Here is a 72,089-nt window from a genome sequence, read left to right on the forward strand (position 1 = left end):
TTTTTAATTCGGTCGAATTCAGTTGTTTAATCAGAGTATTATCCAAAAACATTATGTATATTCGTTGTAAAATTTTGTATTTTTTCGTCAAATAATATTTTTTTTTAATTAATAAGTAATAAAAACACCTTATAAAAAAACGTAATCTCTAATTTGTGCAAGCGACTAATGGTCATCTTACCGATGCGTCTCTCCAGGAGTCCGTATAATTAAAAAATGAATTTTTTAGGTTTGTTAATAATAGTTAATGACTTATACAGTTTAAATAAATGATGGTAAAAAAAAAAAAAAAAAATTATAAGAGAAAAAAAAACCATCAATCTGGTAACTTGCCTTTACGGCAAGGGGAAGGGGAGTAAGGAAGGAAAAAGGAGTGGGATAGTAAGGTAATTAAGAATATTTATACACACAAATTTACATATTCATAGCGAGGGTAAGCAATATTGCTATCGATATGGATTAAAAATCCTAGGCTCTCCGGATCTATCGTTGAATTTGGCGTTGGTTCGTTCTTTGGTTTTTGGTTCTAGCTCTGCGACGAAGTTCATCGAGATGCTTGGCATCCCCTTGTAGCCACTAGTATTTTTCTGACAGTCTGTCCAGATTTGGGCGATCACTTTTTGAGAGATTCATAGAATATACCCATTTGATGTTGGGTATATTCTCGATATCAGTCCAGATTGCTTTCTTGGCGCAATATCTCTGGATATGGTAGATTGTTGGGATGTTATTCTCATCCTGTATATAACCTTTCCTATCCAAGTTGGTGAATAGCTCAGGAGGCGAGTAGTTGCTGTGGGCCATGCACTGCTTCATTACAGGGGATACCAACCGGTGATCATGGCCGAGCGGTCTAAGGCGTAAGACTTAGGCCTCTCGAACTTGATCACTGGTCAGGCATGGGTTCAAATTTAGTGGATGAAAGAATTTTTCACACATAAAGGGTGAGTTCTTTCGGACCTGAGATTCGTCCCGATGCCGACATTTGAATTTGATCGGTTTTAAGTGAATTAGATTTGGTGTAAAAAAAAAAAAGTGAATTGGACTAAAGTTGGCTGGATATGGGATTACCCGAGGCCTTATAATACATAAGTACTTTAAAAAAAAAAAAAAAAAAAAAAAGACGCCATCATCTCGTAACAAGCACGATTTTATGAAATTTTTTTTTAGTAACAAAATATTTTATATATTAGTTTCTATTGAAATTTCGGTCAAATATATTTTATGATTCGATTAAAAAAATGTCCCTATTTTAATAAATATTAATATCATTACAATGCTCAAAATTATTTAATCGGTTGTGTTTTATCTGGAAAATAAACGAAACAAATATTTCAAACAATATTATTTTTATTAACATTTATAATAACATTTTATTGTCATGATTAATAATTACTATGAGTTGTACAATAATTATTATTTTTTTTTCAATCATTTACATTTGATTAATTTTAATTATTACCTGCATTTATTGATTTATAATTTTTGTTTTTATAGTTCATATGTTTCATAATTTTTTTTTATTCGTTTTGTCTTTTCGTTATTAAGAAATATTCGACGAAGGCAGTAGTTTATATTTTTTTCTCTCCCAGTAATATTATTTATTTATAATTTAATTATTTATTAGATTAATAATTTTTTATATTATATATAAAAAAGATAATTGTTAACTTCAATATATATATATTTATATATGTAGTAATTATTTGGAAATAATGCCAATAACATTTTATTAGAAAAATATGAAAAAAAATTCGTCTTCAACTTTTCAAATGCAAAAAAATTATCAACAATTTCATTTTTTATAGCCGTTATAAATTTTTCATCAATAGGCCGTAGAGTATAACAATTTGAAAAACAAGCATAAAAAAATTTTATTCTTCGATTTTTTATGATTAAAAATACAGTGAAATCCATTTCCAAATAATTATCATATATTTGATGTATACACTATGTATGAAATCAGTGGTAATAGATTATAAAATTCTAATTTGTATATTAATATTATCATTTGACTGATTAATAAATCAATCGATTTTTTATATCCATAAATTTTAATGAAAACAATTAAAAGTATTTTTTGACATTTATATAATTTGAAATTATTTAATCAATGTGCATTTTATATTTATTCGTTGAAATTATTGATTTGAAATTTTATGGAATCCATAAAATCTTACATTCAATAAAACATTAAGTATAGAAAATTTTCCGTGTAGTTTAAAGTTGCCGATTTCCAGTTTTAACACAAATTTTATGTTAAATAAAATTGAACACATAAAATTTGTTTTTTTGACAGAAAATTTGTGTAAATTTAACAGAACATTTGTGTAAATTCAATACATTTTTCGTTTTAAAATCAACTAATAAACATAAACACATAACCTAACCAACTCAATTATACTGATCTACCCTTATTAGAACTTATGTCAATTTAGCAAACAATTGAACCGGTTCAGCAAGATATGAAAGTTATCTAAATTTAATTGTAAATAAATTATAATCCAAATTTCCCTGCAGACAATGCTGCTACAATGCTTTGCTTGGTTGTAGTAATGAAGACTTGCGCGGTAACGTTTAGTCAAGCAACACAAATTTTGTGTCAATTTTCGAATAACACTAGAAATGTATTACATTCTAGATGTTCTAATCATTTAACACAAAAAATCTGTTAAAGTAAAATAATACAAACGGTTTGTGTTGAATTAACAGATTTTTTGTGTTAAAAATCAACACAAAAAATTTAACCAAATAATTTGTTAACACAAATACACAAAATTTCTAACTGTGTACGCATCTGCTGCTTCATATGATTTATAAACTGTCAGCAATGTTAATACAAGATTTTCGTAACTCGCATATAACATACCCTTAGTAGCATTATTTTAAGCAAGTCACTTGATGAAAGTTTGCTTGCAAGTCTTTTACGGACAATCAAACATAACTTGAACAAGATGGATTTTATAAGCATATACTTTCTACGGAACTCATCATTCTTACTTAAGATTCTTTCTACAGACTTACTGAAATCTGCAAAAATAATCTGAAGCAACTCTTAATCAAGATATTTACTATAACCATTTTAGGTGATAGTTGCTGCAGAATTGCTTAAAATATCGAGTTTTTTTTGGGATTGCTCGTTGCTTAAATTCAATACCTTCAAAGTTAAAAAGGTAGTAGTGTGAACAAAAAAAATTTTCAAAAGAATCGAAAGTTACATTTACTTTCAAAAACACGATTTAAAATTTCAAACTCCAAAATCATAGTCAAATTCACTATGAATATTTATTTTGTATTTTTGTCAGTAAGAGCCATTTAAAATCAAGAATTAAAAAAAAGCTTTGATTTGGACCATTATTAAGAACGTTATAAACAAAAACCCCAAAAAGAGTGATTTTTTTGAAAACTTGATATTTTTTTAACAAGTAATCGAAAAATCTCAAAATTTTCTAGAAAGCCTCTTTTCAGGGGTCCTAAGAAATATCAATAAATTGTGGAAATCAAAAATCAAAATTTTTCAAACCGTCTGATTTGGCGTGGAACGCCCCATAGAGACATAGTTTTGCTTGACTTGCTCAAGATTTGCACGAGACTTAATCAAGATTGCTACTAGGGTTACGTAAGAAATCGTTTTAATAATGTATATATATATTAGGGTCTTTAAAAAAAAACAACAATTTTTTTTTTATGGTATCCAAAAATTAAAAGTATAACTTAAAAAAAAAATTTTGGTACCAATTCGGGCTCGTAATAGTGATATTGAGATTTGCCTCCATTTTTCTATTTTCCATTGAAATAAATAAATAAAAAAAAAATAGATTTCTAATTGATTTTAAGAACTTGACATTGAAATGCAAATAACTTGTGAACAATGCGGAATTTCGAAAAACTATATTGGTAATAACTTGTAAGGAATAAAATTATCTACAAAAATGTTTTTATGACATTTTTTAATAAGACTGATATTTTCGCCGGAAAAGTAAAACAATCTCAAAATTTATTATAAATTTGACTTGAAGCTCAAATAACTTTTGAACAGTGGGATTTATCATAAAATCTTACTGTTAAAATGATAAGAGACTTTTTATGTAGAGCGTTCAATTTACTACAAAAACATTTGGTGGGCATAAAAATCCGTTGATTGGTTTGTGAGCTAGAAAATTATAAAAAAAAAAAAAAATTTTTTTCCCGTGTTATTTAAATAGAAAATAGAAAAATGGAGGCAAACCTTAATATCACCATTAAGAGCCCGAATTGGTACAAAATAGTTATTTTCGATACGTATGCGGAACGGTAGGGATTCTGACGGCTTGAAGTGACGTCACGAGTTTGAGGCTATGGGCGCATTCTTAGCGAGACCGAATATAGTACGAGGTCTTGATGAGAATGTATCCATAGCCTCAAACGCGTGTCTGCACTTCAAGTTTGTTAGGGTTCCTACCTTTGAGCATAAAGTATCAAATAAAATTTTTTGTCATATCGACGGCGGAAGTTGAATTTGAGAGAGAAACAGTCAAAAATGTTTAATTACTGTTTAGTTAATTTGAAAGTTCTACCTAGCGGACGTTTGTCGAATTAAAAAATAATTCGACTCATCTATAGCGTATTGCAGTAGTCGTGTAGGAATGTAGAGACAGATAGAGAGAGAGAAGTTACTTTTCAATACTAGTTCGAGGAAAGTTAACTAAACTATAGATTGCCAGAAATCGTATAGTCTGCCCCCTCTGCATGTTACTCGAAAATTCAACCCGCGGTTAATAAGACAAAAATTTTTTTTTTAGTTATACTTTTAATTTTTCGATGCCATAAAAAAAAATTTTTGTTGTTTTTTTTTACACCCTAATATATATATATATATATATATATATATATATATATATATATATATATATATACATATGTATATATATATATTGTGCTTTTAGTGAATAAAACATGATTAGTAAGTTTTGAATAAAATTTGTAATTTAAATCTTGTACAAGTGCTGTGTAAAGAAGTGACCACATTCCAACTGACGTCAAAAGACTTGCGTTAGATTTTAAATAGATATTACATTATACACAAAAGTATATATATATACATATAAATCCTTGATTAAATAAATGATTCAAAAAAATTCAAAACGATTCAATGTTAGTAATATATAGATAATATATATTCATCATTAAGTTAATTGTTTTGTTTAATCGGAGAGTAATATGCCAATTTCTTTTATTTATATATTTAGAGCATAAAACCTTTGCATAAATATAAACAATTACAGGTTTTCAAGACTTGTTAAATTTCTTTACTTCAAAGTATCATTGAAATATCATAAATTTTGAATTCCGTCCATTTTATCATGAAACAAAAAAAGGAAAACGAATAAATATATTTAAGATAAAACAAAATTATAATAATAATTTAAAAGTAAAGATATGTATTATTATTAATATTCTTTTTTTTGTAAGCGATTCGTTGCATATATTCTTAGATTTAATCAATAAAATTAATCGAAACATATAAAACTATATTTGATAAATTTTTTTCATCAAGTTTATAAACTTATTTACATGATTATTATTAATTTATTTACATAATAATAGTGGTCCTATTCAATATGTCTTGTTGTCGTATATTTATTTATAGACAAAAAAAATTTTTGTTCTTCATTTCATTAATTTTTTTTAAGCATAAATATAAAGATATACATATTCATATAGATAATCATTTTTTTTTAACTAAATAATTATTGATCAATTTAATTGATGATAAATTAACTAATAATTTCATTTTATTTTTTTTTCTTACATCTTAAGACTTACAGATTGATAAAATTTTATCTTATTTCATTATATAATATATTAATATATCATTCAATTATATAGATATATATATATATATATATATATATATATATATATATATATATATATATATTTATATGTATATATAATTATTGTCTTTACTCCCTTCGAATCTTCTACAAGAAATTAATTTACTCATCGAATTATCAGTACATACAATTGGAAACATTAATTAATTTATTTTTTATTATTCATGCGATATAAGTGCTATCTTGGCGTACGCTCTTTTGTTCGCCAAATAGCTGTTTGCCCATTCAACTGTTTCCACGACATTTGTGTGCGTTATACGATTATCTACGTACGACAAGTAAATTTGAGCGCGACAAGTAAACTTATCGCACGCAAATTTACTTGTCGCATGCAGATAATCGTATAACCCACAAAAATCTCTCGGCAACAGTTGAATCAGCAAAAAGCTACTTGGAGAATAAAACAGCGAGCACTAAAATAGTACTCACATCGCATTAATAATAAAAAAAAGTATGTTCAATACATACCTCACTTCGTTTGTGCGCTCAACTTTGCTCTCGTGGGCAATCGACAACTTACCGCACTAGTTGTACAATATACTATTAATTAAAGCAAATTGAAATTTCCTCTAAGTATCATTTCTATTAATTATTTTACCTATCATTACGTTAATTGTATATTTTATGTAACTATATAACATAGTTATTATTTTATAATGCATTGTGATTATTTACAGCATTTTAAGTAATTTAAACGTCCAAATATTATTTATCATTTTTCTTTGCACACCTCGAACGTGAAGCTTTATTGTCACCTAATTTTAAAACTGAGTTTAGGTTAACATCGCAATCATCTCCACTAATTTTATATATATATTAGACTGTGTCAGAAAAATTTTGATTTTTTTTTTTCAACTAAATAAATTTCAAAAGTTACTTTAATAAACAAAAACAAATTCTCTCAAAATTTCAGCTCTGTATCTCAAAAATTGAGCTGGTTCACGGGGGGGGGGGTCTCCTTTCACATTTAGAATACATTAAAAAAATTCGTTTTTTTCTATTTTGTAAAAAATTTTTTTCAGATTTTTGAATTCAACGATCTTGTAGAAAATTAAATTTTCTACAAAAAGGTCTATTTTGTCATACGCTTAAAGTTGATAAAAAAAAAAGTTATGGGATTTGAAATTTTTAGGATGAAGCAATTTATGTTTTTTATTCGTTAACTAGTCGGATTTTTCTTTTTCATTATTTTGAAATTAAAGTTCTCATAGAGAATTGAATTATCTATAACAATGGTCCTTAGAGTCGTTTTAATAGAGCTCATATTAGAAAGAGAGTTACAGAGTTGAGCTCTAAAGTTGAGAAAAATTTAATTATTTAGAAAAAATTTTGTAGTCTAATATTATTTTAAAGAATTATGAACCTAAAGAACATAAATACAAGAAATCTTAATTTTCGATTTCAATTACAATAGAATTTTGTAGAATTAAAGAAAAAACGAAAAAAAATTTTCCTTTTTACATTCTAAAAATTCGACTTTTTTTCCCAAAGTTTCAACCTCCATAACTTCTTTTCTATCAAATTTAAGCGTATGACACAAAAGAGCGTTTTTGTGGAGAATTTAATTTCTTATAAGATTGCTGAATCCAAAAATAAAAAAAAATTTTTTTTGACATAGTTATTTACAAAATAGGAAAAACAAATTTTTTTAAATGTATTTTAATTGGGAATAAAGACACCTCCCCCCCTCCCGCCCCGTGCGCATAATATATTAGTCATTGCTGTACACTTATTTTTAAGCGAGTAATAAAATTTTTCTAATTGTACTAAAATGGGAAAGTATCATTACTTAGGCAGGGTTAATCGGCAGTAGAATAAACTTTTTTATTTTTCTCGCCTCCGGGCGGAAAGCGTCAACTTTCGTCCCGCTATGCAAAACGAAGTTGCCGTTTTCCGCCTCCGTCGACCCGAAAAATAGTATACACACCACGGGAAGTAAATAAGAAAGCCTCAGATCATATGTTTGTTGACCTCGGCTTTGCCTCGGCCAACAATTATATGTGATCTGAGACATTTCTTACTTTACTTCCCTAGATGTGTAATATATTATTTAACTTCCCGCTAAGAAAATTGAAAATTTTCAAAAATTCGGGAAGTTATTGTTTTCGGTCAGATTTTCGAAAACCGAATTTCCAACAGACCTTGACGTATCGACGTTCTAGGGAGTTATTATGACTAATTTCAAGATAATGTCCGAGTGTATGTGTGTATGTACGTACGTACGTATGTATGTAAATATTCTATAACTTTTGAACGAATTAACCGATTTTTATCTCCAAGGTAGCTTTCAACGCGACTTGTTAATTCCTAGAAGCTGTGAGAAATTAAGCTTGATCGGTAATGTGTGTTCGGAGATATTCCAAAAATAAAATTTTTTTTGAAATGATTTTTTTTTTGGATAACTGTTTATGTGCTCGATAAATTGATTCTCAAATCTAATCAACTCTGAAACTTTATAAGCCGTGTCGAATGCCACCTCAACCGTCGAAATCGGTTCATGCGTTCAAGAAACCGTTGTCGAAAGAATTGAAAAAAAAAAATTTTTTTTAGTTTTTTTGAAATTCCTCAAAAACGATTAGATAAATCAATTCCAAAATCTAATCAGCTCTAGAACTCAACAAAACGCATTGATTGCCACCTCAACCGTATCAATCGGTCAAGTCTTTCGAGATTTATCGCTGGAAAAAAAAATGGTAAAAAACGTTTTTTTTCGAAAACAAGGGTATAAAAGGGTATTTTCTAGCTCAAAGAGCTCTGAAACAGCGGGGTTTTGGGGCTGGTCCGTATGGTCAACTGATAGACCGATTTTTTTTATTATTTTTGGATCACTTTTGGATCGCTCAGCACTTAATAAAAAAAACACTTATAGCAAAAAGAAATTCCAATGAATAATTCTGACATAGTTATAAGTTTTGTTATTTAGACTGTTAAAAAAAAAAAAGTTAAATGAAAAAAATTTATTTGAACGTCAATTGGTCTGTGCGTATGTGAGCACATATCTCTTTAAAAAAATGATGAATCACTTTAATTTTTTTTTTATTAGCTTTAGATATTCATTCTTAGATACCCTTTCGAATATCATTATTGTCAATCATCACGTTCATTAATAATTAAATAATAACCCAAATTGATGGTTTCAACTAATAACGAATTCGCTTTTTTTTCTCCACAAATAGATATACAGAGTTTTTAGTACATCTCGATTCCACGCTTCGTAAGCGTTTTTTTCTACTTTTTTTTGTACTGTTGAGAATTGATTACTTTCGATGTGACACCTAATGGTGCAAACTGAAAGCGCGGCTATTTTTTTCGCGGAAAAAAATTTTTAAACTGAGACAAAAACTATAGATATCTATAGCAGAACATTTAAAGTAAATTAAAAATTAAACGTAATGAGGTTGGTTTTCTTTTTCTTTTTTATTTTTTCTATTATAGATATTTAACTTTTTTTCTCAGTAGATAAATAAGAATTGCCAGTATCGAACTGTCAAAAAATATTTTATGTTAATTAAACAGATAAAACTTTTTTTTAGCTTGAAAAGAAAGACGTGGTTCAGTAATTAATAAAAATAAATTCACTACTCAAAACATTGCATGAACGTTTGAGGTGTGCATTTTTGGATTTTCCAAACACGTTTTTCAATTTAGTTTTAAATAATTATAATCTATTTTTTTTAATTGCTGTATTAATAGTAATTATTATAATCATAAACCATTTATGCAATATAAAAATTCAATATATTGAATTTGGTGTTAAATTTTAATGAAAATTTCATGAGTTTTTTTTTCTCGGGCAATGATATAATAATTATTTTCGGAAGACCTTTTAACAATATATATATTAGGGATATGCGAATAGTGTTTGCATTACAATGAATGGAATAATTATAATTTTTCGCATTATTCGTTACTTTTCAAAGGACTTATAATTTCTGAATTTATTTAATTTAAATTCAAATATTCTGTTCAAATTATGAACCTTAAATCTTAACTCACATATAATAAATTCTAAGAAAAAATTTGCAATTATTTACGAATAATTCAAATGTTTTGGGAATTTCAATTACGCACACACTATTAGTAAATAAATATGTATTAGGCTGTAACAAAAAAATTGACCATTTTTATTTTTAAAAAGTACTCTGTAAATATTGTTCAGGATACCGAAAAAATGACTGTTAAAACGGCAGCTCTTAATTTTTAATATTAAGAGGTGCCTCATCGCGATTTTTTATTTCCCATTTGATTAACATGGGAAAATTTTTTTTTTTAATGTGTGGAATTTTATCACTCATTTGTGAATTAAAGTAATGGAAAAATTAATGGCCATTCTTGTTGGAAATTGAACGCTTTACAAAAAAGATTTCTTATCATTTTTTGATAAATCTAATTTTTCAAAAGTTATTCAATGTCAAAGTTTGATTCATAGTAAATTTTACTACTACTCAACCTTTTTTGTAGATCATTTTATTTCCTACAAATTATCTTAATCAAAGTTTCCGAAATTTGTGAGTTCTTTTAGTATTTGCTTTTAAATGTCTGTTCCATGAAATCGTATTTGTGCTGGTTTTAAATACTTACTTTCAAAAGCAAATAACTAAAGGACTTTTAAAAATTTCGGAAACTTTGATAAAGATAATTTGCAGGAAATAAAATGTTCTACAAAGAAGGTCTTATAATATTTTACGATAAATCTGATAGCTTCGCCAAAATAGTCGAATAGTAGTAAAATTTACTATGAATCAAACTTTGACCTTGAATAACTTTTGAAAATGAAATTTATCGAAAAATGATAGGAGACCTTTTTTGTGAAGCGTTCAATTTCCAACAAAAATATCCATTGATTTTTCCGATAATTTGATTCACTAATGAGTGATAACATTTCAGACAATAAAAAAAAATCTGTCTATCGGTTGACCCTGTGGGCCAGCCCCAAAACTTCCCGCTGTTTTCGAGTTCTGTGAGCTCGAAAATACTTTTAAATGCCGTTGTTTTCGAAATAAAACGTTTTTGACCATTTTTCCTTCAACGATATCTCTCGAACGAATTAACCGATTGAGACAGTTGAGGTGGCAATCGATGCGTTTTATCAAGTTTTAGAGCTGACTAAATTTTGGAATTGAGCGGATAAGTCACTTTAAAGCTCGGGTCAAAATTAAAACTTGATTTAGACTTGGTTTACCAAGTCGACATTTGGAGCCGTTTTCCACCAGACAAACTCGACTTTTTTTGCGGAGATATGAAATACATTGAATTTTCGTCTTGGTTTAGGCTTAACTCTCTTACTTAGTCACGATTTAAAACGAAAAAGTTTAAATTAAGTCGAAATTGACTTGGTTTAGACTTATTCGATTTAAATTTTAAGACGAAAAACTGAAGATCAAGCGAAATTGTCTTGGTTTCGACTTAAATTATAAGGCGAAAAAGTCTAAATCAAGTCGCAATTAAGAGAAAATAAGCTGAAGCGAGCCTGAATCAAGTTTTATTTTTGACCTGGGAGATAATCGGAAAAAACTGTTTTTCACCATTTCTTTCTCGATCGATATCTCTCGAACGAATAAACCGATTGAGATGGTTGAGGCAACAATCGACGCCTTTTCTTGAGTTCTAGAGCTGATTAGACTTTGGAATCGATCGATCGAGCTATTTCTGAAAAAGTTTCAAAAAACTAAAACAAAAATTTTTTCTTTTGTATTTCTTGTATATCTTGGAGTCCATTGGATCGATCGGTTTGAAATTTGTAGGAAAGTTGACGGCCAACAAACACTTTTGATTGCTGCCTCAACCATCTCAATCGGTCAATTTATTGAAAAGATATGAAGAGTTTACACCCCCCCCACCCACACACACGCGCACGCACGGAGATTATTCTGAAAATGGTAAGAATAGCTTCTTCAAAACGCCGACATTCGATGAAAACTCGATTCTTGAAATTCGAGCTGAAAACAATAACTTCCCGAATTTTAGGAAATTTACAATTTTCTTAGTGGGAAGTTAAAAATTTTCCCACGTTAATCAAATGAGAAATAGAAAATCGCGATGAGGCACCACTTAATATTAAAATTAACAGCTGTCGTTTTAACCGGGTCATTTTTTTCGATATTCTAAACAAAATGTTCAGAGTACTTTTTAAAAATAAATCAAGTCGATTTTTTGGATTCAGCCTAATATACATATATATATATTAGGGTGTTTCAAAAAAACAATTTTATTTTTTTATGTCGTGCAAAAATTGAAAGTATAACTAAAAATAAAAATTTTGGCACCAATCCGGGCTCTTGAAAATGATATTAAGGTTTGCCTCAATACATTTTTCTATTTTTTTATTTTTCTAAATATAATAATATTTTTTTTTTTTTAGAATTTTCTAGTTCCCAAACTAATCAACGGATTTTTATGCACAATAAATTTTTTTGTAGGAAATTGAACGCTCTACAAAAAAAGTCTCTTATCATTTTTTGATAAATGTTGGACATAGGACAACGTTGATACTTATCCGCACTTATATATTTACTCTTCTACACATACATTCGTACACACTTACACACGGAGAGAAAAATATCGCCAGAATGACTATCTAATGTATCCTCAAATGCCGTATCGTCAGAATAACGATTCGTATTGGCAGGGAGTCTAGTATATGGTGGGGACAACTGAATCGATTGCAGCGCTCGCTGTGGACACTATTTCGTAGAATCATGCTCTTGTTGAACACAAACACGTGAAAGTTAAAGATAAAAATAAATCATGATAGTTGTTGTGTTGTAAATTACAGAAATTGCAGAAAAAACAATATGTCGTAATTTATTGAGTCGAATCCGGTTTGGATAATGATGTTCATCATTGCCTAAAAATTATTAAAAAAAAAATAACACACGTTAGTACTGTCTCAGTTACGATTTACGAACAAATTATCATGAATAAAAATAAAATTATTCACTTCAATTTTGTTAAATACTCGAATTAATATTCTACTATTTTTTTAACGTTAATTATTATTCCGTGTACAAAAAAATTGTTAAAAACAGGTTAAAAAAGTGTTGACTATTGTAAACTTCAAAACGTGACACAACGACGAACTATTTTTGAACGTTTTTTAAACTTTTGAAAATTCAAGAGAAAAATCAATAAATATCCTTGTATTATCAAAATATGCTAAAACGAAAAACGTTTTGAAATAGTTCAAAATTAATTTTTTCTGAACGTATTTTGCACTGAAAAATGTTCATTTGTAGTATTAAGTCAATTGTTATTTTCTGTGTATTGTCAGAGGTTTGAAAATCGTTTGAAAAAAGTTCATCGTTGTGTCACGTTTTCATGTTTAGAATAGTCAACACTTTTTTATTCTTTTTTCAACAATTTTTTTACACGGGATAGCTGTCATGTATTATTTGTTTTGATTCTATTGGTTAACCTTATTCTATTCTGAAATAATAGTATTTGATATTTATTAAAATTTTGTATACTTATTTTCTTTATGGAAATATGTGTAATTTTAATTTTCTCTATCAAAAATACAATTGCACTTTTTTATTTATATCTTTATAAATTTTTATATTGTGTTTTAATAATGATTTTGGATTTTTTATACTTATTTTATATATCTCTGACAATTCTCGAGCATGATTTTTTGTAACCATCAGATGTCGCTTTCGTCGCGCTCCCTACCAATACTTAATTTAGGAATATTCTCATATTAATTTAATAATCTACAGTATCGTTAAAATAAAGGTACGTATTTAGGTGAGGATAAGTATTCGTTTATTTAATTTAACAATACGACGAATAGCCTTTGTAACGATATGTAGTTTCGTTAATATAGGTATCTGTATCGCCAGCGTAAGGATCCGTATAGCTGAATTGGCTATACGTATCATCGTTCTCGGTTGTCGGATGCCTAAATACAGAGTTTGCGCAATAGTCATGTCAACGATTCATGAAATGCCTACAATAAGTATACGGATCGCCACTGTAAGGATACTCTGTATAGCTGAATTGGCTATACGGCGTATCGTGTTAAGTAAGATGACTATACAGCGTATAGCCAGAATAGCGATACGTATACTTAATTTGGCGATATTTTTCTTTCCGTGCACTTACACCTATTATACACACAATGTAGTACACATCATACATTACATACAAATATTATATTCCTAGTGTAATTATTAATTCAGTTCTGTTCAATAAACTGTCTAGTGTAGACGTGTTCTCTTTTATTACTCACGTATCGACGCCTACCTCCTCATTTTACTAACAATAAATCCCACTGTTCGAAAGTTATTTAAGCCTTAAGTCAAATTTATAGTAAATTTTGAGATTTTTTTACTTTTCCGGCGAAACTATCAGTCTTATCAAAAAATGTCATAAAAACATTTTTGTAGATAATTTCATTCCTTACAAATTATTATGAATGAAGTCTTACGAAATTTCGCATTGTTCACAAGTTATTCTCATTTCAATGTTAAGCTCTTAAAATCAATCAAAAATCTATTTTTTTAAGAGCTTAACATTGAAATGAGAATAACTTGTAAACAATGCGAAATTTCGTAAAACTTTATTCGTAATAATTTGTAAGGAATGAAATTATCTACAAAAAGTTTTCATGACATTTTTTGATAAGACTGATAGTTTCGCCGGAAAAGTAAAAAAATCTCAAAATTTACTATAAATTTGACTTAAGGCTTAAATAACTTGTGAACAGTGGTATTTATCAAAAAATGATAAGATACTTTTTTTGTAGAGCGTTCTATTTCCTACAAAAAAATATATTGTGCATAAAAATCCGTTGATTAGTTTAGGAACTAGAAAATTCTAAAAAAAAAAAAATTTTTTTTTCCCGTATTATTTAAATTGAAAATAGAAAAATGGATTGAGGCAAACCTTAATATCATTATTAAGAGCCCGGATTGGTGCCAAAATTTTTATTTTTAGTTATACTTTCAATTTTTGTAGACCTTAAAAAAAAAATTGTTTGTTTTTTTGAAACACCCTAATATGTATATCAGAGTGGCTGTAAATAAATTTATGATTTTTTTACTTTCTCTTTCTCTTTCAAAAATAAGCGTATGATAAAAAACAAACGACTTTTTTATTTTTCTCAAACTTTCTTCTATTTCTGCAAATGATATTACTCCTAAAATAAATGATCTCCTGAAAATTTTTGCCTCAAAATATGAATTTATTGAGTTTGCCCAAGAATTTCTCTCGCTCAAAAAAATTTTAATGATTTATTTTTTTCTCATTTTTCTGTTTATTCATTTAATAAAATGATATTTTTAGATTATATATCGATACATAATTTGAAATCTGTAAGCATCGAATATTCAAACAAAATATAATAAACAAATAAATAATTTATCTCTGGTTTGACTAAAGTCTATAAATAATATCAATTTAACATACAGAGTCTGTGATGCTAAATTTATAAAGACTATTCAATATTAATATCATATTACCCGCATTCCCATATACATATACATATTTATATATATATATATATATATATATATATATATATATATATATATATATATATATATGCTTCAGTATTGCACTATGCAACCCTTTAATTATCATGAATATTATACCAATTACAAAGTTCCGCATCAATAATTGTTGTCCAATTAATTATTTAATTACCATTACTATTAATTATTATTTTCTATAATAATAATAATAGTATATATTATTTATTTACATAACAAACTATTTGTGATTATTAAAATTTAAGTATCAATACAAATAAATAAGTATTTGATTATCTATGTAATAGTTATTATCGTCGTTATTACAATTTATATTTATTGATAATAAATAATAAAATAAGCTGTTATTAGGAAAATATTTAATGAACTACGAAGACTAAAAAAAGGAATAATAAAGTAATAGATATACAAGAGGATAATTTTTGCGTATGACTAACAAGTATCACCCATGGAGGTGACAGTGATGGTGAAATTAATGGTCGTTCTGTACGATGTACTTGAGTATTACCTCCCATTATCTGCGTTGTACCATACTCGTCGTTATTATTATTATCATTATTATTATTATTATTATTGTTGTTGTTGTTATTATTATTATTACTGCTTAAATTATTATTGTCCCAGTCGTCGTGAATGTTATTGGGGCGACGATTTGATTTTTGTTTACTGTTGATTTTTTTACGTACTTTTGCGTCGGTATTGCGTGAAATAGGACCTGGTGTTGTTTCTGTTGCTAATTCTAATTCTGTAATAGGATAAGAAAAATTTTATAGTAAATATTTCAAATAAATATTCAACAATTATTGTTTTTTCTTTTTTTTTGTAAATGAGATAATTTAACTTAATTAAATAGAATATGAAGGGGAACTTTTTTAGAGTTATGAAACATTTTTTTTATTATGGGGAATTTTATGCGAGATATAGAACGGTTTCTTATTATAAGTAATTCAATAAAAATATATGGGTTTTATAAAATTTATTGCAAATTTAAAAAATAAAGATGATGAATTTTTTTTTTTTTTCAATGTAATAATTTCATTGACCAAGATGAAATGTTATGGTGAATTGCATTCGAGCTATCTAAAACTTTTTAAATTATAGGAATTTGAAAAAAAAATTCATGGGACATTTATATTAATGTAGAAAATAAAATCGATGATAGAAACATTAGAGCCAATTTTTAAAATTCTGACGAATTCTATGAAATTATGGGGAATTTGGTAAAAGTTACGGGAAACTTTCAAAGCAGTTACGGTAAATATTTAACTGATTTGAAAAATTAAATCGATAACAAAATATTAAAGGAAAATTTTTTAAATTATGGGTTATTGTAGTACACGCAGAGAAATTGTTAATAAAAATTACCCAAAAAGTTTGATACTGTGAGACATTTGTTAAATATGTAAATTTTCCCGATGCTCATTGTAAAATATACTAGGGTAAACTGCTCAATAAATGACCGATTCGTTGTAGTGGCAGATATTTCGACTACACGGAAAGAAAATTATGGGAATGGTTCCCATTATTTTGTGAAATTTCATCCTATACCAGTATAGGAATGATGACCATAAATTATGGGAGCAGTTCCTATAATTATAGGGATGTTACCCATAATTATAAGAATAGTTCCTATAATTATAGGAATGATACCCATACCATTATAGGAATGGTTCCTATAATTATAGGAATGGTTCCTATAATATTATGGGAATCATTCCCATAATATATAGGAACGATTTCTATAAATTATAGGAACAATTCCTATAAATTATGGGAATCATTCCCATAATATATAGGAACGATTTCTATAAATTATAGGAACGATTCCTATAAATTATACGAACCATTCCTATAAATTATATGAACCATTCGCCTAACGTTATAGGAACCATTCCTATAATGTTATGGGAATCATTTCCATAATATTATGGGAATAGTTCTTATACTATTATAGAAACCATCCCTATAATTTTTTGGGAATGGTTCCTATACTATTATGAAAATATTAATTTAAAGAAAAGTGTGGAAATCACTTCTACAATACACAGAAATATTATTAAACATAGAAACAAAAGAATTTTAAATTTTCCGCGCTCAGTTGCCATGATTTTCTATCATGCGCACGGTCGATATAATCTATTACTGCCCCAGGGTTATCCGGGGTAGAGTGTGACTGTCGTCCCGAGCGAAAATCGTAGGGGCTTGTCTGTCATTCCCACTTAGTAGTAAGTACGAATGTTTAAGTTTTCCGGAAGTTGCCGAATTCGGGCCAGTGGGTGCACAATTATAAGTGCAGGGTGAACCTAGGCCGAGACACACAACCAGACGAGCCGCCCGAAGATCGAGACGCTTAAGCAAAACAGGTAATTAATAATTTGTAGACTTGGCTTCTAATTGTGGAACCAAGCGATTATATATATGATTATTATTGATAACAGGCCAATTGCCGGTATCCTTGATAAAATTATTTTAATTATTTGGAAAAACTGGTGAAGGAGCCAGCAAAAAGGAAAACAACGAGAGGGTACGAGAACAGGAGGATACGACGATGAGACAAGAAACCGGACGCGACGAACGTGACGACAAACAAGGAATCTGAGGAGATGGTGAAAACAAAGAGGAGCCGCATCAAAAAAAAAGAATCAGGTATAAATTAAATTAATTATTCTAGGCCGAAGCCAGAATATTAATTTAATAAATACTTAGTCGTTCGTCGGGGCAATCCGCGTCTAGGCCCGTAATAATTAGTCATAAAATTTATTAAAGTAAAATTAAGCCAGACGGTTGTCTAACCGGATCCAGGCCCAATTGCCGGGTCCAGGGCGTCTTATAATTCCAGGCCATTGCCGGAATTATATGCGTCGTAGAAATTTCTAGGCCGATTGTGGATGACACAAGCTAGAAATTTTCATGTTCTAGTCCGCGTTGTAATAAATTAAGTATAAATTGGAATAATTAAATTAAACAAAATTAATAATTAATAAATCATCATTAATTACATCACTGAGAATAAAATAAAAATAAAGAAAAGTAAAAACCGTAAAGTAAGAAGTCGAGTGGCCGCGAGTAAAGATGGCGGAACTTGAGTGAAGCGAGTTTCGGGTACATTTTAAGAAATTTTACTGACCAAAATTCCAAACATTAAGTCTCGTGATTTCGGATCGTGGTTAAATTTAATAATAAATGTTTAGTTGTTGAAAAGGAGTCAAATTAAAATTAATTAATTAATAATAATAATAAATTTTCCAAAATTTTAATTAATTAATTTATTAAAGTGCGTGGCGGAAACAGCCATTTTAAAATTCAGAGTGTGTGTATAAATTCCGGGGACTCGAGTGAGTGTATGTGTGTGCTGATCAAGTAGATCAATTTTAATAAAAAATATTGTAATTAATAATTAATTCGGGAGGTAACCGATATTTTAATTTGTAAGTCCAAAGGTAGTTGGCAATAGTTTTGATCGAGTGAGTGTGTGTGTGCGCGCGATGCCAAGGTAGTGGCTATGTAGTCTAAGTAATTTTAATCGCCAAAGGTAATTGGTAATTGTTATAAGGTCTAAAAGTTATAAGGTCTAAGGTTATAAGGTATAAAGGTCAAAAGTTTATAAGGTTTATGAAAATTATAAGGTTTTATTTACAAGGTTTGTAAAATAAATAAAAGTGAATATTTTTATAATAAATTAATCTAAGTTATTTATAAAATTATCCTTTCTTTTCCTACTCTTACAATTAAATTTTACACTGACCCTGAGTATTAAGAACCGGTTCTGAAAGACCGTTTAATCCTTCCAGTGGCGCCCTTAAAAAAGAAAATTAAGGACGACCCAGGTAGCAGTACCCCTGTTTAAAAAAAAATTCGTTTTTGGCAAAAAACGTAGCAATTATTAACAGAAATTTTTGGTCAGCACAGAACATTTAAAAAAATTCAAATTTTGGAAATAAAAATTTAAATTTCCATAAAATCTCAAATTTGGACAAAATCTCGAACTTTCAAAAAAGCTTCATTTGAATCTTTCCATATCACGAGGGAAATTTCTACACTATTTTGCGAAAAAAAAATTTTATGATATAATAGGAATGGTTCCCATAAAATTATGGAAATAGTTCCCAAAATATTGTAGGAATAGTTCCTATACCAATATGGGAACCATTCCCATAATAGTATGGGAAAAGTTCCCTTACCATTATGGGAACGGTTCCCATAATGATATGGCAATAGTTCCCACAAGATTATGGGAATTGTTCCCATATTGGCATAGGAACTATTCCCATACCATTATGGGAACTATTCCCATAATACATAGGAATACTTCCCATAATTTTCTTTCCGTGTAATAAAAACAATAATTAACTTTGAAACTCAGTCAAACTATTATAATTTCATTGTGACATCAATCATCTTTTGATATCTATCATGATTTTTTATTTATTTCATTATGTTTTTATAAAATTACATATAATCAGCGTAAAATGTAAAGACCCAGTGAATGACTGCTTTCATATATTGAATGACCAGGCATAATCCAGTAAATGACCGACATATTCAGTTTTGACTTGAAGTTAATTTTCATAGAAACTTTTATTTTATCCGATCGACAAATTAATAATTTTAATTAGGAAAAAATATCGACGTTAGTATTTTGTTAAAATTTTATTATTTCATTCAACGAATCCTTATAATCACAGTACTGTAACGGGGTAAAATTTAATTTATCATCAAGGAAAATCGTGGTTTTCCACGGCTGGTCAGTTACCCGTGCCGTAACCCCAAATAAGTACCCGTTAGAGTTTTTCGACTTCCCGCCGGGTGCGCTAATTGAAGAAGCTCGGACTTCTGTCCCAAAATTAATTAAGTGGGGAGGTCATTTTCCGGAAGTTGCCGAAAATGGCCGAGCTGAAAATATATAACCACAGGACAGCAGCAAAATTGGGGAGAGTCGGTCAAGCCGACAAGCCTAGCGGACGTCTATCTGCCGTGAGCCTTATCCAGAAGACCGAAAACTAAGGAAAGACCAAGGGAAGCTAGCAGACGCCAATGGTATCATCCAGTGACCTAGTGCAAAGTTGAGTGTTAACATCGTAGTGCTGTGCGTAAATCAATTCTCGGCAGGTAAGCTAGAATTAATAAACTAATTAATATCGAGTATAAAACCATCGAAAGTATTAATAAACCAGCGTCTTCGATAGAATAAATTCTCGGCGGGGGAAACTAGAATTTATTGTAAAGAAATTAAGTAAAAATTAACCACGTGCTTGGTCAATTAATTCTCGGCACCGAGGCCAGAATTTATTAATCTTTAATTATACATTAAAGAGGAAAATTTCTCGGCAAGAGGCCAGAAATTATGATAGTTATTAAATCATTGTTATATAATAAATCAATCGGTATTTAATAAGATAAAATTAAGTGCTGTGAAAATCAGGATAAAGATTGAGATTTTAATTAATTAAATTTGAGTAATAAGTTGATGTCCGTAAATTGTTAAAAGAAATTAAAATTGAATGCGAAGAAAGACACGAAATAGAGAGAGATAGACTGAGACGCGCGAAGTAGAGAGAGATAGCGTCGGTCGCTCGAGTCAGTAAAATCTATCAATTGATGGAAAAAATGTTAAATACTGGGAAATTTTGTGAATTAAAGTAAATGATTATAAACAAAGAACAAATTAATAGTCACTAAAATTAACTCTTAAAATCAGAATTTGTAGTTAGGAAAATTTAAATTGTGTGTGCGTGCGTGTGAGTTAAGTCCAGTGGACCGTAAATTGATTAAATAAAACGTGTGTGTGTGCGATATAAAATGATTCCAGGGGAATTTTTAATTAATTATTTTGAAATAATTAGATCCAGGGGATCTGACAAGTTGCCGATTTTGTTTTAATATAGATCCAGGGGATCAGGCCGGTGGCCATTATTAATAAAGTCCAGGGGACTAATTTTATTAAGATCCAGGGGATCAGGCAAGTTGCCAAAATTGTATAAGTCCAGGGGACTCAATTTCATATAGATCCAGGGGATCAGGCCAGTGGCCAATTAAATATTTTAATCCATAAAGTCCAGGGAACTAATTAATCAATGCAATAAAGTCCGGTGGACTCCGTTAGTTGATAAAATAATTATAAGTGAAATAAAACACGGTGGGTAAAATTATTTTGTGATAAATAAAATTGTTAATTATATTAATTAAAATATTGTGTAATAAATTTAATTCCTCATCTTTCCTCACTCTTGTAAAATTCAACGACTCTGAATTTTCTAAAATTAACATCTCCGGTTCTGGAAGACCGAGTCTTATCTTCCAGTGGCGCCCTTATTAAGATCAATTAATAAAGGGGCCAAATTTAGCAAGGTTGAAAATTACCCTGTTATAGTACCAATAGATGAAACTAGCTATTGTATTTTTATAAAAATAATCATTTTGAATGCGAAAAAATACTCGTAAGGTATATTAATAACGTATTAACAATTTTAACTCTATAAAATAAAATCATACTTATTAAATTACGCTTGTTTAATTATCATATTTAAAATAGTTAACAAATTTTGATGTTTGTAAATTTTTTATTTAATTATTCAACACTTTCAAATTATTTTAACTAATCTTTGAATTGGTTAAAGATATATAATCTTTGAAATTCAAACAACAAACAATGTTTAATAAATCAAATGACAAAATTAACGAAAAAATATTTAATTTTATAAATTGAATCTTATTCTTCTATAGTCTTATTTTTTTTTTTGACACTCAGTACTCTGATAAAACAAAATCATTTGATAGGATTAAGGATTGATTTTTTGATCATTTTTAATACTTCGAAATCATATGAATTATTTTTGAAATTTCACGATTAATCTTGTCAAGTCATACTTACTACTGTAAAGCGTCAGAATATAACATTTTTACTAATTCCTAATAATTTTTAACGCTGAAATTATACTTGAATTTCTGTCACCGGTTATAATATAGAATGATTTGGTCAGCATTAGAAATTTTTGATTATATATCAAATACTTTTTAATCCTGAATACTCAAGTCGATGCGCATGAAAACAAGGTGCAAGATTATAATTTCGGTAGATATGAACCGATTTTGAAAATATTTTTTTTTTCAATGCTCAAAAAAATACGAAACAAAAAGTTGGCTTAAATTTAAAGGCCGCTTTTATTCCATAAAATCAAATAACGAATAAAAATGAACACACGGTCATTCACTAGGCTTGATAAATTTCGGGCATGCTAATAAATGACTTGTCGGTCATTTGCTGGCTTAGTACAGTAATAAAGTACACTAGTGAATGACCACCAGAAAATTAATAAAAACAAAATATTTACGTAGATTTCACGTATCCAAAGTCAATTTTATTAATTAATTTACTTATATAAATGATTATAAATTTAATGTTTTATAAAAAAATCAATTACTACTTTTGAAACACATAGTTTTTAAAAATGATTTTTTTCAAACTTTTATGTTAAAACTCAATATTTCTCTAAGAACTCTTCAATAGTCTTTATAATTGTAATTATTTTTAATAATAATTTTATAAATCATTTCAATTCGTTGTGATTTAATAGTAATAAAGTCATGTAAGATTACATTTACAAGTAATTAATAACTTTTAATTAAATTTCAAAATTATTGTGATTATTCTTCTGCATACCGGTCTTTCGCTGGTAGGTGGTCACAGACTGGACTAGTTACCTTACTCAATACCATTCCATGCAGGGGATGCTCGATTCGAACGACGGGGCCCTACTTGGCCCAGCACTGAGGAAACTAGCTTTGGCACACCTATATTGGCCCATGCTAGGCTCGAAATTGGGCACTTAATCCTGGCCATCCCAATCATTGCGTTGCAAAAGATTGGTATATTTTGTTTTAAATTAAAATTTTTTGTTTAAATAATAACGTTTCTAGTCTATTTTTTAACTCTATTATTGAGTAATTTTTTAAAAGTCTTATATTTAATCGATTACTGTGAATATCTCATCTTAATCTATTCATTTTTACTCCATGTGATTAATTTTTACTGCCCAATATGCCATTCTTTTAGACCTATTAATTTTATGATGAAAAACTGCTTCTGACTCGAATAAATTTTCTTATCTATGGAATTAATTTTTCTCGCCTCCGGGTGGAAAGCGTCAACTTTCGTCCCGCTGTGCAAAACGAAGTAATGGCCTAAGATTACTCAATTTAGAGCAATTTTTAGAATAAATAACATGACAATATTCATACGAAAATTCTTTCCGTGTAGCCTTGGCCGTTACAATGATGACCCGAGCTTGGGCCAAGATTGGGTAACCTAGCATTGGCCATTCAATGGTGATCCAGGCTTCCGCTCTCTTGACCATTCAGTAGCAAGCCCTACTTGGACCAAGATAGGATTACCCAAGTTTGGCTACACCTATGGTTTCATAAGTAGATCATGTAAAAATATCAGTTCAACATTAGTAGGTTCGTCCAGTAGCTAATGTTTAGACCCAGCAATCAAAAGGACGGCAGTTCGCCCCCAGAGCTCAGCAGAATTTTTATCTGGTTTTTATCACATCATTTACCTCCCTTAGATAGTTTAAACGTTAATGGTCATGAATCATTACGAGGTTAATAATAATAAAATTTTTTTTAAATCAAATTTATTTGTTTCGTTGATGTATGGGCCAGTTTTGGCAACGAAGCATGGACCAGGACTGGCAACGAAGCATGGGCCAGGACTAACAACCAGGACTGGCCCTGTGTTATCATTCCAGGCTTCTACCAAGACTGGTTTACAAGTTTAGCCGAAGGTTCTACATACTTGGGTCAAGCCCGGGCCCGTCGTACTTTCCTCTCTGGGATGTAAACGAGGTGCAATTTCTACTACCGACATAGTAAAATTTAGTTACTGACTAGATGTCCTCACAGTACCAAACTTTATGGGTAATTTTTACTCAAAAATTCTCTGCGTGTAGCTATTATAATAAATTTTTATTGATGTGGAAAATAAAATCGATGATAAAGACATTCAAGGACACTTTTAAAGTAATGAGAAATTTGATAAAAAATCTATGAGGATTTAAAAACAGGTATCATAAATTTCTTGATCTAATAAATAAAATCAAAATAAAAATTCTGATGAATTTTATGAGTTACGGGAAATTTTAAAATAAATAGAAAGAGTGGTTTTTAACTCGTAAAAATTTTTAATTAAATTTAAAAAAGAAAAATAGATTATAAAACATTTCATAAAGTATAAAAATATTTATTTTACCATTAAAAATTAAGAAATAATAAACAAAAATAAAATTTAAAAAAAGTTTGCATCAATTGCCACACGTACTTTCAGCACTAACAAATTCACGATACCGTATTCAAGATCTTAAATAATTCATACACTTATAAAACTTCGTTTAATATTTTTTTACAACCTGTCAGAAAATGTCCATTTAAAATTAGCAACTTCATGAATATATATATATATATATATGCTCTTCACCTGTTGCTACCTGAGAGTACCTCTACAATATCTATATACTCTCAACTCTCATTCACTAATATCAACAACCCACCCACTTTCATCTACCTATACTGTTGCATTATCCTCAACCCCGTTTCTCCCACTCCCTCTCCGACTCTTTCTCTTTTTCATTTGCCACCAATTCAACACCTATCACTGCATCCATTCACTTACTTACTCACTCACTCACTCACTCACTAATTGACTCTTAACTTACTAATAGCCTCAAGGGAATAGATTAATTTATCGTTACCTTGCAATCGCACTGACGCCTCAGCACGCCCCAGTGCATTCACAGATGCACATGCATACCCACCAAAATCTTTTTTATCTAAATTATGTATCGTTAAATTCATTTGCCATGTGTAGTCATTTAATGCCGACTCTGACATTGTATATTTAATACTTGGTAATAACTTGTCACCTGAAAAAATACAATTAATTAATTTACACCCAGTAAATAAAAAAAAAAAAATATATATATATATATATATATATATATATATAGTAGGGTGGTCCTTAGCAGGGATGATTTCGAATTTCTTTGCTCCAAGGGGCTCGAATGCTTCCAAATGGATAAAAAAAAATTCCCTCAAAATTTGAGCTCTTAATATTAACTCTAAGATAGTCGGCATTCCAACCAAACTTTCTTATGGAAATAACATGGAAAAAATTTCTTTCGTTCTTCAAAATTTTATAACTTGGGGACAGCTAATTCTAAAATAATGAAACATACACATTTTTACAGAGAATTTACCGCTATACAAAAAAGATCTCTAATGATTTCTTGCTAAGTTTATTGGTTCAAAAGTTATTCGAGCTCAAAGTTTAATTTTGATATAATTGTCAATATTATTAAGTATTTTTATGAGATATCTACTTGTGCTATAAAATTTATGACATTTTTTTTTTAAGTTATTTTATTTATGATCAATTCATGTTAATATAATTTTTAACTTCCCACTAAGAAAATTGTAAATTTTCAAAAATTTCAGGAAGTTATTGTTTTCACCCCGATTTTCGAAAATCGAGTTTTCATCAGATGTTGACGTTTTGAGGCCCTAGGAAGCTATTCTGACTACTTTTAGAATGATGTCCGTTCAAGTCGTTTCTGAGAAATCACTAAAAAATTAGAAAAAAAATTGTTTTTTTCGTAATTCCCCGATGAAAAAAGTTTTTGTCTAATTATATATAATTATATATGTTCATATATATAATCATATATGATTATATATAATCATATATGAAGTTATATATATTATCATGCATGATTATATATAATTATATATGAACCCATACATAATTAGATCTGATCATACCTGGCTGTTATTAGCCCATATATAAGTCTATATATGATCAGATCTAATTATATATAAGTCTAGATATAATTAGATCTGATCAGATCTGATTATATATGAGTCTATATATAATTAGATATGTTCATACTTGGCTGGTATAACTCCATATATAACCATATGTAAGTCCATACATGATCAGATCTAATCGATATTTACATTGATGGAATCAATAAATCCTAATTAAATTACTTAATTAATAATTCAAAGGTATTCTAAATGAGATTCTGAAAATGACTATATTGATTTAGGCATGATCATGTATAAACAGATCTGATTATATATCATTAGACCTGGCCAATTTTTGGATCCAATCATATATAGACGATTATGCATAATTATATATGATTAGACGAAAACTTTTTTCATCGGGTCGCCAATATTTTCGAGTCTGCATGATCAAATGATCTAAAGTTTTCAGTAAAGTTGATCACCAGCAAGTGATGAACAAAAATTTTGTGTTACTTTTGGTAGTGATCACACACACACACACACACACACACACACACACACACACACACACACACACACACACACACACACACGGACATCATTCTAAAAGTAGTCAGAATAGCTTCCTAGGGCCTCAAAACGTCAACATCTGATGAAAACTCGATTTTCGAAAATCGGGGTGAAAACAATAACTTCCTGAAATTTTTGAAAATTTACAATTTTCTTAGTGGGAAGTTAAAAATTATATTAACATGAATTGATCATAAATAAAATAACTTAAAAAAAAAATGTCATAAATTTTATAGCACAAGTAGATATCTCATAAAAATACTTAATAATATTGACAATTATATCAAAATTAAACTTTGAGCTCGAATAACTTTTGAACCAATAAACTTAGCAAAAAATCATTAGAGATCTTTTTTGTATAGCGGTAAATTCTCTGTAAAAATGTGTATGTTTCATTATTTTAGAATTAGCTGTCCCCAAGTTATAAAATTTTGAAGAACGAAAGAAATTTTTTCCATGTTATTTCCATAAGAAAGTTTGGTTGGAATGCCGACTATCTCAGAGTTAATATTAAGAGCTCAAATTTTTAGGGAATTTTTTTTTATCCATTTGGAAGCATTCGAGCCCCTGGGAGCAAAGAAATTCGAAATCATCCCTGCTAAGGACCACCCTAATATATTCGCTATGAGTGTGACTGCAGCGCCAGACAAAATATGAACTACGGGAGGCTGTCAGAGTATGTTTTTATACGTATGTCAATAGCAAGAAACATAAAAATAAATAAATATTATAAATAATAGTAAAAAAAAAAGTTGTCAAAAATATGTGACAGTTTTATAGTAATTGCAGTTTTGTTTTTTAGCTAAACGAACCAACAATAAGTAAGTATAATGATAAAAAATAAAAAAGATTGCAGTAAGCATTTAGGTTAAGTTGTTTGAAATTCATATCAAAGTCAAAATATGATACTAAGGAAAAAATCAAAATGAAAAATAAATAATTAAATAATAACAAAATAAATACTTTCATGTGTGCTTGCTTACAATTTCAGTAATCATAGCCTCCCGTAACTCCGAAAGTAACCACTGCAAACGCTTCAGTCAATTTGATTTCCCCTACCATGGCTTCACTCAGAGCGAATATATATATATATATATATATATATATATATATATATATATGTATGTATGTATGTATGTATGTATGTATGTATGTATGTATATATGTATGTATTTATTGAGGAAGGGCGGGCAAAACGAACCACTACACAAGTTGGGTAAAAAGCTTTTTTTTTAACATAATTGTTTTTAGTCGTCATTCACGACTCTGATAATATATTAAGTGTCTACAAATTTTATTGCAGTCATTTTTTTTATACTAAAAAAAAATTTTTTTGTTTTTTTGTTTTTAGAGTCGTCCATTTTGCCCGTCCGGAAAAAAGATTTTTTTTTTATGGTAACTGGAAATTTGGTTTAATTACTCCATAGGAAGTCAAAAAAATAAGATTTACCGTATTCAAATGCACAAAAATTCATTGTTTCTTTAGCTCTTTATGTAGGGGAGCGCCAGGCAAAACGGATTAGCCGAAAAATTTGATAAAAAAATATTTTCTCCAAAATTGATCTTTACTGTTATTTATGAATCTTGCATTATTTCTACACAATTTTGAATACCTCAATTTTTTTTTTCTAGAAATTTTAATTTTTAAATCATTTTTTAAATTGAGATCCATTTTTATTACAGCCAATTTTTTTTTGATCATTGCAACTTATTATTTATAGAAGAAAATTTTGCCATAGAATTTCGTTAGCGGTTCCGTTTTACCTTACCTTTCCCTAGATGACTTTTTTATACGGAGAAATTTTCATGTTCCAGCGCCCACAAAAAATTTAAAGTTTAACTATTTTTCATATATAAATTTATTATCACATATTTATGGGACGTAATATATTATATCTAATGAGGACATTACTATTTATATAAGTTAATAAATAAATTAATCAAACTAGTCAATACCTTTATCACGATACCATGTATTCATAGCACGTGGCGATGCTTCAACAGTACATTGTAATGTAACATTACGATTAACTGGGGCGCCCACTAATTGATTTGTTACTTTTATTAGTGGCTGAACTATTTTAATTGAATTAAAAACAAAAACGTATTCAGTTATTGATTTCACTAGTTTAAGAAGAAAAAATATTTTTAAAACACTTACAGTGTACTTGTACATTGTAACGCTTACTTATCGTTGGCGGGACTCCATTACTTGCGATACATAAATAATTACCCATCTCACTACGCAAAATTCCAGTTAAATTTAATGTTTCACCTTCAAAACTTTTTACAGCTGAAAAAAAAATTTTATTGGAAAATTCAATCATATGACTGATTACTGACAAAATAGTCGCCAAGTACTCAGTCCTATTCTGACATGAACGGCTAATAAATTCATATGTGTCTTTACTATTCTTGACAGTAGAGGTCTATTCTAACCTTTCTCGATAGTTGAATAGTTTTCTGTCAGTGTGCTTTAATGCGTTTAACAAACTAACAATTAAACTAATAATTTGTTATAAAAAAAAGTTATTATTTTTAAATATTTGCGCAATCCTATCTGATTAAAACGGGATTTTTAAAAATAAGACCGAAAACAGTAGCTTCCCAAACTTTTAATAATTGTGAATTTTCTTTATAGGAAATAAAATATAACTTATAATTATTTCAGAACCTACATCCAGTTTTTAATGAAAGAATTTTTTTTGCTTAAATTATAGAGAAAAAAATCAATATATCACGGAAAAAAATAATCGGTAGATGCTATCGATTATTTTGGTATCAGTTACCAAAATAATCGGTAGCTGCTACCGATTTTTTCTTTAGCGGTTACCGATTTTTTTCGGTAGCTGTTACCGATTGTTTCGTTAGTAGTGACCAATTTTTTTGGTAGCTGTTACCGATTTTTTTGGTAGCTGTTACCGATTTTTTTGGTATCAGTGTGCGTGAAGAAAAGAGAATGCCCCAAAATTGTTTATAGGGTAGTTCAGAGTTACTTTGAAGATAGGACAGTCTCACTGTCATGGGGATTTGGAAAAGAGAACACAAAGCTAACAAGGGGATGTCCACAGGGATCAGTATTAGGGCCTTTGTTTTGGAACATTATGTTCGATGATTTGCTTAAAGAATTAGAGACAACAGAACACGGGAGTAAATTTGTAGCCTACGCTGACGACCTCCTCGTCATCATAGAAGGCACCTCACGTGCCGATATTGAGAGAAAGGGGCAAGGGACAGTAGGCTCGATACTGGAATGGTGTCGTTCCGCGAAATTTACATTGTCGGAGTCCAAGACCGAGGCAATATTTCTCAAGAGAGAGTACACCCGACGCGGTCCACGCAAGAACAAAGATCCGTACCCCTATGAAGCGAAGAGACAGAAAAAGCCCAAGTATGATTCAAAGCCACCGAAAATCGTAATAGGTAAAACAAAAATAACATTCAAAAGAGCGTTAGATATTTAGGGGTACACTTCGACCAGGACCTCAAACCAACAACACACATAAAGACAAGGCGCGCGAAATTAGATAAAACTTTTGGTCGTCTACGCCGTCTCGCACGGACTGAATGGGGACTGCGCTTTCCGGCAATGTCCACTATCTACAGGGGCTACTTCCTGCCTGTTGTCACTTATGCGGCAGCAGGCTGGAGTGACCTATGTGGGGTAGAGGATTGGAAGGCTTTTAGAGCCCTGCAGCGTCGAGTCCTGATTACGATGACGTTTTCATATAAGACGGCATCGTATGAGGGACTTTGTGTTGCGGGGGCAGTGCCCATTCAGCTTGTGATTGATGAACGTTGCGCCGCTACAATCTCCGCACTGGCAAACAGGCAACCCTTGGAAACGCGACCTTGCAGCCAGATGACGAAGAAGGTCTTGTCTCCCTCAGGAAAGAAACCATTCGCAGATGACAAGAACAGTGGTCTACAGCAGACACAGGACAAATGACATTAAACTTCTTCCCCGACGTTACTGAACGTCTAGCGAGCAAACACATCAGCCCTAATTTCTGGCTTACCCAGATTTTAACCGATCACAGCTGTTTCAAGGATAGACTCTTCAAGTACGGACTCGCAAAAGATCGCAAATGCCCCCAATGCAACAAAGGGTGGGATACCGTCCAGCACTTACTGCTAAAATGCACCGAGTTCGAGCCTTAGCGTGAGGTGCTCCAGAGCATAGAAGGGTGGGTCGCGGAGTGGCCACAAATCGGGCGGGTTCTTGCCGCATCCCCAAACTCCTTTAAAATTTTTAATGGTTTCAGCAAAGATTGTTTCCACCACAAGCTCAGCAGCCAGTTCCAACACCGAGAGGAAGGAGGAGAAGACTACTAGATCGCGGTTCAACTGGCATCCACCCAGTTGTTGTCGGAGCATCTGAGCATGGGTGTGCAGAACTCGCAATTTGTGAGGACTCTGTGCATCCCAGGTGTCAGTTCGAAGTTAGGTGTGTGTGTAAATGTGTTGAAGTATGGATGAATGAATGTAAATAAAACTAGGTGCCTTCTTAGGAAGGCAGGGGAAGGAACCAGGTCCCCCTCTTGACCTGTGGTATGTCGACCAATACATGAAAATGGTGCTATGGCCGCTATGCGGAGCCCATTCCAAGCCCAACTTCGACCAAGAGTCTCTTTATTTCCTGAGACGGGAGGAGTGCATGGGCCCAATTGAGGTCGGACTTGTAGTGGCTGTTGGTTCGGCACCCACACGCAGAGGATCTCTGATCCTAAGAGTTATAACATCCGCAAATATTGAGCTTGCTCAATGTTTCGCTTTTATAATATTATGGTGGAGAAAAGGGGATTTGCGCAGCGCGAGTATGCCCAAAAGGGCGAGGCCTTGGCTTCCGGTCGGCGGAGGTGGACTTAGGTTCCGTTACATTAATTAAATTATCAGTGTGCGTACGTGCCCGTGTATGCGTGTAGGTGTGCTTGTGCGTATGAGAGTGTGCGAACGTGTGTATGTGAACGTGTATGTGCATTAGGGTGCCCGTTATTTACCAAACTGATTTTTTTTAGCGACGCCCTCTAAATTTTTCGTTTGTGGCCTAAAAAAAATTATCAGACCCATATCAGCCCTTAATATTCATATTAAGCCGTGCCTCAAAGACAGTACATTTCCCATTTGAATAACATGGGGTTTCGGTGCGTTTTACATTCAATTTTTTTTCTCCTAAGCTAGTTAATCTATGAATATCAGAGATACATATTTTTGTAGGAAATTGAACACTCTACAGAAAAAGTCTCTTATGGTTTTCCGATAAATTTATTGGTTTAAAAGTTATTCAAAGTTAAAGATAAACTTATAGTTAATTTTTGATTTTTTTACTTTGACCGCAAAATTATCATTATTTCTGTAAAAGTAAATTGTTTATTGCGAAAAATCTTCAATTTTAACTGTGTTATTGAAAAAATTACCGTAAAAAATTCAGACAACTGAAGAATAATATGAGTGACGTGTTGAGTTAATTACAAAATTTTTCAATTTAACGGAAAAAATATGGCAGATTAAATAAATTTTTTTACATGTTCATCAACACTCTATTTCATTAAATATTCTTTGGTGGAATTTGGAAATCCTTATTTGAAATTTGTTAAACACCTACAAATAGTCATTGATACTGCAGAAAGAGTTGTCAGATTGACTGAAGAATATATCAATACTTTAGCCAAGAATGAAGATCGAAAACCATATGCCACCCGGGTCAAAAATAAAAGTTGATTTAGACTTGGTTGACCAAATCGAAATTTGGAGCCGTTTTTCAGAAGACAAACTCGACTTTTTTCGAAGATTCAAAATACATTGAGTTTTCGTCTTGGTTTAGACTTAACTGACTTACTTAGTCACGATTTAAGACGAAAAAGTTGCAATCAAGTCAAAACTGACTTGATGTAGACTTATTCGATTTAAATTATAAGGCGAAAAAGTCAAAACTCAGGTGAAATAATTTTTATTTACTAAGTCAAAAGTAAGGTGAATGATTATCGTGTTTGAAGTTAAGACGAATAAGTTCAAACTAAGACCAGAAAATACAAATAAGTTTAATCTAAAACGAAAAAAGTTCAAAAGTTAAAAAAAATTAAATTTAAGTCGAAAAAGTCGAGATCTTATCGAAAAATCGTTGGCAAATCGATAACTTCAAAAGAAAATAAAGTGAAGTGAGCCTGAATCAAGTTTTATTTTTGGCCCAGATGTTCAAATCGTACAGTAACTTTTTCTATAACACAGTTAAAATTGAAGATTTTTCGCAATAAACAATTTACTTTTACAGAAATAATGATGATTTTGCGGTCAAAGTAAAAAAATCAAAAATTAACTATAAGTTTATCTTTAACTTTGAATAACTTTTAAACCAATAAATTTATCGGAAAACCATAAGAGACTTTTTTTGTAGAGTGTTCAATTTCCTACAAAAATAAGTATCTCTGATATTCATAGAATAACTAGCTTAGGAGAAAAAAAATTAAATGTAAAACGCACCGAAACACCATGTTATTCAAATGGGAAATGTACTGTCTTTGAGGCACGGCTTAATATGAATATTAAGGGCTGATATGGGTCTGATAATTTTTTTTAGGCCATAAACGAAAAATTTAGGGGGCGTCGCTATAAAAATCAGTTTGGTAAATAGCGGACACCCTAATGTGCATCCGAGTGTGTGCGTCCGAGTGTGTAAGAATGTGTGTGTGTGCGTCCGAGTGCGTTCACGCGTGTGCGAGTACGAGTGTGTCCGTGCGTGCGCGAGTGCGCGTGTGTGTTCTCCTGCGCACGGGTGTGTGTTTGTGTGTGTACGTAACTGATACCGACAAAATCGGTAATAGCTACTGAAATTATCGGTAACGGCTACCGAAAATGAATCGGTAATAGCTACCGATTATTTTTTTCCGTGTAGTAAAAATTACTATTTTTAATATTGGGAAACCTACCCATGGAAAATAGGTATTATTTCCATTTTCGCATAGGTATGATTCCTATATAATCATAGTGAATATTCCTTTGTTAGCATAGAAATTAAACCAATAGAAAAGTGGGAGTAGCACCTATTTTTTTCTTTCCAGGTAGGATGGAAATGAAAATTTTGAAAAAAAAATAATAATAAATTGCTGATTTGGTTCAAGTTAAATTACTTTAACTAAAAATAAATTGGTTGTAAATAAAAAAAAAAGAAAAAACAACTTACAAATTTTTTCTCTACCCTCTTCTCTGAGAGTAATATTTCTGCCATCTTCTCTCCGCCACGTAACTGTCGGCTGTGGAATACCCATAGCCACACACCGCAATTTTATATTTCCTCGTTCGCCTGTCACGTAACCGTCTGTTGAATCGTCGTCCATTATATCCGGTGGTATTTGTACAACCATGTATCCCATCTTAAATGATATTAATTTTTATTACGATACTTTTTTATACTTAATTAAAATTGAAATAATTTCATTTCTACATGTACAAGCATAAACAATTTAAGCTACAGACCTGAAATGTAAAATATTTAAATAATTAATTTTTAATTAACTTACTTGACTACGCATCGGATCGGTATTGACTTGACACATATAAGTACCAGAGTCATTTTTTTGTACATTGGCAATATGTAATTTCCATGTGTCATGTCCATTGTGTGTTACTGATAGCCGGGGATTATGTGTTACCATGTGAGTATGTATCGCTAGTATTGCCCTTGAGTCGGATTTTATCCATGCAACCTATAATTGTATTATTTTATTTCAGTTTATTAAGTAACTTATTGATTTATTTAATTGAAAAATAAATTACCTTGTAAGAGTGTAAATGATTAACGACACATGTGAAAAATACGTCACGTCCCTGTGTCACTGTATGATTTTCAAGTGGTGCTAAAAAAATTGGCAACACTTCAGGTGTAACCTGACCTGTAAATTAAGAAAATACAACATATATATATATATATATATATGTATGTATGTATATATATATATATATATATATATATAATGCAGTTCGAGTTCATTATAATATGCAATTTTCAGGGGTCGTAGTAAAAAAAATTATTGTTAAAATCCAATATTTAAGCTCCCTTTCATTTCAGTTCTCGGCGCACATTTTACATTCTACATGTGTGCTTTACCGAGGTGAATTGCTACAAGTTACTCGTTATGAGCAACATTCGAGATTGCGAAAAAAAAAGAATCAATGATCAGAGATATGTTCTATACAGGTCGAAGTTAATGACGTGAGAATGTTATTTAATTGAAATACAATGTAGCGGAGACCGAGACACGACGAATCACCTCAAAACTTTGCCAAAAATACGTTTTTTTTTACAATCATGTTTTCACGAGTTTGATATACTTTCTGCGTTTCAAAGCGATACGAGATACTCGGGGCACGATACACCCCCCCCCCTCCCACAAATTAAAAAAAAATTTTTTTTTCGTAGTCTAGATTTATGAATTCGATGTAATTTACAATTATCTTCTTCAATTAAAATAATTTTCAATTAAAAGTAAACCATTGTTTTTTCAGAATAAAAAGTTTTTTTTTAATAAAAAAATTCTTTTTTAAAATAAAATTTTTTTGTGATTCAGTTTCTAAGCGATTGAAAAAAAAAAAAACTAGGGTATTCGAAGGAAAATGAAATTCTTTCAAAGTTTAAAATAATAAAATTATTTTTTATTTAGCACAAAAAAATTTTTTAAAAATGATATTTCGGAAAATATCATTTGCTCCAAAAATATGAATTTTTATTGAGATACACGTCGAGAAATAATCAATGATTAATTTAATATAGGTAAAATTCAAGGTTACAGTTGTTTAAAAAAATTTTTTGTAATTTTCATTAAAATAATTTTTTAGAAGTGGTCTATTGTGACCCGGAATTTATTTTTTTTTAAACTATGAAAATGCTATGACGGATTTGTTCGAGATAATAAAAAAAAATTGTAAACAGTGCTTAAAGCCACAAACAATAATTAGTGGGTTAGGTATGCCGTCGTGCCCTGGTCTTCGCTGTTTACAAAAATTTATTATTTCAAAAAATTTCTTTTAAACAAAAAGTGAGTGATGCTTAAAATGAGCTTCAAGATATGAAATTTGAGCACCCAAAAGAGTGGAGGAGCTTCAAAGTCGTAATTAAAAGCGCGATAGAGGCCGTTGCTTATAACGGTATTGCTTATAACGAGTTTCGGCTGTAGTGAACAAATAATTTATTGTGTTAATTAAGCGCTCGGAGTTTTAATGACGCCAAGTAGTAATTATATACGAGTGACTTATATCGAGAGTTGATACAGATATTAATATAAAACTAATTTATTAAAAAATAAACAAATCTTATATTTTATACTACAAAACCATTACCCATGTAATCAATGCTAGTTAGAGTTTTACTTATTAACTAAAACCTATTTTTAAAATTCAATAAATCATAAGCAATTATTATTCAAGGAAATAAATACTCAGTTTATTTTAAAATCTGGTTCATCGTTTTACGATAATTAGCTCTATATAATTCATTGCTATTTTGAAACAGAATATTTAAATTTCATTCAATCAATAATTTTACATAATTTCTGGAATAGTCTAACCGCCACATAAAAATATTCTCTTTTCTATTTTTAAAAATATTTTAACAAAATTTTTTACTATCAACATTTAAATGTATCCAAAACAAATTTTATTTGCCGCGGAATTGTAAAAAGAATTATTTTCTCTCAATAATAAAAATCAAGTAGTAAATTTAAATCCTTAAATAAATTCATGGTTGAAAATAAATAAATAATCATTTTACATTTCCGTAATACATTTTTTTTTATTTAAAAATAAAAAAAAAAAAAAAAATGTATGCAGAATAAAAATCCAATGTATTTTACAACTTTAAATTATATTGTTATAGTAAAAATAAGTACTAATAAAATTAAAGTGAATATATATGTAAAAAAGAAATAAAGTAAAATAATAATCATAATAAGATAAATGGAAAAATTCTTGACTTGCAATAGTAATTCAGAGTGTGAATGTCATTTTCATAGAGCTTTTATAGCTTGGCCAGAAGCACGCGAGGAATTCTAATTTGGCAGGGCTTCATTCACCTTACTATTACGTCTACCGTTCACTCTCCTTCTCACTCTCTCACCCTCTCTTTTATTTCTTTTTACGCTTATCGTTTTTTTTAACACTCACTTATTTTTTACATTACACATACTCATTTTCATTTTATTTTTACTTACTTCCTTTTTATTTTTAACATCAAAGTACTTCAGGAAAATATTTATAACGGTTAAATGTGTGTGTGTGCGTGTGTGTGTGTTTGTGTGTGTGTATTATAACATATGAGTAAGGTCACAAATTTTTATAGATTTATTATTTTCTTTAGTGCACACAAGTACTTTGAGTCGCAATTTCTTAAGTCAGCAATTTTTCCGTTTTTTTTTTTTTCTTTTTTTTCTTTTTATTTCATTTTACTTTTTGTTCACTTTTCCAATAACGATAGCTAGTGTGACTGACTGAATTGCTGAGAAAATTCATATATTCAATGTGCCATTTTTTTTAACACATGTGACACATTTTATGAGATAGAAATTATATTTTATAAATTTATTGTCTTGGTTAATTTATGGGACATTTTGTTTGGAGAAAAGTAATTGATTAAAATTATTATTATCGTAAAATAAAAGAACTTATACTTGATCAGGGGCTACAGTACCCGATCACTCCATGTATTTGTATACAAATATACAGAGTGATCGGGTACCAGTCTCTGATCGGGTATTAGGTATGTTATCGTATTTATGATTGAAATTATTTATTAATTTACTAATATAATTCAATTAATTTACTAATTTTTTTGTTTATTTTCGATAAATTGAAAAATAAAATTAGCTTATCAATAAAGAGAGTTAAAAAAATATCATTGAAAGGTAACAATTTACCCTATTCTTTGTTTAAAGACTATATATAAACATTTACAAAAAAAATATCTGAATATAAATAAAAAAAATTGTAGAATATATAAAAAGCCATTAGGACAGACATTAGCTTGTTTCGACAGACTCCAGTCATTAAAACTCCAGTATTAATGCAGATTAGGGTGTCCGTTATTTCCTGAATTAGATTTTTTCACTTGACCATGATATAAATCATCTATTTGTGATCCAAAAATAATAAAATAAAATAAAAAAGTTTATTCTAATCCCGTTTAACCCTGCCTAAGTAAGGAATGAGCATAATTTTATTACTCGTTTAAAAATAAGTCTACAACAATAAGTAACACTTAGTTTTGTAGAAAATGTACCGCTTTTTAAAAAAGATCTCTTATGTTTATTTTCGTGAATCCAAACATTTGAGAGATATTAAAGGTCAAAGTTTGATTTGTTCAAAAAAATTTGCGCTTTTGTTTGAAATTTTATTACTCTCTAACACATAGACATAAAATTAAGCGTTATGAATTTTCTTGTAGGAAATTTATCGCTCTTCAAAAAAGGTTTCTTACACTTTTTTCATGAATCCAACCATTCAAAGTGATATCAAAGTTCAAAGTTGATAGATTTAAAAAATAATGTTTTTCGATTAAAATTCTATAACTCTTTAGCAAAGAGATATATACTCAGGCTTTTAACAGTTTTTTGTTGGAAATTTACCGCCCTACAAAGATGGTCTCTTAGATTTTTTTGATAAACTCAACTCTTTTGAAAATTAATAATTATCCCTGAAAATAGAAAATTCTTTAACAGTGTACACTGCGTTAAAAAATTTACACACGAAAACTAAAAATGTTTATTTTTAATCTAAAATAAATAGCCAATAAATTATCCACCATCGGGTGGGTAATTTTAAGACACTAATTAAACAACGTTCGTATATTCTAAATTGCTTTTTAACCAGGACCATTATTCTACACTTCTACGTCAGAAGTAATTCGTCGTTGGTCCTAACCAACGACACCAAGATCTCTAACATTCTCTATACCTTTACCTTTATATGTATGTTACACAGGCGCCAAACTAAATCATGGTGGATTTAAGTGGATTGTATAAACCCCTTGGGTCCAACGATGTATTACCGTTGTATGGCCATTGCGGGACATACAATCCACTGCAATGGTTTGCCTAAGGAATCTTCTGCAGTATCTATTAGATACTGCAGTAAATATATATATATATATATATATACATATTTATGTGAATGTGTATGTAAAAAAAAAAGAATTCTGCATATATAAATGTACTTACATATGTTTAAAATATATATAGAAAGAAATAGACGAAATAAAAAATAAAAAAAAAAAAAAATATGCATCTTTATGGACTTATCATATATGTATTCAAGATTTTTAGTTTTAACATGGATTTAGTTTCAGACAAGCATGTGCCACATGTGAAAAATTTTACTTACTAAGTTGTTCTTTACCAAGAAGTTAGAAAATATTGTTTTTTTTTTTTTAATTTTTCAGGGTTTTTGAAAAGACTTTAAGACTGAGGATAAGGATAAACACTTGGCATCAATGTGAGCTGAATATTTGATTTATTTTTGTTTATTTGGGTTCAGTTGACGGATAAAAAATTTATGATAACTTTATTCTAGAATTTTTCAAAAGTATTTTTCTGGTCTGACTAAATCTTTTTTTTTTTTTTTTTTTTTTTAATGACATTTATTTTAATAAGGTTAAAATCAACGGCGACTGTTTTTTGTAGAGATTTAAATTACCTAGAAAATTGTGTTCTTTAATTTTTCGCGTATTCTAAGTTGCTTGTCTAAAATTTTAGTTCGAAGCCGTGAAAAAATGAACCGATACTTCAGATAAATTTACTGCCATCTATATAAGCTTCTAAAGTTTAAACTATTATCCCTACGTAAAAAAGAGTCCGATGACTTTGTAGAAAATTAAATTTCGGATGAAATTGTTTCTTACTACTTTTGTCATATCTATTTAGTAGATTCATGAAAATTTTCATGTAAAGAACGAAAGAATACGAAAACCAAGTGAATTTTAATGTATAGATTGAACCATCAATCACTTAAATCTTCTACACGAGATCACATTGTATAGAACTGATAACTATTTAGATCAATCGTCTTTGTTTAATTAAAAAAAAAAAGAAAACCTCTTCTTCAAAGATTAAAATTGGCAAGTCGTGACGAAAATCAATAAAACAAGTGATACAAAATTTCATTTCTCAGACACGACTATATTTATTTATTTAGAATTAATGTATTTAAAAAAATTTTTTTTTTTTCTTGTAAACAGGTTCAAAAGTTTCATTTAGATATAGAAACACGCTTGTGAAAATAAGAGCTTTCTTAGTATTAGCATGGAAACAATTTTTCTTGTGTCTTCTGATTTTTATAACTAGCTAACTATGTGTCGTAGAAAAAATCTGGACAGATGTTTTTGTAGGGAATTTAATGTTCTACAAAAAAAGTCTCTAATCATTTCTTGATAAACGCATCTTTTCAAAAGTTATTGGAGCTGGAAGTCAAATTTATAGTAAACTTCGAGATCTTTTTACTTTTCCAGCGAAACTATCAGACTTATCACAATATGTTACAGAACCTTTTTTGTAGACAATTTTATTTCCTATAAATTACTTTGAATAACATTTTATCAAATTCCGCATTGTTTTCTAGTTATTTTCATTTTAATGTCAAGCTCTTAAAAAAAAATCTGGGCGTCGGTTGACCCTGCGGGCCAGCCCCAAAACTTCCCGCTGTTTTCGACCTCAAAGAGCGATTTTTTTGTTGATAATATGATTTAAACTAAAAACCAAGTTCAATGACATTATATGATCAAAAGAAACCATAAAAAAGATGAGTTGGTATGATATCACGCACATTTTAGTACGTTATATTATGATTTATCCGGAAAAAATAACATAAAATGTTATTTTTTTAACTTTTCAACACCGATATCTTTTGAACTAATCAATCGATTTTGATAGTTGACGTGGAAATCGGCGCGATTTATTGAATTCTAGAGCTGATTAAAATTTGAAATTGATCGCGTCAGTCGTTTCGAAAATATTTAGAAAGAACCGTTTTTTACCATTTCTGTCTCCCGCGATAACTCTCGAACGAATTATCTGATTTTGATGTTTGAGGTGGCAATCGACGCGTTTTATTGAGTACTAGAGCTGATTAGATTTTGAAGTCGATCGTATAAGTCGTTTTTGAGAAATCAATAAAAAACTAAAAAAAAAATTTTTTTTTTTTCGTAATTCCCAAATATTTTCGAGTCTATTTGATCAGAAAATCTGAAATTTTCAGGAAAGTTGATGGCCAACAAGCTCTTTCGATTGCTACCTCAACCATCCAAATCGATTCATTAGTTCAAAAGTTACAAAGAGTTTACATACATACACACACACACACACACACACACACACACACACACACACACACACACACACACACACACACACACACACACACTCAGACATCATTCTGAAAATAGTCAGAATAGCTTCCTAGGACCTCAAAACGTCGACATCTGATGAAAACTCGATTTTCGAAAATCAGGGTGAAAACAATAACTTCCCGAAATTTTTGAAAATCGTCGATTTTCTTAGCGGGAAGTTAAAAAGTATTCTGATCGATTTTATCGATCTGATCGAATCTATATAGTATTAAAATTGAATTATTTCGAATCATTTCTAATTGTGTTGAATAATTTTTTTAATAAAGGTACATGAATAAATAAATAAATAAAAAACAAAAGTTGATATTGAGCAGAGCAGAATCTGAGTAGTTTTATTTCAAAGTTGAAGCTAAGGTTCTTGCTACATTACACTATATATAGTAGGTTTTGGATGTACGAATACATTCTTACTACTTGTCCCGTACAAACGTTCCAATCTTCACGGAATTTCTGGTATTTCTTCAAGAATGCTCAATGTATTGAAGATAAAGCGAGACGAGAATAGAAATAAGAACAAAGGAGTAAAAAAATAATTAAAAAAATATTAAAAATATATAGTTACATGGAATACAAGTAAATACTCTAGGTAAAGTAAATTGTTGAGATTCTTTTGGTATAAATAATATACAATGGACTTCTTTTTATATGTATATATACACGGAGAAAACGAGTTTCGAAAATATGTTAATATTTAATATATTTTAGTAAGAAATACAAATGAAAATTAATGAGTGCATTACTTTTACTATTTATTGCTAAATGTATAGTAAAAATCACAAAACTGTAATTAATACTAAGGTAAAAGACCTAGTTATTGATCCTAGCCCAGTTTCTGACCTTTTCAACTTTTTTCTAACTTAGTCAAAAAACTATAACTTTAAAAAGAAAATCAATTTTTTCTTAATCTACAGTCATTTATTCCGATCCTAATTAATGGCAATTTAAAAAACATAGGAAATATTAACTGAATAAAAAAACGTGATTAACTGAATAAAAAGGAAGCCATTTTTTAAGCAGAGTTTAAACAGTTTACGTTAGGAGGTACGACGATTAAACCTGTGCAATAATTATCATGTAAATAAAAAAATGTAACTAAAAATATATAGATAAATTCAATATTTAATTAAAATTTATTTTAAAACAGTCATAAAATATATTAAAATGAGTTTTGTTGTTGAAATTTGAGGGTCAATAACTAGGCTCAATTTTAAAGGTTTGATGGAGTTGTTGACCTTAAAATTCTAACTTACTGCAAACGAGGTTATCTGTTTAATTACATGTCTATAAAATGTAAAAATAACAGTATTTATAGTTTTCTTAAACTATTTTCTACAATTTTTCATAATACAGTGATAAGTTGACATTTAATATTCATTTTTATAAATAAAAGATCATAATTAGATCTTGAAAGCACATTATTGGAGTGATAAAATTATTGTATAAATATGTCAATTTTGATAGTATTTAAATTGTTATGACTCTTTGAGTTGAATAATATTTTTATTATGATAAAATTAATTTTTTTATTGTTTTTTTATTCAAGATTTTAAAAAAAAGGCAAGGAGCTATAATGAAAAATAATGAGAACAGGCGCTATTCAAAGTGACTTTAACTATTCATACTTTTAAGTATTGAAGAACGATGTTTTTGTTATAATAAATATTTAATTTATTAATCTAAATAATAATTGTAATTTATTCAAACTTAGTAAGTACTTCATAACTTAATCATGGTTTATGTAATTTGAGGGTCAGAAACTAGGTCAATGTGATGGTCGGAAACTGCGACCTGACGAATTCTGAGGGTCAGAAACTGTGTCTCTGAATGTAAATTTTTAAAACGTCAATTTAAATTATTAATTCAATTTCAATAATTATTTTACGCGCATGACTTTATTTGAAAAATCCTAAACTAGTCGATAAAATTATTATTTTTCTCATTAAGTTAAATCTTACATTAATTATTATAGTGTAACCTCAACCGGCACTCTTAAAAGATCAGAAACTGGGCCTCTTACTTTACATGTTTATCTAAAAAATTGCTATATTATTAGTTTTATTACTATAGTATACTTCATTCGTATTCTTTGTTGATCAAACAGCAATTTTTGTAAAGAAAATTTTATATTATAACTAAACGTATAGTAATACAATTCATTATTGGCAGGGAGCCTAGTATATGGTAGGGACAACTGAATCGATCGCAGCGCTCGCTGTGGACATAATTTCGTTGAATCATGCTCTCGTTGACAATAAACATGTGAAAATTAAATATAAAATGTTAGTGCAATGAGAAAAATTTTATAAATTGCTGAAAAATAAGCATACAGCTATAACTAATAATAATTTTTGTAGGAAATTCAAAAATTTTTAACAAAGGTCTCTTATGTTTTTTTCGGAAATCCAACCATTTAAGAGGTATTGAAACTCAAACTTTGATTTGTTTCTAAAAATTGACGTTTTTGTTTGAAATTTCATTACTCTACCGCATAGACATACAATCAAGTGCTATAAATTTTTTTAATTTCGTTATAATTATATATTAATTAATTAAATTTATATAGGGATACTTGAAGAGAGCGAGTCAAAATATTTGTTGCTGATATATACAGAGGGTATTTAAAATTAATGACTGTCCATTGATAGGAGACTGATTAAACGTTGAAATTAGGTGAACGAACATTTTCAGAGTGGCCACATAAAGAGAGTCGACTGTACTTCAATTGTGTTAAAAAACTCAAATTAATATTCTACTATTTTTTAAACTTTTATTATTGTAGCTGTCATATGTATTATTTGTTTTGATTTTACTGGTTAACCTTATTCTATCCTAAAATAATAGTATTTTATATTTATTAAAATTGTTTATATTTACTTTTTTTATCGAAATATATTCAATTTAATTTTCTGTGACAAAAATACAATTGCACTTTTTTATTTATATCATTAAATCAATTTTTATATTTTGATTTTATAACGAATTTTTATTTTTTACACTGATTTTATATATCTTTTACAATTATCGAGCATGATTTTTTGTAACCATCAGATGTCGTTTTCTTCGCGCTCCCTGCCAATACGCTTCAACGATTTTTACTCTGTAAAAATGTAAAAATTAATCATAAATATGCATTTAATACCCTATAATATACAAAAATTACAATCTGTTGAGTAATTTTTGTAAACCAAATGAATAACGTAGTATTACGGAGGTTCAAGCGTTACTAAATGACTCAAAAAAGCAATGAAGGTTTTTCATTATTTCAGTTGACAAAAATATGAATAAAATTATTTTTTTTAATTATAAAAATTATTTGTAGTTTATTTGCGCAGATTTATTAATGTTTAATAAATTAAAATATTTTATATACTTCCGTAGTAAACATTTTAAATAAGATATGGCAACAGTGCTCTTTAATAGATATGCCCTGGAAAAAATCGTCATGCACGATCATGCTGAATCATTCATGCTTCGTGTATGATTGCGCATGATTCATGCATGGTCGTACAAGATTCAGGCATGGCGAGCAAAGAATATTCACTTCTGCAATATTCATGCATGACCAAGCTTAATCATGAATGGCCATGCATTGAATTGCATGACTGAGTAATGACTTTGCATGAGCCCTTACTAAAAGAAACGATTTGGAACGATTAGAAAAATATAACCGGGTACTCCTCGACTTCTGTGGTTTTGACGACGAGGCTTACGAGGTCACAATTTGGACACTTTATGAACTCAAAAAGTTCTAAGGGCGCCAGTGAGAGTAAGTTCGACAATCTCTCAGTATCGTGTGCAAGGCAAAACAAAGCAGAGAGAAAAGAAATTTCAAGGACGAGTTCGAAAATTTCCTTATCGTGGCTGGACCATACAGCTGCAGAGTTAGATTTCAAATATAACAAATTCAATCACTTAATGAGCGGTCGGTGAGACTCAGTGCCATTAATCAATTGAGAATAATTATTTCAGAAAATTTAATTTAATAAAATATATCCAAATTTATTTATAATAATTATGTGGCAACAGATATGCTTTCTATTTCAATATTAAATGTTTTAACAATAATAAGATTTCAATTTCCTGACAATATTAACGTATTTTAAAATTTGACTTAGTTTTTAATTTAATATAAAATTCCTTTAATTATAATAACAATTATTATCTCCTTTATATAAAACAATTTTGTTGGCGAGGTAAATTTTATTCTAGATCACACTCACACACTTATTAATTATTTTTTTTTTATTTTGCTGAACAGTTCTTGGTCCATTTATTGCAAACCTAATTTTATTTTAAGAATACTACTATAAACAATTTTACTGAACAAAGTTTCTAGTAGTGCGGTCTGTGAGACTCAGCACCAAGGTTACGATATTTAGTAAGATGCTACCAAGCTAAATTCCAGCACCTTCTAGAAAACGGTCTGTGAGACTTAGTATCTCTAGAAAAATGCCTTCTATTGCTTCTAAACAAATTTAATAATACAAAAATGGTAAATTAATTAGCATGTGGTCGTTAGACTAAACGGTACTAATTAATCAATACCACTCTATCAACAAAATGCACCGGGAATTTACACAAGATGGAGATCGAATGCTCTCGAACCCACGCCGTGAAATTCACTATTTCTTTTATAATTTATATTTTTTCCTCAATAACGTAATTATGAAATTTTTCTGATACCCAAAACTTTGTAATAAAATTTATAATATAAGCTTAACTTTCCCCTTTTTAACAATGAAATCGGACCGTTATTTATTACTAAAATTTTATGTTAACACATGGGTGACTTGCCACCGCCATTACATGTTCACAGAACGTTCTGCTGTTGTGCTTGATTCGTCGTCGTACTGCTTAGCTTGTGACGCAGATCTTGCCTTCCTGAGTTGATTGATATCTCAGCAATCAGAAAAATGTTGAATTTATATACACGGTGGTTAGACTCAGCGTAATAATTATTGGAAAAACTGGATTCCACTGCAGCCACAGCTTCAAAGATGATATTATAAAGATGATTTATTTGGGGTCAAATAAAGATGCACCGAGACGGCGATGTCCAATTAGTTAATATAAAAATGGGGTCTTTCGACTCACCATAAGCAGCAACGTGTTGTTAAGACTCACGCTTATAAATACTTGTGTAATGTATGGCTGATCTTAAAGGTGACTGATCGCCAACAGCTCCAGGCAGTGAGTGTCGCAACTTGCGACCAGTGCTGCCAGAACGTGCGATATTTTTACCCCCTCCTGCCATTACAGTCAATGCTATTTCATCTCAAAAGGGGGTAAAAATATTGCAGGTTCTGGCAGCACTGCTTGCGACTCTGAGTAGCTACAAAGCGGCGAATTCCCCTCTCTTGGACGATGTCAGTACCGTATATTTCTTTATAGAATTTTATTTTCAACCTATAACGGGCGGGACTCGGGGCCTCTCATGGTACCCGTTTGTCGCACGGCCGAAAGATTTTAACCAATCAATAATAATCCCAGTATTGATTTATTGAACGGCGTGGAGGCAACGGTAATGCGTGGCCCGAGAGCGCAGTCGAATAAAATAATTAATTTAATTTCAAAAATCCCTGTTACAAAAAAACAAATTTTAATACTTTTTAATGCTTTTGGATATTGTAAATACTTTTGAATCACCCTTCGTATGGGAGTAACATCGCAAATGGTTTCGAATCGTTTCTTTTAATCAGGGAGCATACATAACAATGTCTGATTTATACAAAGTCATACTCAATCACGTATGATCATAGATGAGAATGTGTAATACGTAGACGAACTCCCAGGTATCTATGTAGAAAAGTATGGATTTTATGTAAGAATCCATAGAAATTAATATAAGAGTATATGTATTGATGTAAGAATTCATGGAGGAAACCATGGATATCAAGATTCCCATATAGGAAATCCTCATAGGAAACTGTGGGTCAGAGTGTTTGAAAAAAATCGACTTTTTTTTTCTCAAACATTGAAAAATTGACAGAATATCACTAGACAAAGACCCCCCCCCCCCATGAAAAAAATTTATAAAAAAAATATATGTTGAAATATAAAAAAAAATATATTTTTCATATAAAAAATATAAAATTCCCATTTTACTGATCACTGGATCTTCATCCCGCGCCTAGCGATCAGAAACCTTCGTTCGAACCCGACGTGTGGCTAAACGGTCACCCAGCCAAGTAGTGATCATGCTCGATGCTACTTAACTTCGGTGATCGCCTGAGCCACGCGCGTGCCGAACGGCTGCCTCAGCCGCCTTATATTTTTTTTATGTTTTAACATATATTTTATTTATAAATTTTTTTCATGGGGGCCTGTTAAGAGATGAGGCCTCAATATTAATATTTAAAGGTGGTGCTTATTGATTTTCTATTTCTCATTTTAATAAAAAAAAAAAAAAAAAGTTTTCAACTTTCTAACGGATAAATTTAATTAAAAAAAAAATTTATTATTATTAACCTAATTTTCTTCAAAATGGTATTCTTGGTTCAAGATTTTTTTTCATGAATCAAGTCAACTTTTTTATCAGTGTATCTAAAGGAGGTAAATGATGTGAAAAAAACTCAGTGCAAATTCTGCTGGACTCCGGGCGCGAACTGCCATCCTTCTGATTGCTAGGTCCGAACGATAGCTATTGGACGAAACGACTAATGTTGAACTGATACATTAATATAATCTACTAATTAAACCATAGGCATAGCCAAACTCGGGTAACCCTACCTTCCCTGGCGGTCCTGATTCACCGTTATATAAGGTCAATTACGCTGAACCACGGTAAATCATGCTAATAGGGTGAAATTACGGTAATTCACCGCGATTCACGGTGAATCACCGTGAACTACCGTGAAATTACGGTGAATCACTGTAAGTTACTGTGAATGTGTGAGTGGTATCACGGTGAGCTTTCACGGTGTTTCACTTCTATTCACGGTGATGTTCTATAATCGAATTATGGAGACCTACCGTGATTTACGGTGAATTTTTGTAAAATTCTGCTGCCCCATCGAGGTTTCATAATGTGTTGCCTTTTTTTATACAATAACAGTGATTTTCGTGGAATCAACGTGATCTACGACATCGCGGCGAGATCTCACGTCGATTCACTGTGATTCACCGCAACACCATGGTAAACTGTAACGGTAAATCACCGTAATACACCGTGATTCAGGATCGCCAGGATTGGCCTGTCTGGGTTACCATTAGACACCCAAGGCAGGGGCACTCAGTCTTGGTCCAAGCTCGGATAATCATTGTCACAGCCAAGACTGAGTACCCAATCTTGAGCCAAGCATGGGCAAATATAGGTGTGCCAAAACTAGGTTCCTCAGTGCTGGGCCAAGTAGGGCCCCGTCGTTCAACTCTGGCAGCTCCTGCAAGGGTATCTTTGAAACGGCTTGACTCATGAAAATCTTTGCTCAAAACTTTTTTAAAGAGCGTTTAATTTCCTAAAAGCACATGTCTTGATCAATTTTATTCGCGATTTGTTGTCAAGTTACAACGTTCGGAAGTTGAAAATAATTTTTTCCTATTTTATTTAAATGGGAAATAGAAAATCGAGACACGCAATCTTTAATTAATGATATTAAGGACTCATCTTTTGATAGGGTCTTTGTCCAGGAATACTCTGTCGATTTTTTTAATGTTCTTCGAGAAAAAAAGCCAATTTTTGTTAAACACTCTACTGTGCACGGAGAGAAATGAAGCTCAATATTTGCTCAATACAAGCATAGTAATATTTGAAGATTTTGACTCTTAATAACCAACAAATATATATATATATATATATATATATATATATATATATATATAAACATTTTCGGATTATTTCTCCGGGCTATTTTTTTTCTCTTTTTCTATTCCATACTTCCTTATAGTTGTCGTCCCTCCCCTGCTAAGAAAATTCGATTCTTATAGCTGTTTACATGAGGCCCTATTCTCAACTATAGTACTTCTCATAGAACTCATTCATTCTTATGAAATCTCTATGGGAATTTATAAGAATATTTATAAGAAAGATTCCAGACAGGTTGCAGTCTGGTGGCTATGGGGAACGAACCTCAAACGGCAATGCATTATATCGATTTGTGAAAAATAACTCATTTGCTCACTGCAGGATTCAAACTTGAGCCTGGCAAGTACGCGGAGAAAAAAATCAGATAATATTTGTTATTTTTTAAGTAAAAAGTACTATTTCGCCGAGACAAACTTGAAACGGTCCAAAAATACAGAAATTTTTCTTTAAATGAGTAAAAATTATAATCGTTTAACTATAAAATACTAAATCTTAAGTAAAGTTATTCTAAGTTTTAGAGTGAAAAATGAAAAACATTCAATAAATTCCACTATTTGATTTAGCAAAAAAATCTATTTTCGAATAAAACTTTCACTGGAACTGCTATTGATTTTTTACTAATTCAGATTGTAAACATTGTCTTCTTGTGTGTAATACTGAATTGTTTTTTTTCCAATGGTATACGTATATCTCATTTGTCAACTTAAATCCACTAATTTTTTTTTGACCACTGTGGGGTTCAAACCCAAGCTTTGCGAGTATTCCAGTTCGGGAATAAGCATGTTAACCACTCGGCTATAAATACCATTTCAATATCTTAGGGTGTAGAATACCAAATATAAATAAGATATAATACACTCGATATCTCACATATTAGAAGTTACAATGGCAAATAGTAATTTTTATCCACTAAGCAGTAATTGGGTGTGGTGCATCCTTACCGAGAATTTCTCTACATTATAAAACCACACAAAGTTTTTCCCTACACAAATCAACCCTACAGATGAATTTTGACATCACAACAACTCTACAGAAGATTATTTTCAGATCGTTCCATCTCTACATGAGAACATCTCTCATATTAAAAATCTCTACAGCGATCATTTTTACATAACGCTAAGTTTAAACAGTAGAATTTTTGTTTTGACATTTTATTAATAAAGTAGGTTAATTATATAAAAGAACGAATGAATGAAATTGAAATTCAATTATTTAAATATTACAAAAGTGATGATTCACTCCAACATAAATTTAGAAAATCCGGCGGTTGCTGCTTTGAAACTGGTGGTCTTGTGTTTACTTTTCATATCAATTTCCATAATTTTTTTCTGTACTTGAACTCGATTTCCACTTTGGCTTATGTGCAGTAGCAGGTGCTATATCTTTACACATTTTAAATCATTTTTTAACAGCACCACTGTTGTCTTATTCGGCAACTAATATTTTATTAAAAATACAAATATAAAGACAATAAAAAATATTAATTAAATAATAATTGATGCAGAAAGTTAACACAAGAACACCAGTTTAAAAGCAGCAACCTCTAGATTTTCTAAATTTATGGTGGGGTGAATAATCCCCTTTACGATATTAAAATAATTTAATTTCACTTTTATTCATTCTTTCTATCTTTTATATAATTAGCCTACTTCATTAATAAAATGCCAAAACAAAAATTTTACTGTTTGAACTTAGTGCTATGTAAAAATTATCGCTGTAGAGATTTTATAATGTAGAGATTTTATAATGTAAATTCTCTGTATAGGGATGCACCACACCCATAGCAATTTACAATTTAAGTAAATTAATAATTTTTGCAAGATTTATGTAAAGATAACTTGAGTCATAAGTGATTTTTCTGTTGTTTTCGAATAAATATGACTATCTATTCTATACAAATATTTTTTATTTTCTCTGCTGAATTTTATAGAATGGATGAAAATTAATGTTTTATAGTAATTCATTTTAAATTAACTGTAATATTCAAGTTCTACTTTCATAAATGTTGTCAAGTAAAAATCATTATATATCAAAGACATTTTTGAATATTGGTATTTACGGAATGATTGTTGTGAAGCAATTATAGATTTCTACAATTCTCTGTTTAATTAGTACTTATATGTATTATAATTTTTAAAAGTCGTAAACCTTACAATCGGATAGTAAGAATCAACAAAGAATTGGAATTTTCCATTAATAATAGTAATTTTTCTTTGGATTATTTATTTTTTTTTCAGAAAGTATTTTTCAATTGATGACTGTAATTATTAATTATTTTCGAGCTACGTTTTTTTCCGTCTACTTGAGTTTGAGGACAAGAGTGTATCCATTCGGCCATAAGCACTGGTTAAGTGATTTATATATTTTTTCCGTATAAAATATTGACATTACCCTTATTAAAAGAAACAATATAAAACGATTACAAAAAAAAAAGTTTCAGGTACTTTTTAATGCTTTTGAATACTTTTGAATCGCCTTTCTTATGGGCTTTTAACATTGTAAATCGTTCCGAATAGTTTCTTTTAATTAAGGTAAATGATCAAATACAGTATAAGTAATTAGTTGTACAAAAAGACTGGTCAGTGCATTGAAAAATTAAATAAAAATCATATCAATTATAATTATTACAAACGGAAGATAATAACTATTCCTATTGATGTATTATGAAGGGTATCATCAAGTGTTTGTAATTTTTATTATGTGGTGTGATAGTAGCTATAATATTTTTGTGGTAATTATTAATACTTTGATTTTTCATTCGGCACGATAACTATTACCATCATCTGCTTAAATAGTGACATATTATTAAAGTTACAATAATTATGTGATTAATGTGTATCGTACACGGAAAGAATTTTTCTTTGAAAATTACCGTTAAATTTACTGTAATCGTAGGACGAATGGCACGACCTAATCATTTGTCGGTAATTGAGATAATTTTTAACTTTTTTTCTACAAATTTTAGCGTAGTCTACTGTAAATTTTATTCGGCTTTCGGTAAATTTTATGAAGTCTACCATAAAATGAATAAATTTTTTCGTAATTTTTATTTCAAAAGTGGTAATAAATAGAAACGCTACATTATGTCCCACGATTACAGTGAGTTTAACGGTAATTTTTAAAGAAAATTTCTTTCTGTGATATAAACAAAACAACAAATTTTACCACAACGTAATGGTAATCATTGCAATTAAATTCTTAACGTGTCATCCTTGGTTAAAAATACTGATTGAAAAAAATTGAAATGCGTCCACTCCATGCAAACTGTATATTTATATATATAAACAAAATAATTGAAATTATTGAAAAGAATTCGAATTTCATCATTTTTAATTATCTTCAATCAATATTTTTAAAGAGGAATCATAAGAATGAAGTTAAAAGTAAATTAAATTTTACATCGATAATATTTTACTTAATATATTGATAATAAGTCTTAAAAGTCAAGAAATTAATCTACGTGCAGCTATTAAATAATTAAAAGAATAAATTCTTTTTCAACAATAGATCAAACACCAAATAACCTCATCCCATTTCCTATAAAATCTCATTCCCCATCTCCAATTGGGCTTGGCCGATATTGAGAACATGATATCTCAATTAAATTAAATATACTCAAGTAATTTATATTTGTATATATGTATTTATCTATAAATAAATCAATTCACTTACATGAGCAAACGTGTAAAATTACCAAGAGTAATGTCAATTTGTAAGCTGCCATCAGATTCAATGTGCTTTCGTTACTAATTAGTTTAAATCTATAACAGATAAAAATAAATCAGATTAATAATTATCAATTAGCTGCTATACAAATGAGATCAAACACTAAATTTAATCTCTGAGAGATTATTTTAAAGCTCAGCTATCAAAGTACATTATAATCGGATTAGTTAAAATATTTATTAAAAATGAAAATAACAAATTTATTTTTACTTGATGAGGCTAATGAAGACTCGGAATAAACATATGTCGTTTCTTCTAAAAATTACTCTACATCGAGTTATCTTGGGTCGTTACGACTTTTTACTTTTGACTTACGAAATTTTACTCTTTCAGTATGTAAAAATCAATCAGATGAATTTTTACTCACAATTACCCAGAGAGGAAAGTACGACGGGCCCATGCTTAGTCCAAGTATGTAGAACCTTGGGCCAAGCTTGTAAGCTGGCCTTGGTAGAAGCCTAGAGTGATAACACAGGGCCAGTCCTGGTTGCTAGTCCTGGCCCATGCTTCTTTGCTAGCCCTGGCCCATAGATCGACGAAACAAATAAATTTAATTAAAAAAAAATTTTATTATTGTTAACCTCGTAGAGTTCACGATCATTAACGTTTAAACTATATAAGGAAGGTAAATGATGTGAAAAAAACTCGGTGAAAATTCTGCTGGGCTCTGGGCGCGAACTCTGCCGTCTTTCTGGTTGCTGGGTCTAAACGTTAGCTACTGGACGAACCAACTAATAGTGCTGATTCTTTTATATGATCTACTTATTAAACTATAGGCAAAGCTAAACTTGGATAATCCTACCTTGGCCCGTCTGGGTTGCCATTGGATGGCCAAGGCAAGGGCACTCAGTCTTAGCCCAAGCTCGGGTAATCATTGTAACGGCCAAGGTTAGGTTACCCAGTCCTGGCCCAGACTCGGGTAATAATTGAGATGGCCAGGACTGAGTGCCTAATCTTGGGCCAAGCATAGGCCAATATAGGTGTGCCAAAGCTAGGTTCCCCAATGCTGTGCCAAGTAGGGCCTCGTCGTTCAACTCTGGCAGCTCCTGCATGGGTAATATGGGTATGAGTAAGAAGCACCCCTAGTGCCTAAATAGACACTCTTTAATTCAATTTTTACTTGTATGTTGTATATTATATAGTAAGTTCAAATTAGGATAGTTGAACTCAATTTACAAATAAATTTGTCACTCTCTCTGGCACGTGGCCTTATCGGGACGATAGCTAAATACACGGAGAGAAATGTAAAGTAAATATGTCTATGCAGCAGAGTAATAATTACATTACTCTATAGTTTGTGTATAAGAACGGCAGGACACAAACTATACAGTAATGTAAATATTACTGTGCTGCATAGGCATGATAATCACTTGTTATTTTTCTCCGTGTAAGAAAAAAAAAAATTTGTCACTCGTAGAAATGAACTCTATTTGAAATATTTCGTCTTCGTCATTAATCTAATGAAAATAATGATAACATTATTTATATATACATATATTGAGACGAATCGCTTTTTGCTTTGGCGATTTTAACCAGAAGCCACTAGAATTCGCAGGTTGAACCCTGGCTTAGGGTGGCCCCTACAGAATTTAGAATTTAAAACTTACCCGGACAACGCAGATGGGTTCTCGCAAGAGAAAAACCTGCACTAAATTAAACTAACAATAGATGAAAATTTACTGAATTTCATTACGGCTAGTTATTATCTTAAAATATACTCAAATGATGTAAGATCATGTAAAATATAGAAGAAGGCAGAATACAAGCACAAGAATTAAATAAAATAGACAAGATTATGATTGCCAATTACACACGGAGAAAAAAATATAGAAACTTTTACTTAAAAATATGAGTTAAAATTACTAAATTCATCTTGTAATCTTGAAACGCTATTGAAATTGTGTAACTTTTATTTTCTTGAGAATTTAATTTTTAGTTATGATTTGTAACTTTCATTATTTAAATATAGAATTAAATATAAACTGCATTAGTAAACTTGATTATATATTTAGTAAATTTTACTATGTTAGAATGGAAATAGAATTAATTGAATTTATAATAGTTTTTCAACTTTTAGGTAGATTGTTTTAAAAATCTAACGATTGTATTTGTCCTCATGGTTGGTTTTACAAGGATTTTCGTCATAAACTATCATAATTAGCTGAGTAGAGTTCAAAAATACCACTCGTTGAAAAATTTATATATATATATATATACATATATATTAGGGTGCTTCGTTTCCGGCGAAAGTATTTTTTTTGTTGCTCATCAAGCAAAATATCGTTTTTTATGCTAAAACAAAAATTCCTGCCAAGTTTGAGCTCTTAATTCCAACCCTAAGTACTTTCCATTTGATTTCCAAGATTTTCCATTTAAAATACACGTAAATTAAATTACTTTTTTTTTAACTTTCTAATACTCAGCTGCTTTTTATGATATTGACTTGGTTGTGGTCGCAAATTGTAGGGCATTTGGTGTTCTTTAAAAGTGCCCATAGTAACTTAGCTGTAATTCCAGCTGTTTCACTGATGTCCGCTGAGAAAGTTATTTTTCATATCAAATTGACCTTTATTGGCTCGCAGAACGTAAACCAATGAATGCACACCAAAAATGTAAAAAGGAATTTTATAAGAAATTTTATTCCCTTCAAAAAAAGCCCTATGAGTCAAGTCGCTAAAGTCCATAGTTTCAGAGTTATAGGAGTTTTAATAATTCAAAAAATATAATATTAAAAAGAAAAATGACAATTGATATTTTATTTTTTGAATTATTAAAATTCCTATAACTCGGAAACTATGGACTCTAGCGACTTGACTTATAGAGCTTTTTTTGAAGGGAATAAAATTTTCTACAAAATTTCCACTTACATTTTTGGTGTGCATTCATTGGTTTACGTTCTGTAAGCCAATAAAGGTCTATTTGATACGAAAAATGACTTCCTCAGCAGACATCAGTGAAACAGCTGGAATTACAGCTAAGTTACTATGGGCACTTTTGAAGAACACCAAATGCACTACAATTTACGACCAAAACCGCGTCGACATCTTAAAACGCAGCTGAGTATTAGAGAGTTAAAAAAAAGTAATTTAATTTACGTGTATTTTAAATGAGAAATCTTGGAAATCAAATGGGAAGTACTTAGGATTGGAATTAAGAGCTCAAACTTGGCAGGAACTTTTGTTTTAGCATAAAAAACAATATTTTGCTTGATGAGCAACAAAAAAAATACTTTCGCCGGAAACGAAGCACCCTAATATATATATAAGTATAGATACATTTAGACTATTAGAATTTAATACGTGCTTAGGTAACTGTTGAGTGATTTTGAGATGATTTACATAGATATCTATGTATTGACATACTTGACATATATCTGTATATGTATAAGTATATGTGAAAGTTAGACGTACATATGGATATATGTATATATTTAAAAGTTGTTCATTATACGACATATCTATATATTCACTCACTTGCTCGACCGACATATAACATGGAACACCATAAGTCATGACTTTCGCTGCATGAATGTATGCATGAGATAGTAACTTTATGCTTTATGCATCGAACGTGGACTGATAAGAACCTTGAGGGCCATCGTATACTTTTATACATCTCTTTCTCTCTGATTCACTCTTACTCTTGCGCTCTTTGTCGTTCTATTTTTCTCTAACCACCTCTAACTCTAACTCTGTGCTATCTCTATGACTCTTTATTATTTTTCATTTTCATTTTCTTTATATTTATTTTAGCTTTTTATTTATTAGACAACAGAATTAAGAACCAGAGTTCAAGTCGTGGTACAATGGCCATGAGCACACGGAATTTCTTTTCTTTTTCTAATAATTTTTGAAAAAGGATCAATGAGTCAGCTTACGATTATTGATAAATTGTCACAGATTCGATAAACAATATGAGGACCATTTTTATAAAGAATAAAATTTCTTATAACTAATCTCAGTGATTTTTACGTAAATTTCATAGTTTAGGGAATAAAAGTGAATTTCATGGAAAAAAAAACTATGGATTTTCGAAAAGGGTGAAATCAGTTTTCTTATTTTTTTTGTCAATTACTTAATCATTTTAATTCGAAATTAAATAGTAATGAATTTTCACAAGATCAAACATGATAAAACAATTTATTTAAACGCATGTATTCAATTATTAATAAATTTTTGTTGGTTTTATTTTTTATTTATTTATTTTTTTTTTTTTTGAGCAAAAATTCTATGGATGAAAAATCAGAGCACTGATCTGTGAACAATTGCCGGGACGTTAAATGCTTGCACCACATACGTATGCTACACACACACACACACACACACATATATATATATATATATATATATATATATATATATATATATATATATATATATATATATACTATATATATATACTATATATATATATATATAAATATAATTGTAGATGAATCGATTGACTGAAACAGACATGAGCATTCATCCGTTGTATAATTTATCGTTTATTTATTGTTATGAATATTATCATTATTATTTTATTAATTTTATTACGTCATTAATTATTAATAAAAAATTTCTATTTATTGGTAATATGAAAATGAGTTTTATAAGAACACGCTTCATATTTTTATTTTTTTCATATAGAGAGAAAAATCTGGAAAAATAAAACTACTGGCAAAATGGGATTAAAATTAAAAATTTTTTTTTCATAGTTATTTATTTCTATTAATGATTTCAATCAATTCGAAATGGTTGAAAATTAATTTTCATGATTTATTTAAAAACGAGAAATGATTTATTTTTTATCTTACAGCAATTCAATATTTTTTAATTTTTTTTTTTAAACTATAATTGTATCCCGTGAAAAAATCTCAACAAAATAAATAATAATAATTATATATATACATATATCAGGGTGCTTGGTTTGAAACGACTATAATTTTTTTTCTGGTCCATCGACGGGATAATGTTTGAAACATGTGAAAAAAAAATCTGTCTATCAGTTGACCCTGCGGGCCAGCTCCAAAACTTCCCGTTGTTTTTGAGCTCCTTGAGCTCGAAATCATTGTTGTGAACACATTTTCGAGCTCTTCGAGCTCGAAAATACTTTTGTATGCCGTTATCTTTGAAAAAAATCGTTTTTTAGCATTTCTCTATATTACGATATCTCACGAACGGATGAACCGATTTTGATCGGCAATCGACGTATTTTATTGACTTCTAGAGTTCATCAGATTTTGGAATTGTTTGGTTGAGTTGTTTCAAAGATATTCGCAAATAACTGTTTTTACCATTTCTTTCTCCCGCGATATTTCTTATATTTTTTCGTATGGGGAGGTGGCAATCGACGCGTTTTAAAAAATTCTAAAGCTGATCGTATTTTGGAATCGTTTAGATCAGTTGTTTTAAAGATATTGCAAGAAACCGTTTTTTACCATTTCTTTCTTCCGCGATAACTATCGAACGAATTATCCTATTGAGATAGCTAAGGCAGCCATCGACGCGTTTTATTCAGTTCTAGAGCTGATTAGATTTTAAAGTCGATCGTATAAGTCGTTTCTGAGGAATCAATAAATAACTAAAAAAAAAAAAAATTAATTTTTTTCTTTTAGTTATTTTAGCCAATATTTTAGAGTCGACTTGATCAAATGATCTGATATTTTTAAAAAAGTTGATGTCCAGCAAGCTTTTTCGATTGCGGCCTCATATCTTCCCATTTAAAAAGCATGTAAATCGAATAACTTTTTATTTTTAAATAATGATAACTTAGCCCGGTTTTGAGCTATCGTTTAAAAACCAGTTTTTAATTGTAGAGTAATTGTTGCTTTTTAAAAGTGTATAAAATGGTTTTTGGTCTAACTCGATCCATGTCGATTGTATCAGCTCCGAAAGTCAATTTGTCACTTTTTTCATTTATATTTTTTAATAGTGAAGAAACGGTTCATCCTACGAAAAATATGCATAGAACCAATCATTTACGAAATTTTGTGCTCTATAATATTGCTCATGACACTTATATTGCTAAAGTGCATTGTTTATGAGATACATGCATTTTAACATTTGACAGTAAAAAAAAATTGTAAGCTCACTATAGTACTAATCTTATGTTATTGTATATATTATATGCAATATCTATAAATACTGTTATAACAATAATATTTTTATGATGTGTGTGTAGGACAGGTATTAGTAGTCAGTAGCCACTATTTTATTAAAAACTATCTTTGAGGTCAGTTGGCTTAAATCTTTTTAGCCTTCTGTTTATCGCGTTGTTAAGTAGTTCTGTCGACATTGGGTTGGGGTGATTTTCTATTCTATGTTCATATCGTGTGCTTAGCTTCGTAATCTCTTCTTTGACAGTCGGTATGCATGGGTCTCTGTGTATCATGGCGTTGGAGACAAACCAGGGAGCGTTCACTATATATTCCTAACGGTTTTATTCTGAAATCTTTAGAGTATTACACACTCATGCCATAAATTGAAGGAACAGAAAAATTTTAGAAATTTTTAATGATTTTTTTAAGGCTGTAATTTCGTGAAAAATAATCGAATTGAAAAATAAAAAAGGCATTTTGTAGCTTGAAATCTCTAGTTTCGACTCATTTTCATCAAATTTTTTTTAGACCTTCAGCCATTGCGCAAACATGAGAAATACCGGGAGACAAAAATTTTCTAAATTTTTTCTTTTCTTTGAAAGAGTCCACGGACTGCAAAAAATTTTTTTCAGCTAAACCAATGCATATGTGAGTTAGCAAATTTAATCAGCTTTAATTTACATTTTTTTTTTTAAATTCGTACAATAACATGTCGTTGAGATATCAGCATTCTAACGAAAAATGATCCTTTCGGGTTTGATCATCGATGTTTCAGGTACCAATGAACGCACAGTAAATTGAAGGGCGGTGTTAAAAACTTGAATAAATTCTCTACAAAACCCTCTCATCATGTTAAAAAAAAAATTTTTTTTTATTTTTAACGGCTATTAGAAGTGAGTACAAAAAAAGGATTAGTATACCTGAGATATCGATGATCAAACCCAAAAGGATCATTTTTCGTTTGAAGGCTGATATCTCAACAACATGTTATCGTACGAATTAAAGAAAAATCGAAATTCCAACAGATCCAAGACGACGTTTTGAGGTTCTAGGAAGCTATTCTGACTTAATTCAAGATGATGCCTGAGAGTATGTATGCATGTACGTACGTATGTAAATATTTTGTAACTTTTGAACGGGTGAACCAGTTTTGATCGTCGAGGTGTCATTCGACGTGGCTTGTTATTTACTATAAGCACTGAAAATTTGAGCTTAATCGGTAAAGTACGTTCGGAGATATTTTCAAAAATTTGTTTTTTGAATAACTTTTAATTCGCTCGGTGATTCCAAAATCTAATCAGCTCTAAAACTTTATAAGCCGCGTCGAATGCTACTTCAACCATCAAAATCGGTTCATATTCGTTCAAGAGAAACCGTGAACGAAAGAATTAAAAAAATAAATTTTTTTTAGTATTTTGGAAATTTCTCAAAAACGACTCGATAAATCAATTTCAAAATCTGATTAGTTATAGAACTCAATAAAACGCGTCGATTGCTACCTTAAATGTCTCAATCGGTTCATTCGTTCGAGAGATATCGTTTGAGAAAAAATGGTAAAAAACATTTTTATTTTCGAAAACAAAAGTATACAAAAGTATTTTAGAACTCAAAGAGCTCGAAAATAGATCTACAACAATTTTTCGAGCTCAAGGAGCTCGAAATGGGCGGGAAGTATTGGGATTGGCCCGCAGGGTCAACCGACAGACCGGTATTTTATTTTTCGATACGATTATTTTTCACGAAGTTACATCCTTAAAAAAATCACTAAAAAATTTCTGAAATTTTTCTGTTCCTTCAATTTATGGCATGAGTGTGTATGATCATACAACATTTTTTTTTGACAAGTCTAGGCTATAACCTATATCTTAACAGTGAGAATATAGACAGTTTTACTGCCAAATGACACAGTCTCATATATATCATATATTTTGTTTACAAAAAAATTTTGAGTTCTTTATAAAAATGGGAAAAAAATATATTGAACTATTTTGGTGTAGCCTATTTTTGAATAACATATTTATTTGTTCATTTATATACGGCTATTTATCGTAAAAATATATCAAAGACAAATAAAAATAAAAATAATTTATACACATGTTTATTTATATTTTATTATCCTAAAATTCAAACGTATTTCTCTTATGTTGAGCGTCAGACAGTCTACTTGATTTTAGAGAGAAATCTTTACTTTTATAACTGTATTTCCACAACATTTACTACAGCTAATGGATAGTAGTAAGGATTCACAGTTGAGATTATTTAGCCAAACCAAACTAAATTCAATGATAACAAACGACCGAGTGAAAATACACTTCAAAGCTCTTTAAAATTTGGTTTATGCTAAAATTCCAGTGTAAACAATCCATTTCCAATGTACTATGATGTCAATCTCTTGACGAAACAAATTTTTTACTCTTATAAATAAATTTACAAGAGCTCTTTTTACTCAAATAAATATTTATATTGTATTTAAAAACAGTCATTTTTTGAATTAACCATTTTAACTTTTTTTGTGGGAATTTTAATTTTCCATAAATTTGCTGCTATACATTTTTATCCCTTGTAATTTATCTTAAATTAGTATTCAAATGCCTTTGTGAAAAAAATGTTATAATTTTTATTGTCCCATCCCAGGGAGCAAAAAAAAAAAACAGGCCCAGGCTTGGTCCAAGCTTGTGCCAAGCCTCGCGAAGTTTGGGCCTAGCATGTCATCCAAGCCTGGACCAAGTATTGGGAAAAAAAATTACCAAGCCTCACCAAGGCATTACTTAAAATAATATTAAGAATTAAAAAATAGAATAATAGATTTAAAAAATGAAATAATTTATTTTTAAAAGTTTTATTAAAAATAAAAGTATTTTTTTATTTAACATAAAAATAAAAACAATAAAACCTATAATAATTATTTTAATGGAACATAATAATAGAGACTTATTAATAACATAAAAACCAGATAATAAATTATAATTTTATTTGAAAAACTGAAGTAAATTATCCGATATGTAACACTAAAAAAATATTTAATTTGATACGGAAAATAAAAGTTGTTTCTTGTCAAAATATTTATTTTGAGTGATTGTAGAAGCCCTCCTCTTATTAACACGGCTTGTTAATATCTAAAAGCTGTAAAAAATTGAGCTTGATCAGTGTAATGCGTTCGAAGGTATTTCAAAAATGAAATTTTGTCAAAAATGTTTGAAACCATTTCAACCATCAAAATCGGTTCATTCGCTCAAGAGAAACCGTAAACAAAAGAACTGAAAAAATTTTTTTTTTTTGTTTAGAAATTTTTCAAAAACGACTAGATAAATCAATTTCAAAATCTGATCCGCTTCAGAACTCAATAAAACGCGTCGATTGCCACCTCAACCGTTTCAATCGATCAATTCGTTTGAGAGATATTGTTGGAGAAAAAATGGTAAAAAACGGTTTTTTTTTAAAACAGCGGGAAGTTTTAGGGCTGGCCCGCAGGGTCAACTGATAGACCGATTTTTTTTTTAATTATGGAAACATCATAATGAACTAAGGTTACAGTTTGGTATTACAACAGAAACAAGCTCCGGCCAGGCTTAGTTGTCGAGGCTTTGGTTCTAGCTGGGTTGTCCAATAGGGTGAAGCTTCAGCGATACTTGGCTATCGAGGCTTGGTAGATTAAAAAAGGGTTAACACTGGCCCAATTATCATCATTGGCGGTTCCCTCCTAGAATGAGGTTCAATTTTAAATTGCACCTACCTCATCATCATCTCAAATACAATATAAAAAGAGTCCTTGTACTTGTTCGTATAAATGCCGTTTACTATTACAAAAGTTCGTTAGAATAAAAAAAAAACAACATTTTTTTTTCGTTCATTTCACTTTTACTAAAATTAATTTACTTTTATTGCATACGTTATGAAATGTTCCCTAATATTTTTTTTACCATTTTTTATCACGCTAAATTTATGATGTCATGTGCAAAGGATAAAATGAGATTGAATATCAAAAAGGATTCAATTTTATTTACTGTGAAATTTTTTTTGTCTATTGTCAAAGGGTCAGTATCATGTTTAAACGAAAGTTATATATATATATATATATATATATATATATATATATATATATATATATATATATATATATATATATATATATATATATATATATATATATATATATATATATATATATATATATATATATATATATATATATATATATATATGTGTGTGTGTGTGTGTGTGTGTGTGTGTGTGTGTGTGTGTGTGTGTGTGTGTGTGTGTGTGTGTGTGTGTGTGTGTGTGTGTGTGTGTGTGTGTGTGTGTGTGTACACATATTAGACTCTGTCAGAAAAAATAAAATTATTTTTTATTTTAATTATATAGGGGAGGGAGGGCTAAAAAGGGGTAGGGTAGGGCGGGGCTAGTTGATCATAGGGGCAAGTTGTGCAATCGAAATATCTCGAAAACTAAACAACTTACAACAAAAGTGTAAATGGTGAAAAGAAGGGGTTACGGGAGGAGAACACAGCACGCGACAGATAACGGCTGTCTAGTGCGCAGACTAGCTGACAGAACGCTTTGTTTTTTTTTTGTGTCAAAAAAAAAAAACGGATGTTTAGACTTTTTCTCCTACACTTGCTGAAAAAAATTTTTTCGTGATCACGTAAGTATCCAAGCATAATGTAGTTATTGCTCTTTCAATTATATATGATTATTTGTTTTTAATTCTTATCATTCTATCATAACCTAACTTTTAGTTTGTTGCTCCAATTGGGGCTAGTTGAGCAAGGCGCGCTGACTGCTTGCTCAACTAGCCCCACTAGATTTTTATTATAGACAAGTTAAATTTTTCTTTACTTAATTAATAATTTTCAATTTATTTGTACATGTGATGATTTAACATAGTGTGTTACAATTACAATAATTCGTTTTGATGTTATAATAATAATTATTATTATCACATTTCAGGATGCGTACATTCAGTGCCAGATTTGTCAACAATGGTCGCACATTAAATGTGTGCCGAACGTTGGTCTGACCTATGTTTGTATCAATTGTGATAGTGACTAAAATGATTAATAATTTGAGATTTTTAATCATCTAGCAATATTTCTGGTCTCATAATTTGTCACTAGTTTAATTTAATATTTATTTACTTAATAATTATTCTTAAATATATCATTTTAAATGCAAAAAGTATAATAATGATCCAAAGATTAGGAAGTGTTAATTTTGTTTGATTTTACCAGAGTTATTCTAATAATATAATAAGTAGATAACATAATTATAATTAATATTGTTATATTTATATTTATTATTATTATTATTATTATTATTATTATTATTATTATTATTATTATTATTATAATTATTATTATTATTATAATTTTAAGTATGAAGAATTATAATAAATAAATAATTGCTTGTGAACAACAACTTTATTTGGCCTTCATATACCATTCTGTAAGTCACTCCGTGTATTTCATCCGTTGCACAACTAGCCTCATACCCTTGCTCAACTAGCCTCATTAGTGGGGCACGTTGAGCAATTTGGAGCACCCGCGTATTTCCGGGAATAACTTGGAAATTTGCAATTGGATCGTTTTTGGGTTGCTAGACCATTTGAAGAAGACTAAATTATGAACCTAACGACATGTCACTCGATTAAATCCGATACACAGTCTTAAAGTAATGGAAGCTCAAAGTAAAAAGTGATCAACTAGCCCCGCCCTACCCTACTTAAGGAGACATCAAGTTTTCGAGGATTCAAATACGCTAAATCTGTTTTTTTTTTTTCTAATGATATTCAATGTACATAGAAAAAATTTTCAGTTGCCGTTAAAACAAAAAATTTTTTAGTTTTGCGGGTAAAATGGAGTACCCTTTTTAAAAGGTAGAAAAAAACATTTCTGGGTTTTAAACGAATTTTATAGTTAAATTTTTTAATAAGTAATTTACATGAAGAAATATTATATTTTACATGATTATTAGATTCAAAGAAAGAACTAAAAATTTTTTTAAGTTTTCATTATAAAACAAAAGTCATTAATATTTTTTAACTGAATTGATTTATGAAACAGTTTGACAAAAAAAAAATGCAAAATAACACTCAATTATATTTACAAAAGTGATTTTGGAATGTTTAAAAACCATTCAAAATATACAATTTTTTTTTCATAAAATTTTTGGGGTTCCCCGTTTTGCCTACCCTACCTTGTTTTACCCCCTTCTCCTACATCTCGAAAGTTACTTTAATACAAAAAAAAAAATCGGTCTGTCAGTTGACCCTGCGGGCCAGCCCCAAAACTCGCATATTTCGAGCTCCTTGAGCTCGAAAAATTGTTGTAGATATATTTTCGAGCTTCTCGAGCTCGAAAATACTTTTGCATCCTTTTGTTTTTTAAAAAAAATACGTTTTTGACGATTTTTTCTCAAACGATATCTCCCGAACAAATAAACCGATTGAGACGGTTAAGGTGGCAATTGACGCGTTTTATTGAGTTCTACAACTGACCAGATTTTGAAATTGATTTATTGACTCGTTTTTGATAAATTTCGAGAATACTAAAAGAATTTTTTTTTTTAATTCTTTCGTTCACGGTTTCTTTTGAACGAATGAACCAATTTTGATGGCTAAAGTAACATTCGACGCGGCTTATGAAGCTTCAGAGCCCAGTTGATTTTGGAATCAATCCATCAAGCACATAAAAAGTTATCCAAAAAAAAATATTTTTGAAAAAAGTTTATTTTTGGAATATCTCTGAACGAGCTTTGTTGATCAAACTCAATTTTTTTCAGCTTTTAGATATTGACAAGCCGCGTCGAATGACACCTTGAAAATCAAAATCGGTTCATTCGTTCAAAAGTTACAAATATTTAAATACAAACATACGTACGTACGTACGTACATACATACATACATACATACATACATACATACATACATACATACATACATACATACATACATACATACATACATACATACATACATACATACATACATACATACATACATACATACATACATACATACATACATACATACATACATACATACATACATACATACATACATACATACATACATACATACATACATACATACATACATACATACATACATACATACATACATACATACATACATACATACATACATACATACATACATACATACATACATACATACATACATACATACATACATACATACATACATACATACATACATACATACATACATACATACATACATACATACATACATACATACATACATACATACATACATACATACATACATACATACATACATACATACATACATACATACATACATACATACATACATACATACATACATACATACATACATACATACATACATACATACATACATACATACATACATACATACATACATACATACATACATACATACATACATACATACATACATACATACATACATACATACATACATACATACATACATACATACATACATACATACATACATACATACATACATACATACATACATACATACATACATACATACATACATACATACATACATACATACATACATACATACATACATACATACATACATACATACATACATACATACATACATACATACATACATACATACATACATACATACATACATACATACATACATACATACATACATACATACATACATACATACATACATACATACATACATACATACATACATACATACATACATACATACATACATACATACATACATACATACATACATACATACATACATACATACATACATACATACATACATACATACATACATACATACATACATACATACATACATACATACATACATACATACATACATACATACATACATACATACATACATACATACATACATACATACATACATACATACATACATACATACATACATACATACATACATACATACATACATACATACATACATACATACATACATACATACATACATACATACATACATACATACATACATACATACATACATACATACATACATACATACATACATACATACATACATACATACATACATACATACATACATACATACATACATACATACATACATACATACATACATACATACATACATACATACATACATACATACATACATACATACATACATACATACATACATACATACATACATACATACATACATACATACATACATACATACATACATACATACATACATACATACATACATACATACATACATACATACATACATACATACATACATACATACATACATACATACATACATACATACATACATACATACATACATACATACATACATACATACATACATACATACATACATACATACATACATACATACATACATACATACATACATACATACATACATACATACATACATACATACATACATACATACATACATACATACATACATACATACATACATACATACATACATACATACATACATACATACATACATACATACATACATACATACATACATACATACATACATACATACATACATACATACATACATACATACATACATACATACATACATACATACATACATACATACATACATACATACATACATACATACATACATACATACATACATACATACATACATACATACATACATACATACATACATACATACATACATACATACATACATACATACATACATACATACATACATACATACATACATACATACATACATACATACATACATACATACATACATACATACATACATACATACATACATACATACATACATACATACATACATACATACATACATACATACATACATACATACATACATACATACATACATACATACATACATACATACATACATACATACATACATACATACATACATACATACATACATACATACATACATACATACATACATACATACATACATACATACATACATACATACATACATACATACATACATACATACATACATACATACATACATACATACATACATACATACATACATACATACATACATACATACATACATACATACATACATACATACATACATACATACATACATACATACATACATACATACATACATACATACATACATACATACATACATACATACATACATACATACATACATACATACATACATACATACATACATACATACATACATACATACATACATACATACATACATACATACATACATACATACATACATACATACATACATACATACATACATACATACATACATACATACATACATACATACATACATACATACATACATACATACATACATACATACATACATACATACATACATACATACATACATACATACATACATACATACATACATACATACATACATACATACATACATACATACATACATACATACATACATACATACATACATACATACATACATACATACATACATACATACATACATACATACATACATACATACATACATACATACATACATACATACATACATACATACATACATACATACATACATACATACATACATACATACATACATACATACATACATACATACATACATACATACATACATACATACATACATACATACATACATACATACATACATACATACATACATACATACATACATACATACATACATACATACATACATACATACATACATACATACATACATACATACATACATACATACATACATACATACATACATACATACATACATACATACATACATACATACATACATACATACATACATACATACATACATACATACATACATACATACATACATACATACATACATACATACATACATACATACATACATACATACATACATACATACATACATACATACATACATACATACATACATACATACATACATACATACATACATACATACATACATACATACATACATACATACATACATACATACATACATACATACATACATACATACATACATACATACATACATACATACATACATACATACATACATACATACATACATACATACATACATACATACATACATACATACATACATACATACATACATACATACATACATACATACATACATACATACATACATACATACATACATACATACATACATACATACATACATACATACATACATACATACATACATACATACATACATACATACATACATACATACATACATACATACATACATACATACATACATCTCTCGGGAGAAACCCAACTCCTAGAGAGCGCGTCCCTAGGTGGCGGATGGGGGAATGCCCTCACCGGATTTCCGGCGGGTAGGGGTGAAATAAAATAGCCCTCGCGGACCAAAAGAGGTGTGAGGAGGAAGGACACCTCGATAAAACAACCAAAAACTTTAATGATGCAATGAGTGGTCATCAAAACGATATACCCCACGCGGACACGCCAGTATCGGCTATCTCCGCCGTTGGTTCCGATCGGGTGCAAGCCCCGGTGGCCAACGTAGGCTTCACGGATTGTGGGGGAAGCCAACAATCACTCAACAACCCCGGTGGGTCGGATCGCTTGGTCCCAACGGAGAAAAATGCTACAAGTGGAACTAGTGGTGGTGCTGAACCTCTTAAAAGTCAACACCTGCGTCGTCGCAACTCAGAATCCATGGCCCTCTGGAATAAAAGAAATGAGGCTATTGCTAACGAAGATAAGCACGTCAAATTATTGTCTGATGCGATATTTGCACTCCAACGTGTCTGTCGTAACAGGAAAAATATCGGAAATGAAGTGAAAGATTATGTGGATGCTGCGGTTTTGTCTTTGGGCGAACTTAAACGTTTTCGCTCTCTGTGGAATAACAAACCTCCAGCAGTGGCTAAGGACTCATCAAGCACTCAGCCAAGCGAGAGCAATCATGGTTCATCGGTCGACCAGACAACAAAAAAGCGCCCTCTGAGTTCACCAAACTCACATACTCAGAGACCCAAAAGAATTTTAAGTGATTCAGAATGGCTGATTGCGGGTAGGCATGGTAAACATAGAGGTGGAGGTGGAAGTGCTCTAGAATTGAACAATTCTAATTCTACCAAGCCCACTGGTAAGAGTGAACCAGCTCACCGCAAAACTAAGAGAAATAAACGCCGCCGGGAAGCAATTTTAATTAACCCAGCGGAAGGCATCACTTATGCCGAACTGCTAAGAGGGGTCCGAACAAAAGTGAAACCTGAAGATACAGGCACGCTGATTAAGACCATCAGAGAATCTCGAAGTGGAGGGATCCTCGTTGAGTTAGAGCATAATTGCAAAAACAGAGGTGCTTTTAGCAAAGCAGTTAAGGCAGCTGTAGGCAATTCTGGCACTGTCCGAGATCTTGTTCCAAAGGCCACGGTAGAAATCCGAGACCTCGACGATATTACAACAGAAGAGGACATACGTGCTGCATTGTCACGTGATTTAGGAGAACACCATGAGGTAAATAGAGTTAGCCTCTCAAAAACCTCGTACAGAGGTCAACGATCAGCTACCGTTGTTCTTCAGGAAGAGGGCTTGTCTAAGCTCCTTGACGCTGGGAGGATCAAAGTAGGTTGGGTAAGCTGCCGCATTCGGGAAGCTATTAAAGTAGTTCGGTGCTTCAGATGCCTTGACTACGGACACCTAGCTCGGGCATGTAAAGGTCCCGATAGGTCGAAGCTCTGTCTCAAATGCGGAGAAGCCAATCATAAAATCGAAGCCTGCCAGAAAGACGCCCGATGTTTACTTTGTGCAGCTCTTAAAGACACAGCTATAAACAGTGAGCATATTACTGGCTCCCGAACGTGTCCTAGATTCCGCGAGGAATATGCCAAATCCGTAAACTCGCGAAAATGATCAGATGTCTCCAAACCAACCAGAACAGGTGTTGGGCAGCATCCAATCTACTTTATCAGTTCGTTAGTGAACATGAGGTAGATATTTGCTTTATCTCGGAGGCTTATAATATACCCTCAGACAGTAGATGGTTTACAGATGTTTCAGGAACCGCTAGTATATGGATTATCAACCCTTCCGCAGTTGAAGTCACCGGCCATTGCAGTGAAAACGGCTTCGTGGCAATCGAAACGCGTGACTGTTGCTTCATCAGTTGCTATCTCTCCCCCAATATAACACTGGTTTCCTACTGCGAAAAACTAGAGTCACTTGATGAGTTCATTGTGAAACTAGAGAAGCAAGTTATTCTGGCAGGTGACTTCAATGCCAAGTCAGAAGAATGGGGTGAGGATCGCAACGACGTCAGAGGCAGAGAACTTGCTGAGATGGCTGCGAGACTCAACCTAATTATACTGAACACGGGTTCAGTAACGACTTTCAGACGACCCGGGCGTAAAGAATCCATCCTTGACATCTCCCTTGCCTCACCTGGGGTGGCCAAGGCTATCCGGAACTGGGAAGTCCTAGAGGACTATAATGCTAGTGACCATCAGTACATATCATTCCAGGTCATGGGCTCAACAACCAACCGGCTGCCAGGTAAACGAGGTGCGTTCATAGGATGGAACACAAATAAACTGGACAAGCAAAAGCTATTAGCTGAAATAAACAAAGGGATATCGTCATTGGATAGACTTACCTCAGATTCACCTGATCGGAATGTTGCCGAAGTGCTGGCGACTAACACAACGAAGCTAATAGTACAAGCCTGCAATAGAGCAATGCCCCGTAAGTACTCTTCTTGTAAACGCAAACCAGCGTACTGGTGGACGAACGAGATTGCTCTACTGAGAAGCGAGTGCCTAGCTAAGCGCCGAAAAGCTACCAGAGCTCAGCGCAAACTAAGGTCAGCTGGAAAATGTGCTGAACTTGAACTATACAAGGCAGCTAAAAAATCTCTTAACAAAGCGATCAAAGACAGCAAAAAAGAATGCTGGAAAAAACTCTGCAACGACCTGGATAATAATCCATGGGGTCGTGGCTACCAAATAGTGGTTAAGAAACTTGGCTTGCAGGCGCCTGTAGGACTGAAAGATCACAGGGCGATGACGGAAATTCTCAAAGAGTTGTTCCCACAACACCAGCAACGTACACTCTCCAACTATGTCGTAGAAACGGAAATTCCAGTGTTCACTAGACAGGAGCTTATAGAAGCCACCAGCTCTATGGCGAATAATAAGGCGCCAGGGCCGGATAAAATCCCTGTCCCTGTGATTAAGCTCATAGCCAAAGAACAGCCGAACATATTGCTAAATATGTACAATTCATGCCTTAAGGCTGGCGTTTTCTGCAGACCTTGGAA

At 30.4% G+C, this 72,089-nt stretch overlaps 1 protein-coding gene across 1 annotated transcript; it reads right to left on the bottom strand.

Annotated features, from left to right (window-relative positions):
* Positions 1-15,723: 15,723 nt before the first annotated feature.
* On the bottom strand, positions 15,724-46,377 carry LOC103576995 (lachesin). The gene is made up of 8 exons (XM_053740036.1): positions 46,260-46,377; positions 34,511-34,626; positions 34,255-34,440; positions 33,918-34,107; positions 28,899-29,030; positions 28,694-28,813; positions 25,114-25,284; positions 15,724-16,109 (listed from the first exon to the last, which is right to left on the bottom strand). The coding sequence occupies exons 1-8, from the start codon at positions 46,375-46,377 to the stop codon at positions 15,724-15,726; spliced, it is 1,419 nt and encodes a 472-aa protein (XP_053596011.1).
* Positions 46,378-72,089: the final 25,712 nt, after the last annotated feature.

This window comes from Microplitis demolitor, chromosome 6 (assembly GCF_026212275.2).
Source record: "Microplitis demolitor isolate Queensland-Clemson2020A chromosome 6, iyMicDemo2.1a, whole genome shotgun sequence".
Taxonomy (NCBI): Eukaryota; Metazoa; Arthropoda; class Insecta; order Hymenoptera; family Braconidae; genus Microplitis; species Microplitis demolitor.

Bases quoted from the DNA above. Each gene is read 5' to 3' on its own strand.
- LOC103576995 (XM_053740036.1), bottom strand. From the start codon at position 46,377: ATGGCAGGAGGGGGTAAAAATATCGCACGTTCTGGCAGCACTGGTCGC. The intron at 34,108-34,254 runs GTAAGTTAATTA...ATATCATTTAAG, and splicing joins CCGATCCGATGCGTAGTCAA to ATGGGATACATGGTTGTACA. The intron at 29,031-33,917 runs GTAAGTTGTTTT...TTTTTTTTTCAG, and splicing joins AGAGGGTAGAGAAAAAATTT to CTGTAAAAAGTTTTGAAGGT.